Source organism: Triticum aestivum, chromosome 5A (genome assembly GCF_018294505.1).
Source record: "Triticum aestivum cultivar Chinese Spring chromosome 5A, IWGSC CS RefSeq v2.1, whole genome shotgun sequence".
In the NCBI taxonomy this organism is placed as follows: domain Eukaryota; kingdom Viridiplantae; phylum Streptophyta; class Magnoliopsida; order Poales; family Poaceae; genus Triticum; species Triticum aestivum.
In genome coordinates, this window is record NC_057806.1 from 708,799,168 (window position 1) to 708,871,256 (window position 72,089).

The following is a 72,089-nucleotide window of genomic DNA, read 5'->3' on the forward strand; positions in this document are numbered from 1 at the left end:
TTTGGAATTTTGCCTTTTAATATTTTTTCCCTGATCTTATAGATTTTTATTTACTTTTTCTTGAAATTTTGATGAAAAAAAATCTGACGTGGCATGCTGATTGGACCCGTTGACTAGTCAAAACTGGTCACCCCAAGTCAAAACCGGTCAACAAGGAGGGGAGGGTTGAATTCTGACCGGTTTTGAGACTTGGGGGTTGTAATTTAAACGGTATTAAAGTTCATGGTTGTAAATTAGACTAGGGCAAGAGTTCAGGGTTGAAATATGCACTTCTCTCTTTGCTTGCCACCTCCTCCAAAAAGCTTTAGTTGCAGATGATGAGCACGAGCGTCACCATGAACAACAAATCTTCATCAACCACCAACCGCATCATCCCTTTCCCCAACCTTGATGAAGTGGTGCGTGCTGGATGGGAGGACTTGGGGAAGCTGAACCTTAAGGATGAACCGCGCTCGGGAAGGAGACCGACAACAAGGTGAAGATGCTGGAGATCAAGGAGGGGGAACTGACACAATAAGGAGATGATGACCAGTTCAACATTTGAGGATCTCTTCAATTATTTCCTCTTTGACCTCCCCAAAAGGAGCGAGGAAATTAAAGGAACCACATACCCCGGAGGAGATAAAGGAAAAGGTCAAGGATTGGGAGCAAGTAATTTCTAAAGCTTGTGTGGACAATATTGGACATGAAAAGGGTATTGACTCTTATATTGGTTTGATGGGCAAAGACGACCTTGTGAAACATTTGCCAGAAAAATGTTGTACCGGTCCCTCCGCCACTAGTGTGAAAAAAAGTATACACTGGTGCCAAAGGATTCCCTCTGGCACCTGTTGATTCTCCTGTGTCGATCTCACTGGCAAATACCTTGGCCCGGAGGAAAAAAAAGGTATACACCGTGACGTCGTCGTTGCATGCATGCGGAGTAGAGTATGCTCTCTTGCTCTCTTGCACTGAACTGGTGGTGGACGTTACTCATCCATCCGTCCGCTACGATGATCCACACCACACGATCGACACGACAATGACGAGCTCAGGGGCCAGTGGCACCGCGCGTGTACTGGGCATGGCCATGGCACGATTGCTCGGCCGGCAACCCCTTGGTCGAACCGGACGAGGAGCAGACCGCCCGGCATGCCGTCTTCCGTGCCCTGCCGCCTCACTATCACTGCTCTGCACTTTGTTTGTCGTGCGTCCTGTGCCCGTGCATGGCCCCGTTGCCCACCCTTCCATGTACTCCCTCGGTAAAGAAATATAAAAGCATTTAGTGACCTAAATGCTCTTGTATTTCTTTACAGAGGGAATAATACCCTTTTTTTTTCATTCGTGTTTACTTCATCTCAATCTCATCTCCAACGCACATTCCGACACACCAGCATGTCCGGATCGTAGTTTCTCGTCCAATGTCGGCGCCTGTTTGCGCATCCCTTCTTCTGTAACACCGGACGTATATCAGAGGAAGCTTTGCGGACATGTAGACTGCCGCCACGTCCGTGCCTCACATCTCGCTCTCACCCAAAGACATCTCAGCGTAAAAACCCTTTCTGCACGAAACGGTTGCCGCACATTCACACCGGTCAAACTGCTCCAGAGCGGAAGAGACTCAATGTCATTGACGCCGGCCAGAGCAATGTGACCTGACGAGCGGGCGGTTACCGAGAACCCTATTCCGGGCGGTGCGCCACATTGAAGTCGGCTACCCGTCCGTTCGCCTGGCCGCTTGGAGCACCACTCTGGCGCCATCCTCACCACACCTCACATCGTCTCTCTCCATTCAGCAGCTATCCGCTTCTCTCCGTCACCGGTTACCACCATCGACGATGCCCAAGTCTTGGTTCTCCGCTCCGACGAGTGGCTCCGGACCAGGATCGTGATGCCGCCGCCGTCGCTCTCTGGGGTCATCATTCTCCTGATGAGCCCCTTTGGTGATCCGATAACGGATAGCACAAAGATTCCATCCTCTTTTCCCCAAGGTGTGACCCTGAGTTATCAAACCCACGAGAGGACGTACACTTATGACAAGGGTTTCTATCAAACATTTGCGAGAGAGTTTAATTTCATTTTTTTCAGACCGGATCGTAATCAAAGTTGCTACTGCAAACATCTACTATATCTAAATAGAAACACCCCACTACATGATTTCTCTTAACATGCAGGCAATCCACATCATCCTGCCATGTCATCAGTTCTCCACCCATCCAGCTGTACGTGAGACATGCAGGCTATCCACATCATCCTGCCATGTCATCAGTTCTCCACCCATCCAGCTGTACGTGAGACATGCAGCCTATCCATCTTAACTAACACGAGCATAATCTCTGATAGACCCCGCGTGCAAGATAATTAGTCAAAAAAACGTCCGTTTCTAGACTCTGCATGCAAACACAATGCATGCAGCCATTCCACGGATAGACATCAATGTAGAATCGCAAAATATATCTTTCTTGAAGAGAAACAGAAAGATTGAAGTGAATGGAGTGATCTTTATTGATTGATTCATCCAGGCTTTATATGTCCTGAACGGATGTTTACAGCGTCGATTACAAGAGGCGTCGCATCCTTCAGAAAAGGTGCGGCGATGGTTCAGAAAAACACGACAACGGTTCACTATGTACCCATCTGGACAACGCCAGGATTCTAACCACCGGTTAGAATATTCTAAGGAATCTGCTAACTGCCTAATTAGCCTGATACTAATACTATTAGATTCCTAACACTCCCCCTTGGACAGCGCTGTTTTAATCTTCAATGTCTTGAGAATCTACATATATCTTCAGTATTAAAAGTCTTGTGTCCTCTTGATAGTCCTTGATCTTGTAATTTTGACAATCTTTAATCTTGTACTATTTATGTTCCTGTAGGAAATATAAGAGAAACTATAGAAATTTGATATATCGTTAGTATATTTAATCACTTATTTGAAACCATATGAGAAATCCGTTGGAAAGTTCATAAGTTTAGTTCTAGGAAATTTCTCCCCCTGAACATTACAAATTTCGTAGTCGTCTCATACCAATACCATGAATGCATTTTTGAAATGCTGCTCCTGGTAAAGACTTAGTGAACAAATCCGCAAGATTGTCACAAGATTTTATTTGCAATATATCAATCTCTCCATCTTTCTGTAATTCATGAGGAAAAAATAGTTTTGGAGAGATATGTTTTGTGATATTACTTTTAATATATCCCATATGCATTTGAGCAATACATGCAGCATTATCTTCATAGATAATGGTTGGTGATTGTAATGAACCAATACCGCATGATGTCTGAATATGATTTATTACTCTGCGGAGCCATACACATTCTCGTGAGGCTTCGAATAATGCAATTATTTCAGAGTGATTAGTGGAGGTAGCTACTAAAGTCTGTTTTGTTGAATTCCATGAAATAGCGGTTCCACCATATAAAAATACAAACCCTATTTGTGACTTGGCATTATGGGGATCAGAAAGATATCCAGCGTCACAATAACCAATCAGGGTCATATCTTGATTTTTCCGATAGAATAAACCAAGATCTTTAGTACCTTGTAAATATCTGAAGATATTCTTTACTCCTGTCCAATTACGTTTTGTTGGAGCTGCACTATGTCGAGCCAGTAAATTTACCGCAAAGGCAATGTCTGGTCTAGTACAATTTGCAAGGTACATTAGTGCTCCTATGGCACTAAGGTATGGAAACTCAGGTCCCAATACCTCCTTGTTATCATCCCTTGGTCTAAAAGGATCCTTGTTCATATCAAGGGATCTGACGATCATAGGTGTTTTGGATGGATATGATTTATCCATGTTGAATTTTTCCAAAATTTTCTGAATGTAAGCGGGTTGATAAACGAGTATTCCTGAGGGAAAATGCTCAAGTTTGTATACCTAAGCAGAATTTGGTTCTTCCCAAATCTTTCATCTCAAACTCCGTCATTAAATGATTGCGTGCTACAGTTATATCTGATGTGTTGCCAATGATGTTGAGATCATCAACATATACTGAGATGATGCAAAATCCCTTTGAGTATTTCTTTATAAATACGCATGGGCAATCATTGTTATTCGAGTACCCTTTACCGAGAAGGAACTCACTGAGTCGGTTATACCACATTTTACCCGACTGCTTCAAGCCATAGAGTGACTTTTGTAGTTTTACACAATACATGTTATGATTTATATTTGGATTCGGAATTTTAAGTCCATCAGGCACTTTCATATAAATTTCCGCATCGAGTGACCCATATAGATAAGCAGTCACTACATCCATTAACTGCATTGGTAGATTCATTTGTACTGCCAAAGATATTAAGTATCGAAATGTAATTCCATTCATTACAGGAGAATATGTATCGTCGTAGTCGATACCGGGTCTCTGCGTAAACCCTTGAGCTACTAGTCTCGCTTTATATCTCACCACCTCATTTTTTTCGTTCCTTTTTCGAACAAAAACCCATTTTGCTCCCACAGGGAAAACTTTATGAGGAGTAGGTATTATTTTAGAAAATACCTCTCTTTTATTAAGCGAGTGTAATTCTGCCTCAATTGCTTCCTTCCATTTAGGCCAATCCGAGCGCTTGAGGCACTCTTTCATAGATTTTGGCTCTGGATCCAGTTGAAGGGTTTCAACAATTTTCGAGGAGAAATCTGTGTCGACAACTGTAGTGCTTCTATTGTATGTTTCTCCTGAATCAATATAATTTATGGATATTTCATTAATTTCTTCAGGCTCCGTATGATTTCCCATAACAACGGAGTCTGATTGTTTCGATACCCCAACATTATAATTTGTGTGCACATTTATGTTGGGTTCTTGATGTAGAACATCAACTTGGTGTCCATCAACTTGAGGTTGATTTGCATTTATTGTCATAGATTTTGATTTTCTTTGTTTTTGTGGAGGCTTTAGAGAAGCCTTTTCCGCTGTGACCAGATTTCTCCCCCTTTTATTTGTAATTGGGAGTTGAGTAGTCTTATTTGATACCTCTACTCTTTCTGGTGCATTAACTGCGGGGATATAAGATTTAGTGACACATTTGTGATCAGTAAATGCGTCTGGTAGGTTATTTGCAAAGTGTTGCAAATCTATAATTTTCTGAACTTCAGATTCAGATTCTTTAGTACGTGGATCTAAGGACTGAATGTCTGTTACATTCCAATTTATTTCCTGGCATTCTTTGTGGTTTGTTTCTCCCCCTAATGCCGGGAAATGGTCCTCATCAAAAATTGAGTCAGCGTACCGGGCTGTGAATAGGTCCCCTGTTAGGGGTTCTAAATATTTTATAATTGACGGAGAATTATATCCCACATAGATTCCTAATTTTCTATGGGGTCCCATAGAGGTACGCTACGGTGGTGATATCGGTACGTATACAGGGCAACCGAATTTTCGCAGATGGGAAATACTTGGCTGATTGCCACGTACTATTTGAAATGGGGAGGTTTCATGATATGCAGTTGGTCTGACTTGTATCAGATCTGCGGCGTGTAAAACCGCATGTCCCCAACAAGAAGTTGGTAAATTGCAATTCTGTAATAGTGGTCTAGCAATTAATTTTACTCTTTTGATTAAAGATTCAGCCATTCCATTTTGAGTATGCACATAGGGTATTGAATGTTCAAGATGGATTCCTAAAGCCATACAATAATCATTAAATGTGCGTGAACTAAATTCAGCAGCATTGTCCATTCTTATTGTTTTTATCCTGTGTTCAGGATGATTTGCTCTCAATTTGATAATTTGAGCAATTAATTTGGCAAAGGCATGGTTACGTGTGGATAATAGACACACATGTGACCATCTAGTAGATGCATCGATGAGCACCATGAAGTACCTAAATGGTCCTGATAGAGATTGTATTGGACCACATATGTCTCCTTGAATTCTTTCAAGAAAATTAAGCGACTCATTTTTAACTTTAAGATAAGATGGCTTAATAATTAATTTCCCGGTAGCACAGGTGGTGCATACAAAATCTAATGATTTGGGAAATCTTTTAATTGGTAAATTATGACCAACATAATTACTTATAATTTTTCTCATCATACCTATTCCAGGATGACCAAGGCGATCATGCCAAGTCTTGAATTTATCAAGATTTTGAAAAATTATTTTGTACGCAACATAAGGTACGGGTTTTATGTATGTAAAGTATAATCTGGATGAAAATGAAGGGAATTTTTCAAGAGTTTGTTCCTCATATCCGTTGCTTTTTGTTAAAAGCAAATATTCTTTGTTATCCACCTCTATTGTTTTTAGATGGAAATTGTTAGATCGGAAATCTTTGAAACTTATAAGGGTACGTGTAGATTCAGGATACAAGAGTGCATTCTGAATTACGATAGTAGTACCCATAGGGAGTGTGAATGTAGCTCTTCCTGAACCAATAATTGCTTTGTTACTTCCTGTTATGGTCATAACATTTTCCTTTCTCTTGGTAAGAGTTTGGAAATATTTTGCTTCCCTTAGAACTGTGTTAGTGGTAGCACTATCCACTAAACATAACTCTTCTTCCATCAGATTGTTCCCGTTAAAATTCTATAGATAGAAAAAGAATATTTTAGAACAAATTTACTTTTATTCATATATTCATTAAATTACATACATAATATTTATATTACAATCTCAAATATAAATTTATTAAAATATTATGTATGATTCACATAATGCATTATACATAGTCTGAAAGACTTTATTCTACTTATTGTTATATCTTTACCTACTAATAAACCACGCATCGCTTCTGGTGGTACGTCATAAAAACAATCCTCGAAGTTGGCAATAATTACCCACCAATGCCACCCATAAGTGGCAAAAACGATTCGTTTTTAATTTCTAATATCGCTCCAGGGTTCTGTTATTAAAGGTGGATACAATATAATAGCACCAATCCATGAGCAGCGCGATGGCTGAGGCAACGATGCTCCACACAGGAGACCAGGGTTCGATCCCTGGTTCTCACGCTTTTTCTCTTTCTTTTTACCAAGCGCAGTAATGGGCCAGCCCATGTGCGGGTCGTGGCGCCCCCTGTTTTCTATATCTTATTTTTATTTCTATTTTGTTTTTTCCCTAAAAATAAATTTCGGATTGATGGCGCCCCCTATTTTTTATTTCTTTTTACTTTTTTATTTCTGTTTTGGTTTTTTATCTCAAAATTAATTTCGGATTTCCAAAATATCAAACAATTGCGAGTTCTGAAAAAAAGTAGGAAAATGGTAAATTGTTTGTGAATTTAAAAAATATTCTAAAAATCAAAAAATGTTCACGACTTCAAAAATTGCTCACAAATTATAAACAAATCACGATTTCTAATGATTTCAGGAAATAAAAAATGTTCATGATTTTTTTAAATGAGCCAATATTCAAAGCATATTCAGGAATTTAAAAATCATGTCCATCAGCTTTTAGAAAATGTTCACAAAAATTAAAACACATCCGTAAATAATGAACAAAACTAATTGTATGTTCCATAAAGGTTTTATTAGGAGATCTATATAGCTCGTTTTATGATTTTATTTAGTCCTTCGCGTTGGGTAAAAAAGTGTTTCCGTGTTTTGTACAACGCTGAACCCAACAAAATTGACATAACTTTCTAAGGGTTTGTTTTTGTAAGCTACATTAAAATGACTAAATGTCTATTTTGCTTCCATACACAGTTATGCTTATTTTCATATCACAATAGTGGTTATGGTAAACACCGCTACGCTAAGTCCAGACGAGACACTTTATTTATCAGTATAGCTCAGGCAGGGTCCGTCAATGCAGTTTGCTCAGCCACAAAATATTTTGTTGTGACGCCTTAAAAAATCAAGTCTTGATGAGCATCATATTGTTCATTTTTGAAATTACATTTTAAAAGTGTCTTATCGCATCATGACATAATTTGTATATACTTTGTGAATTTGATTCATACTTTTTTATATCTACCACACATGTATAACTTGATAGTTTTTTTTCCGTTGCAAGGCACGGGCATTTCCAAAAATGTTCGCTAAATCAAAAAAAGTTCGTCAAATTCAATAACTATTCCACCCAATTTCTAAATATTTTCATCGATTATAGAATGTTTGCCAGTTCAGGAAAATTGCTTAAAAATGTTCACAATTTTTAAAAAATGTTTGTAAATAGCAAAAAATATTCATAAATTGAAAAAATGTTCTTGATTGTAGAAAATGTTCAGAAATTTGTAATAGTATGTTGTTTGCGATTTCAAATATGTGCATGAGTTTAACAAATTGTTCATAATTTCAAAATGTTCATGATTTCGAGAAAATGAGAGAGATATTGTATCTCGGTGATGCAACGAAATGTGATCATGACCATTTAAAATTATGAATTTTTTTCTCCCGTTGCAACGCACGGGCCCTTTTGCTAGTAATATATAACGTCTTATAGTATTTACATAGCTAAGTGACATCAATTTGTTTATGGAGATTAACCGAGGTCTCCAAAAACATCTCGGGTGTAATCCACAAGCATGTCTTCATCGAGGATGAGATCGTCCTTTGGCTTGTATACTTGAATAGTGCTTTGAGAAGGACCAGCTTGAGAGTTATCTTGAATGGCGTTGAAGTGAGCTTCAGCTTTATTTCCATGAACTTGTTTGCCTATTACTCAGAGGCATTTTTTTATGTTTCCATAGTGCTCTTCGAAATATATCAAAATTCGATGATATACACATATGGCTTACAAAATATAAGTGTTCTTTGAGAACATATTTGTTGTTTGCCAAAATAAATTTTACTATCAAGTAAAATTAATCAAATGCATGATCATACATGCAGGAAATATGGCTGACATCAATAAGAAAGAATTCCAAGAACTACAAATAGATGGAAGTAACTATCTATCATGGGCCATGAATATGAAAATATTCTTAAGTGGACGCAGCCTCGGTCCTTGCATTGTCGCACCCCCCGAAAATGCTCCAGAAATACCTCAAGTGGTAAAGTATGCAGCATTGCACCATATAAGGCACCATCTCCATCCTGATTTAAAAACTGAAAGATTGAAGTGAATGGAGTGATCTTTATTGATTGATTCATCCAGGCTTTATATGTCCTGAACGGATGTTTACAGCGTCGATTACAAGAGGCGTCGCATAGTTCAGAAAAGGTGCGGCGACGGTTCAGAAAAACACGACAACAGTTCGCTATGTACTGCGTCTGGACAACGCCAGGATTCTAACCACCGGTTAGAATATTCTAAGGAATCTGTTAACTGCCTAATTAGCCTAATACTAATACTATTAGATTCCTAACATTTCTAACTATTATCACGGAATGTGAGAAGGGAAACTGCTTTGATTAATACTCGGACGGTTCCTTTATCTTCATCGGCTCCTAACAAAATCCTGACCGGTTCTTCTCATCTTACCGATATCGTCTGCGTCTCTACCTCCCTCTGTCTCTCCATCTTGCGCCGCCGCCGGCGGCCATGGGTCCATCGTCATCGGAGACCCCGTGCACTACTGCATAATACTTTTATTTGGGCCACATCGCCATCATGAACGCAACGAGCAACGTCCTTCTGAGCGGTCAGGTCTCTGATGAGCAGAGCTCCCTCAACAAGTCGCTGAACCTGGTTGACATCTTCCAGCTCACGGGTGGTTCCCTCCCCAAGAAAGGCCCCCTCGTGGTGGTGCTCACGGACCAGTACATGGTCGTCGAGCACATCTGCAGCGTGCTTCGGCCTCCACAGCCCGAACGCGGGCGCTGGGAACACCTATGCTTCAATGAAGGAGCTTCAGGTTTTCTTACCTTTTTGCTCATCTGCTCATGTATTTGTAAAGCATACCGATTTCTTATTCCAGTATATTGGGTGCATGCTATAATTCAATTTGGGTTATTTAAATATACTAACACGGGTTTTCAGGGATTATCATTATATCTTCTTAATTGACTTGCAGGCAGAGCTAGCAGTGCTAGATTGGTACACCTATTTGCAATGGTGTAACTATACACTAACCCTATTTATATGATCGGTTTTTATACACTCATGCAGTATTGATTTTTTTCTGCTGCCATACGATGTTGTTTGTCAGACGTTTCTGCAGTGGAGCAGCTTCAGTCATTTGTGCACCTACATATATGTAGTCTGGATTATATATGTTTTAAATTTTTCTCCAAAAATGTAAACTTCATTTTGAGTGACACCATTAGTTGAAGGCCAAAATCCGCCTTAGCACTTTTATACGCCTTTAGAAATAGTGACAGGACTAATGTAAATGCTTTTGCCTCTCTTGAATCTTGATAGCTCTGTTAAATCACCGCATTAGTTACAATGATGACCAGTAACATATTATTGCAAAAGTTACTCGCATACTCAACAATCTTGCATTACTACACCCGTGAAGCATCAACAAACACAGCCTCTAGGAAAGTACTCCCTCTGTAAACTAATATAAGAGCGTTTAGATCACTACTTTAGTATTCTAAACACTCTTATATTAGTTTACGGAGGGAGTACTACTTTGTGTAGTTCATGCATGATATTCTTATGCTTAGGTAGTTGGTAGTTTCTACTTGCTAATACTTTGCCCATTGCCAGCAGAAAATAATAAAACATGAGGTCTTAATGTTTGTGATTCTAAACCTACATATTTTTCTATAACTATATTACCTTTTAGATTAAGAGATTGCTTCATCTTAATATTTTCATATTATAGTTGTTTTCTATAAATTCCCGCCGCAACGCGCGGGGTGTCATCTAGTTTATATAATAAAGAACACGCATGTGTTTGAGGACTTGATTCTTACAACCACATGCTTGTGATCATGATCACCGTAATCTTAATTTGTGCTCTGAAAGACACCCGTTAAGTTGTGTTTGTAACGACTTGAAGCGGAGGATGTATCCAAACTACATCTTTTTAACAATATAAAATTATGTTTTGTTTGGTAAGTTAATAAATGCATATTATTTTTTGCACAATCAACATTAATATGGGCCAAAAAGTCACAACACGAGGTGTTATGCCCAACCTTTGCACCAACCTAGCAATGTTATTACAACCATCAATATATTCACACACCTTCTTCCATTCACACATTTTTTTTCTTCTCCTTCATTATTGGGATGTGCGCCAACCCTAACCTTTGCAGTTTGCGCCAACCCTAACCTAGCAACGTTATTATATCATCAATACTCTATCCACACACGTTTTCTTCCATTCACACCTCTTTTTTTTCTCCCCCTTCATTATTGGAATGTGCGCTGCGCACAAAACTGTGCGGCCAGTTTTGTGTGCGGCCGCACATCCCATGCAAACAGAGGAAGCACCCGATCACGGCCCACATGTCGGAGGCACATTCCCGCCCGCGGGTGCCCGTTCCTTCTTTCGGCTACAAACCACGCGCCCGCATACACGCCGCGGCACACTCCTCCGGTCCCCCCCCCCCCCCCCCCTCCTCGTCCGAGCAGCGAGGGCCGGACGAGCCCGCCGCCGCCGCCGTCGCGATCTGCTCCTCCTCGGCCGCCGCCTCTGCCCGCGCTACTCCTCGAGCTCTCGTCCTCTTCTTCCTCCTCCTCCCCGCGGCAGGGAGATAGACGGAGGGGGGGGCCTCTGCTTCCGGCACCAACAATGGCGGTGGGATACCCCTCCTTCCTCCCCTTCTCTTCGATTTCACAGCCACTCCGATTCAAAGTTTTTGGGAGAAATCGTTGCTAGTAGTGCCTCCTGAGCGGAGCGGGGATTGTTATCTTCAGCGAGCGATTCCTCTGCGCGCAGCGTCCGTACGAAATTTCGTCAAAGGCTCCCCTTTTTCTCCTGCCGCTCGACCGTACAGACCCTCCGTTCCGATGCAGGGGGAAAATCTCTCGTGTTTGTCTGCTGTTGTCGGCGTAGCTCTCTCTCTCTCTCTCCGTGCGTGCGCGATTTGGTTCTGCATATGGATGGGGTTTTTGGGGTTTTTTCTTCCCCCCTTCCTCGATGTGTTACAGTTACAGGTAGTAGTAGAATGGGTCGGCCTTGCCACTTAGCAGTAACTGGATTTGATGCTGCATTGGCTCCTCGATCTGTTCCTCACAGCGTGTGGTCAGCAGTTCACCTCAACTTGTCTGCATTTTGCCTCACACACTTGCTAAGTTGCTATGCATCAGGATGGGATGCTGCACTTGTCTGTCAAGATACTGACAATTGTAGTAGAGGTAGCACCACAGGATAAACACCTTATTTGTTTGTAGAGAGCTCTCATCTGGCTTTTTTTTTCTTCCTAAGGGTCCATTCTGTCTAATATATATCGAATGTTCTTTTGATTTTACTGGATGCATTCTGGTCCGTAGCGTTCAACGAGACTCTGTTGATTTCGCGGATGACTGTCACATGGTCTTTTGTTTCACATGCTGTTCATGTTGACACATTGACACACTTTTGATCAGGCAACAGCATCAACAGGTGGATACTGTCTAATACCGGCCGGGGTCCTGCTGTTTTAGTTTATGAGAGCCCTTGCGTTTGGTATTCTTGATGACTTGTATCTCTGTCCACGACTCTGTTTTGCATACGGGCTTTTTTGTTGTTTGTCCGATCGAAAGAAAACAAGTTCCTTGATGCGTTCCAGACACTAGAATAGGATCCGCCATATATATAGGAGACCAGACTCCATCTTGCATCGGTTGGTTAACTCCTCGATCTGTTGTTAGTCCTTATCTGCATTTTCCCACATTGTTCATGTATCCAATCCACCGTTGCTTGTACTAGTTTGTCCAAAATACAGGTCTTTATAGCAGAGATAGCACCACAAGCTAAACACCTTCTTTGTTGGGAGCTCTCATCTGAATCTTTTTTTACAGTCTATTTGCTCTAATATATATGTTCTTTTGATTTATCTGATGCATTCTGGACCCTAGAGTTGAATGAGGCTGCTGATTTCGTGTTCCGAATTACGACTGTCGCATGCATTATCTCTTGTTTCATATCATGTTCATGTTGACGAATTGACAGTCTTGTGATCAACCATAGCATTACCAGGTTGACACTCTTTATTGCCGGGATTCTGTTGTTTTAATTTATGTTGCCGTGATCCACCTATATGGTAAAATGAAGAAAAATCGTACTTGTCCAGCGCTTCAGCTCATGCATCTGCGCGGTTCATTTGGACTGCAAACACCGTTGTTTATCCATTTGGTAAAAGCATCATAAAATGGTACTGCAGTAGTGCTTGTTTAGTTAATCTTACTCTAGGCATGATAATGGTCAATCCTGGTCAATCTGCTCACCTTTTTAGAATTGCCTACTTGATCACTTTAGTTTACTCCATCATGATTTGTAAATACTATGCATGTTGTGTCATACTGCCCAGCGAACTATCCTTCCCAGTATCTGAAACATAGCATACTTCGGTTAGTTAGGCATCCCCAAAACTACAAATCAGACTGTTTCTAGTTGCACTGATGTATATTTTCTGGGCATTAGCTTAATTTCTTCTTGTGACTGTGGTTGAGGGGACTTTGTTCAATAAAAAAATGGTTTTTTCTTCTTCCCTTTCGATGCATTCTAAACTCTAGAGTCAAATGTAGTTGTACTGATTTCATGGCGGAGATTTCAATTGTGATATCTTGTGGCTGTTGTGGACTTGTGGCATAATAAAATTATTATTCTCTCGCATCAATTTATTCTCTATAATTGCTTTTCTGGTGGTTTGCTTTCAATATTAATCGAGTTGTGCTTAACTCATGTCACAGGACTGGACCAGTAATAGTGATGATAGTGATAAGTTTGACTGGGACAGTGATGGTGAGGCTGAGCCCTCATTGGCTCCGGCGATGAGGAACTTCGATGCTCCTGGCCCATCCACACTCGTAAGTCAGATATAAATTTTGTATTTCAGCACAAGAGCTATCCATGATTTGTTATAATTATGGTCATGGTGTGATATTTGTTCGTGTAACTGCCTAAAGAGTTCCAATGGGTGATTCAACGGGGAAGCGCCGCCTACTTCTTTGATTGAGGGATATGTGGCAATGGGCTTCCCAAAAGAGATGGTCGTGAGGAGTATCAAGGAGATTGGTAATATAGAAGTAATCAGTTCCATTTTATTTATCCTGTTTGTGTTTGTACCTTTTTTTAACGCCTTCTGATTTCAGGACATAGTGATGCAGATGCGCTGCTCGAGCTACTCCTCACGTACAAGGTATTTGACTATTTATCCATTTGCTTTATTACTGAATTTATTCTGTACTGCTCTTGATTCATGGCAAGGATCGTTTATTCCAATTGAGATGTGAAATGCAGGCACTAGGTGATGATGATGATGCAGTGGGCAATCACTCTACTTCTGGCTGCAACCCCACTATTGTTGAAGATGATGATGATCTTGATTTTGAGAAGTGGGATGGTGATGATGATACTGGTGGTAGAGAGTCAAGCTCTGATGATTCTGGTTATGAGGTAAATGATTTCTTATCTCCAGTTCAGCAGCAAAGAATTCTTACTGTTTTGAGCTTTCATCAGTGTAGTATTGTATTGTGAAGTTTGAGCACTTGATTTTTCTACATAGAATTTTCACCATGTTAAAGTTTTTTTTTCCTATAAGAGAGTAATATAAGAAGTGAGTTTAATAACGTTAGACAATACCTCCCGCAGAGTAATCAAACAAACTGGAAAACAGTAGAAACTGAGTGTATTATTATCCTGCTTCTTTGTGAATTTCATGAATCAGAAAATTAATTTCTGTTAGACACCACTTGTTTTCTCTTCAGTTCGTATGCATTTGAAAATCAGTAACAAGTCTTACAATTTGTGGATTTATTTTGCCACAAGCAAATTATTTGAAAATGATCATAATGCTGGAAAAGAACATCACTTACCACATTAATTAGTTGCATCAAACTGCCCTCCAAGACCAACCTCAGGAAAGCAACATCTACCTGTTAGAGCTGACATCTAATCTCGGCTTTTGTCGTACCTTTGTGCAGGAGTTTCTACGAGAGATGTCAGACAAGGACGAGAAGATCAACTCATTGCGAGACATGGGCTTTTCTGAAGATGAAGCAAACATGGCCATTACGATATGTGGTATGCCTCTGTTTGACCGTCATTCTTTCTTCATGGAAAAGGCACCACCTTATGCTATATACTTCTGTTTGAAATTTTTCCTAGGTGTGGATGCTGATCTCTCTGTATTGGTCGACTCGATTAGTGCATCACAGGTTACAGAAGTTTGTCACTCTAGAAACTTATCTGACCATCAGGTATCTTGTGGTTTGGTGCACATTCGAACAGGAAAGTGGTTTCGCTCTTTTAATTTGATGAAGGACACTGGAATCTGTGTACATTGGCAGGTTACAGCTAGATGCTTCGATTCCTTTGGAGGGAGAAAGAGGGCAAGATTGATTGAAGAGAGCAAGAAAAAGAGGAAGCGATATGGAGGTGGAGCACAAGGCAAATGACCTTCCTCGGATGGCAGCGATGAGGAATCAATGCCTCTCCCAAACCCAATGGTTGGGTTTAACCTTCCTGGTTATAGGGGACCATCAATGACCCGAGTGCTTCCTGAACTGGCTACCGGACCACCTTATTTCTACTATGAAATGTGGCCAGAGCTCCAAAAGGTGTATGGGCAAAAATTACAAAATTTCTGTTTGACATCCAGCCTGAGTTTGTGGATTCTCTTCATCTGTGTGCAGCTGCCAGGAAAAGGGGATATATCCACAATTTGCCAACCGAGAAAAGATCACCGCTTCTCCCTCTGCCTCCAAAGACAATTTTTGAGGCATTCCCTCATTACAAGAAGTGGTGGCCATCCTGGGACCAGAGAACGCACTTCAATTGCTTGCAAACATGTACGGCGAGTGCACCGGTGACAGAACGGATCCAGCAGAAACTTTCAAGCTCAGGCAATCCACCACCTCAAAGTGTACAGAAATATGTCAGGCATCAGTGCTCAAAATGGAACCTTGTTTGGGTTGGCAAAGACAAAGCTGCTCCATTGGAACCTCATGAGATGGAGTATCTTCTTGGTTTCCCAAAGGACCACACAAGAGGCTTCGGCAAGACACAGAGATACAAGTCTCTCGGCAACTCATTCCAAGTCGACACGGTCGCTTACCACTTGTCAGTGCTGAGGGACATGTTTCCCAATGGTATTACTGTGCTATCCTTGTTCACTGGCATCGGAGGAGGAGAGGTCGCCTTGCACAAGCTTGGGATCCACAGGGCAGTAGTTTCTGTTGAGATATGCAAAGCTAATAGGAAGATTTTGAGGAGTTGGTGGGATCAAACCCAGACAGGCACGTTGATTGAGATAGCTGATGTGAAATCCCTCAAGGATGATGAAATTGCATCATATGTTAGTAGATTTGGCGGCTTCGACTTGGTGATTGGGGGCAGCCCATGTAACAATCTTGCCGGAAGCAACCGGCACCATCGTGATGGCTTGGAGGGCGAGCACTCATCTTTGTTCTATGACTACTTTAGGATCTTGAATTCCGTCAAGTCGGCTATGGCGAACATGTAGCCTAATCGCTGTAGTACCTATGCTATCGTTTAATGCTTATATCTAGGAACTGTAACCGATCTGTGTTTAAACATTGAGTTGATGTGGAGGATGTTTATTGGGGAGAAAGATCACATTAACATTTAGCTGTATGATCTATTGTTGCTAACTAATTTATGGCCTGTTCATCTTTATTTGGAAAAGCACTATTGCAGCCCCCTTCAAATCTTCCAGAGCCTACTTTTGTACAGGCAGGGAGTAATTGCACATGACTGCACTTTCTACCTTGATCTTCTTGACAACTTGTAATTTGCACAAACATTCCCCTGCATAGTTTGTCCTTGGTCTGAAAAAGCAAATCCTATGTTATATTTCAAATCAGGTTGTTGTCTGGATCATATGGACAATATGCACAGTCACGATGCTGTTATCCGTTTTCCATCAAGTAAGTTTTCACTACATTTTGTTTCTGTTGCTTTTCAGAATCCCTAAACCATCCAGATGCAGAGCAAAGCTAGAAGTATGGAGAAAGATCTTCAGCAATCACCAAGGCTGGTTACTACCTCTTCTTGTTTTCTACAGTTGACGACTTCAAATTATTCAAGGAGTGTGCGGCGTACAAGGATGTAAGGTTTCTGCACTTGTATCCATAGAAATTTCGGTGTTGGTAAATTCTGTTTTGGATGGATTTTGATGGGGAATTTTTGTTTTTATCAAGGATCAGATAATACTAAGAGACTAACAAGAGTGCAGTAAATTGCTAGATCATCCTTAGTTCGATACACTAGAACTTGCTGTGGTTACTTTCTTGGGGCTCTGAAAATAGTTCCTCTAAAACTGAATCATTCAGTCATACCGTCAGTTTAGTAAATAATTGCTCTGGAAACTGGGGATCTCTCTCATCTTGGTTACCTTTACCTACTGCATTGCAAAACCTGAAGCTCAAGCTCAAGCTAGGCTAGGCTCACAGAATAATGATGATGATTAGTTAGCTAAAATCTGAAACACTCTGCCCATTTGCTCTAGCTGACAGCAAGAATACTGAACAGCAAGCACTATGCCTGATTGTGTCGCGGATGCCTAATCAAGTTCTATCTGAATATAATTTCATTGTGTTTGACTTGTGAAGTTGATGCAGATGTGGGCATCGAAGGTCTGGACGTGGAGAGATGCCTGGAGCCATTACAGTGCAGGCAATCTCAGGTATGACGAAAACGGGTTTCTTTTGCTTCTGCCATCATATTGCTGATATGACTCTGAATCTCCACTGCACTTGACTGCACCCTCTATCTTGATCTGCTTGACAACTTATAATCTGGACAGAAATGCCCCTGTATAATTTTTCCTTGGTCTGAAAGAACCAATCCTAATTCTGTATTTCAAATCAGGTTGTTGTCTGGATCGTAGGGACAATATGTACAGTCACGCTGTCGTTGCCTGTTTTCCATCGCGTAAGTTTTCACTACGTTTTGTTTCTGTTCCAGTTCAGAATCCCTAGAGCATTTAGATTGTAGAGCAAAGATAGATGATGGACATCTTCACTAAAACGGCTTCGCTTCTGTGTGACTTCAGTTGAGTAAATTACTGGATCATTCATACCCTACAATCTGTTGCTCTGAAATTAGACCATCCATACCTTCAGCTCAGTAAATAGTTGCTCTGAAACCTGGTATCTATTAGTTACTTTTACATACTGCTTAGATGAATAGTACCTAAAATGAGGAGGCACCAAGTCCAACTCTGAAACTGGAACTCTACACACTGCTCTAGCGGACAGCAAGAGATGCTCTAACTGAAACACTGAAACATGACTGTGCCGCGACTCGCGAGTGCCCAACCATGTTCGTCGATACAGCTCTCGTCACAAACTCTTTGTTTTACTGAACTTTGCCACATCTGAAAGATAGATCCTGAGCCGTAGCTGATGTTGAGTTCTTGTGTTAATGTGCTGTGTGCGCCACCTCAGTATACATCTTCGGCCTCTGAATGCAGCTGCTTGTAGTAGCATGTGTTCTTCCCCTGACACTGCTGGGGTTGTCTTCTGCTCGTGTCCAAATTGGGACCCACGGGGCAGTCTCACTCACTGACTAATTGATGAGTGGGTGGTGCAAGGTCCCACAAGGCAGTGGAGGATACAGTGCACGCAACCTCAGGTACGGCAAAACGGGTTTCTTGTGCTTCTGCCGTCATATTGCTGATACGACTCTGAATCTCCACCGCACTTGATCGACCACACCTTCTATCTTGATTTGCTTGACAACTTATAACTTGCACAAGCATTCCTCTGCATAGTTTGTCCATGTTGGTCTGAGAGAACAATTCCTGATGATATTTTTTGCCAGGATCGTGTGGACAGTATGTACAGTCACGCTGTCGCTATTTTAGTTTTCACTACATTTTGTTTCTGTTCCATTTGAGAATCCTAAAGCATTTAGATTGTAGAGCAAAGATAAATGAGGGACATCTTCACTAATCACCAGGGCTGATTACTACGACCTTTCTCTTGTTTTTAACAGCTGACGGCTTCAAATTATTCAAGGGGAGCACGGCTTACAAGGATGTAATGTTTCTGCACTTGCATCCATAGAAATCTGGGACTTGGTAAATTCTTTTTTGAATGAAAGGGGAACCTTGATTTTCATCAAGGACAAGACAATAATAAGGTATAGTAACAAAAGTAAAAGTGCTCGGAAAACTTTCGTTACTTTTCGGCAAGTTCAGTTCGAGTTCAGTAAGTTGGGTCATCCACACCCAATGGAATCGGATTATTTATACCTTCAGCTCGGAACCTGTCGTAGTACTTTCTTTCCTGGAGCTCTGAAAATAGACCGTTCCATCTTCAGTCCAGTAAATAATTGCTCCGAAAACTGGGATATCTTTTTTTTTCTGATAGAGAAAAAATTGGGATATCTTAGTTACTCTTACCTACAGCATTGGAAACAAGCTCAAGCTAGGCATGCACAATGATGACGATTAGTGACCTAAGATCACAAGATACCGAGCTAAAAAATACTCTGAAACTGAAACTCCTTGCAGAAGCAAGAAAAATGTACATTAAGTGCTATGCTTGGTTGTGTCGTGGCTTGATTTAATTTCTTTGTGTTTTCCCTGTGAGATGCAGATGCTGGCATCCAATTTTCATCTGGTCGCCGAGAGATGCCTGGAGCTGCATTTCGCCGTCGACCCCGTCCCGTGGGGAATCAGCTGATGTAGGTAGATCCTGAGCCGTCATGCTCTGAACCTGAACCTGGAATAAAACATTGCCACCTCCTCACGATAGTTCTTGTGTTAATCTGCTGTGTGTGCCATCACGTCAGCAAACTTCTTCGGCCTGTGAATGCTGTTGTCTAGTCACTCTTCTTCGCCTGTCGCTGCTGCTGCTAGGGTTATCTTCTGCTCGTGCCCAAATTGGGTCCCACGAGCCAGTCTCACTCGCCGATTGACTTTTTTTTTTGCGGGATGCTAAGTGACTCAGTATGAGTGGTTGCAAGGTCTCTCGTCATGTTCAGTATGAATGGGCTGGTACAATGCTATAAGGAAATGGATGTGTAATGGAAAATCACTGAGAGACGCAAGCAAACCGTTAGTAGTACTAGTTAGGATGATGGACAGGAACTTTTTGGTCTCTGTGTGTGTATACACCCTATATGGGAAAAAAATAGTAATTACATAAAAATAAAAAATACTGAAAATATTTTTGAAATAAACTTGACCTTCTATTGTACTTGTAAAAAATTCCACAAAAAAGGAAAAACCACGTTGACTTCATTTAAATTTTTTGGCTGAAATAGTGTGCATAGTGACCTATAAAAGCACTAATTTTTTGTTTTCCCCCCGAAGTCAACGTAGGTTTTTTATTCGTGAAAAAAATACTAGTGCAAAAGAAAGTCAAGTTTGTTCTGAAAAAATCAAATCTTTTTTAACTTTTTAATAAAAAAAATTCACATGTAAAGTGTATATACACCCAGGAACCAAAGGGTATTTCCCTTAGGATGATGTTCTAAGTTGCTACGAGTTGAAATTATAAGTTGCTACAAAATGATAATTGTTTTTTTGAGAATATTGTTTAAATGCACTAGTAATTTCTGGAAAATAATGCTATGAAAAAAAAGCAGTGACATAGAATTGCTAATGGTGCATCATGTGAAGTGAATTAAGTAAGATGGCCATTATTCTCACACATCAAAATGCAGCCCTTATTATTAAGAGCGCACACATTATGCCTGCATTTAGCGGTGCCAAAAAAATCGTCCCTGAGAGGTAAACCATGCATAATCCCGGCATGCACCATTGCCCATACACTTGTGAGTCTACAAAGATGATCGGCACGAATATGGGAGCCCTTGTTTATGTGGCACGTCGAATGGATATATGTGAGTCTACAAAGCGATCTTCACAAACTCCACCACGACGTCGATAAACCCTACATTACCGCCCAAGGGGAGACTTATTTCTTCACGGCCCCATCATTGCCACGCAAAACACTGCCTAATAACACATCAGCTCAAACTCTAACTACAAGCATATGATACCAAAGCAGAGGGTCTCACCGCCCAAGCAGAGGGGATCAACGGCCTCACCGGGAGGACTGGAGTTGCCGCCTGTCGGTAGAGAGGGGAGAGCCAGAGAGCCAACATGTTGTTGGAAATATGCCCTAGAGGCAATAATAAAATGGTTATTATTATATTTCCTTGTTCATGATAATTGTCTATTGTTCATGCTATAATTGTGTTATCCGGAAATCGTAATACATGTGTGAATACATAGACTACAACATGTCCCTAGTGAGCCTCTAGTTGACTAGCTCGTTGATCAATAGATGGTTACGGTTTCCTGACCATGGACATTGGATGTCATTGATAACGGGATCACATCATCAGGAGAATGATGTGATGGACAAGACCCAATCCTAAGCATAGCACAAGATCGTGTAGTTCGTCTGCTAGAGCTTTTCTGAATGTCAAGTATCATTTCCTTAGACCATGAGATAGTGCAACTCCCGGATACCGTAGGAGTGCTTTGGGTGTACCAAACGTCAAACCGTAACTGGGTGACTATAAAGGTGCACTACAGGTATCTCCGAAAGTGTCTGTTGGGTTGGCATGAATCGAGACTGGGATTTGTCACTCCGTATGACGGAGAGGTATCTCTGGGCCCACTCGGTAATGCATCATCATAATGAGCTCGGTGTGACTAAGTAGTTGGTCACGGGATCATGCATTATGGCACGAGTAAAGTGACTTGCCGGTAACGAGATTGAACGAGGTATTGGGATACCGACGATTGAATCTCGGGCAAGTAACGTACCGATTGACAAAGGGAATTGTATACGGGATTGCTTGAATCCTCGACATCGTGGTTCATCCGATGAGATCATTGTGGAACATGTGGGAGCCAACATGGGTTATCCCGCTGTTGGTTATTGGCCGGAGAGTTGTCCCGGTCATGTCTGCATGGTTCCCGAACCCGTAGGGTCTACACACTTAAGGTTCGATGACGCTAGGGTTATTACAAAGACTTGTATGTGATTACTGAATATTGTTCGGAGTCCCAGATGAGATCCCGGACGTCATGAGGAGTTCCGGAATGGTCCGGAGGTGAAGATTTATATGTAGGAAGTTGTCATACGGTCACCGGAAAGGTTCGGGGGCATATCGGTATTGTACCGGGGTCACCGGAGGGGTTCCGGGGGTCCACCGGGAGGGGCCACCTCTCTTGGAGGGCCTAATGGGCCGTAGAGGAAAGGGAACCAGCCCTACATGGACTAGGCGCATCCCCCCATGGGCCCATGCGCCTAGGGTTTGGGGGGAAACCCTGAGGGGGCCGCCCCCCTTGCTTGGGGGGCAAGCCCCCTCCCCTTGGCCGCCCCCCCCCCTCTAGATCTCATCTAGAGGGGGATGGCCCCCTTCCTCCTTCCCCTATATATAGAGGGGCAAGGGGAGGGCTGCACACAACATCCAAGGCGCAGCCCCTCCCCTCCCCAACACCTCTCCTCCTCCGTAAGAGCTTGGCGAAGCCCTGCCGGAGTACTGCTGCTTCACCACCACCACGCCGTTGTGCTGCTGTTGGAGCCCTCTTCCTCAAGCTCTCCCTCCTCCTTGCTGGATCAAGGCGCGAGAGACGTCCTCACTCCGTACGTGTGTTGAACGCGGAGGTGCCGTCCGCTCGGCGCTAGGATCTTCGGTGATTTGGATCACCACGAGTACGACTCCATCATCCCCGTTCTCTTGAACGCTTCCGCTCGCGATCTACAAGGGTATGTAGATGCACTCCTCTCCCTCTCGTTGCTAGATGACTCCATAGATTGATCTTGGTGATCCGTAGAAAATTTTAAATTTCTACTACGATCCCCAACAGTGGTATCAGAGCCAGGTTTATGCGTAGTTTCTATGCACGAGTAGAACACAAGTTGTTGTGGGTGTCGAGTTTGTCAATTTACTTGCCGTTACTAGTCTTATCTTGATTCGGCGGCATCGTGGGATGAAGCGGCCCGGACCGAACTTACACGTACGCTTGCATGAGACTAGTTCCACCGACTGACATGCACTAGTTGCATAAGGTGGCTAGCGGGTGTCTGTCTCTCCCACTTTAGTCGGGTCGGATTCGATGAAAAGGGTCCTTATGAAGGGTAAATAGAAATTGGCATATCACGTTGTGGTTTTGGCATAGGTAAGAAACGTTCTTGCTAGAAACCTATAGCAGCCACGTAAAAACTTGCAACAACAATTAGAGGACGTCTAACTTGTTTTTGCAGCATGTCCCATGTTATGTGATATGGCCAAAAGGATGTGATGAATGATATATGTGATGTATGAGATTGATCGTGTTTTTGTAATAGGAATCACGACTTGCATGTTGATGAATATGACAACCGGCAGGAGCCATAGGAGTTGTCTTAATTTATTTATGACCTGCGTGTCAACATAAACGTCATGTAATTACTTTACTTTATCGCTAACCGTTAGCCATAGTAGCAGAAGTAATAGTTGACGAAACAACTTCATGAAGACACGATGATGGAGATCATGGTGTCATGCTAGTGACGACGATGATCATGGCGCCCCGAAGATGGAGATCAAAAGGAGCAAAATGATATTGGCCATATCATGTCACTATTTGATTGCATGTGATGTTTATCATGTTTTACATCTTATTTGCTTAGACGACGATAGCATAAATAAGATGATCCCTCCCAATAATTTCAAGTAAGTGTTCCCCCTAACTGTGCACCATTGCTAAGGTCTGTTGTTCCGAAGCACCACGTGATGATCAGGTGTGATAGGTTCTAACGTTCGGATACAACAGGTGTAAGTCAGATTTACACACGCAAAACACTTAGGTTGACTTGACGAGCCTAGCATGTACAGACATGGCCTCGGAACACGGAAGACCGAAAGGTCGAACATGAGTCTTATGGAAGATACGATCAACATGAAGATGTTCACCGATGATGACTAGTCCGTCTCACATGATGATCGGACGCGGCCTAGTTGAATCGGATCATGTATCACTTAGATGACTAGAGGGATGTCTATCTGAGTGGGAGTTCATTAAATAATTTGATTATATGAACTTAATTATCATGAACTTAGTCTAAAATCTTTACAATATGTCTTGTAGATCAAATGGCCCACGCTAATGTTGTCCTCAACTTCAACGCGTTCCTAGAGAAAACCAAGCTGAAAGACGATGGTAGCAACTATATGGACTGGGTCCGGAACTTGAGGATCATCCTCATAGCTGCCAGGAAAGCATATGTCCTTGAAGCACCGCTAGGTGAAGAACCACCCCAAGAAACCAAGACGTTATGAACGCTTGGCAGTCCCGTGCTGATGATTACTCCCTGGTTCAGTGCGGCATGCTTTACAACTTAGAACCGGGGCTCCAGAAGCGTTTTGAGAAACACGGAGCATATGAAATGTTCCAAGAGCTGAAAATGGTTTTCCAAGCTCATGCCTGGGTCGAGAGATATGAAGTCTCCGACAAGTTCTACAGTTGTAAGATGGAGGAGAATAGTTCCATCAGCGAGCACATACTCAAAATGTCTGGGTTGCACAACCGCTTGTCTCAGCTGGGAGTTAATCTTCCGGATGATGTGGTCGTTGACAGAATCCTTCAGTCGCTCCCACCTAGCTACAAAAGCTTTGTGATGAACTTCAATATGCAGGGGATGGAAAAGTCCATTCCTGAGGTATATTCAATGCTGAAATCAGCGGAGGTGGAAATCAAAAAGGAACATCAAGTGTTGATGGTGAATAAAACCACTAAGTTCAAGAAAGGCAAGGGTAAAAAGAACTTCAAGAAGGACGGCAAGGGAGTTGCTGCGCCCGGTAAGCAAGCTGCCAGGAAGAAGGCAAAGAATGGACCCAAGCCCGAGACTGAGTGTTTTTATTGCAAGGGAAGTGGTCACTGGAAGCGGGACTGCCCAAAGTACTTAGCGGACAAGAAGGCTGGCAACACCAAAGGTATATGTGATATACATGTTATTGATGTGTACCTTACCAGTACTCGTAGTAGATCCTGGGTATTTGATACCGGTGCGGTTGCTCATATTTGTAACTCAAAACAGGAGCTGCGGAATAAGCGGAGACTGGCGAAGGACGAGGTGACGATGCGCGTTGGAAATGGTTCCAAGGTCGATGTGATCGTTGTCGGCACGCTACCTCTACATTTACCTATGGGATTAGTTTTAAACCTTAATAATTGTTATTTAGTGACAGCTTTGAGCATGAACATTGTATCAGGATCTCGTTTAATACGAGATGGCTAATCATTTAAATCCGAGAATAATGGTTTTTTTATTTATATGAGAGATATGTTTTATGGTCATGCCCCGCTGGTCAATTGTTTATTCTTATTTAATCTCGAACGTGATGTTACACATATTCATAGTGTGAATACCAAAAGATGTAAGGTTGATAATGATGTTGGGGAACGTAGTAATTTCAAAAAAAATCCTACGCACACGCAAGATCATGGTGATGCATAGCAACGAGAGGGGTGTTGTCTACGTACCCTCGTAGACCGTTCGTGAAAGCATTATATCAACGCGGTTGATGTAGCCGTATGTCTTCACGTCCGACCGGTCCAAGTACCGAAAGCACGACACCTCCGAGTTCTGCACACGTTTGGTTCGGTGACGTCCTCGCCTTCTCGATCCAGCAAGAGGGGCGAAGTAGTAGATGAGTTCCGGCAGCACAACGACATGGTGACGGTGTTGTTGGGGAACGTAGCAAAAATTCAAAATTTTCTACGCATCACCAAGATCAATCTATGGAGTAATCTAGCAACGAGGGGAAGGAGAGTGCATCTACATACCCTTGTAGATCGCTAAGCGGAAGCGTTCAAGTGAACGGGGTTGATGGAGTCGTACTCGTCGTGATCCAAATCACCGATGATCCTAGTGCCAAACGGACGGCACCTCCATGTTCAACACACGTACAACCCGGTGACGTCTCCTACGCATTGATCCAACAAGGGGAGAAGGAGAGGTTGGGGAAGACTCCATCCAGCAGCAGCACGATGGCGTAGTGGTGGTGGAGGAACGTGGTACTCCAGCAGGGCTTCGCCAAGCACCGCAAGAGACGAGGAGGGAGAGGGGTAGGGCTGCGCCAAGAAGGAGATGTTCTCGTGTGTATGGCAGCCCAAAACCCCACTATATATAGGGGAAAGGGAGGGGCTGCGCCCCCACCTAGGTTTCCACCCCTAGGGGTGGCGACCAGCCCTAGATCCCATCTAGGGGGGCGGCCAAGGGGGGAGAGAGGGGGGGCGCACCACTAGGCGGGCCTTAGGCCCATCTGAGCCTAGGGTTTCCCCCTTTTTCCTTCTCTCTTCGCCTTGGGCCCTGGTGGGGGGGCGCACCAGCCCACCTGGGGCTGGTCCCCTCTCACACTTGGCCCACGCAGCCCTCTGGGGTAGGTAGCCCCACCTAGTGGACCCCCGAGACGCTCCCGGTGGTCCCGGTACGTTACCAATAGCACCCGAAGCTTTTCCGGTGACCAAAACAGGACTTCCCATATATAAATCTTTACCTCCGGACCATTACGGAACTCCTCGTGATGTACGGGATCTCATCCGGGACTCCGAACAACATTCGTTAACCACATATATCTATTCCCTATAACCCTAGCGTCATCGAACCTTAAGTGTGTAGACCCTATGGGTTCGGGAACCATGCAGACATGACCGAGACACCTCTCCGGCCAATAACCAACAGCGGGATCTGGATACCCATGTTGGCTCCCACATGTTCCATGATGATCTCATCGGATGAACCACGATGTCGAGGATTCAATCAATCCCGTATTCAATTCGCTTTGTCTAGCGGTACGATACTTGCCCGAGATTTGATCGTCGGTATCCCGATACCTTGTTCAATCTCGTTACCGGCAAGTCTCTTTACTCGTTCCGTAACACATCATCCCATGATCAACTCCTTGATCACATTGTGCACATTATGATGATGTCCTACCGAGTGGGCCCAGAGATACCTCTCCGTTTACACGGAGTGACAAATCCCAGTCTCGATTCGTGCCAACCCAACAGACACTTTCGGAGATACCTGTAGTGTACCTTTATAGCCACCCAGTTACGTTGTGACGTTTGGCACACCCAAAGCACTTCTACGGTATCCGGGAGTTGCACAATCTCATGGTCTAAGGAAATGATACTTGACATTAGAAAAGCTTTAGCAAACGAACTACACGATCTTTGTGCTAGGCTTAGGATTGGGTCTTGTCCATCACATCATTCTCCTAATGATCTGATCCCGTTATCAACGACATCCAATGTCCATGGTCAGGAAACCGTAACCATCTATTGATCAACGAGCTAGTCAACTAGAGGCTTACTAGGGACATGGTGTTGTCTATGTATCGACACATGTATCTGAGTTTCCTATCAATACAATTCTAGCATGGATAATAAACGATTATCATGAACAATGAAATATAATAATAATAACTAATTTATTATTGCCTCTAGGGCATATTTCCAACAGGTGTTGGTGAAGAACAATCTCCGCAGGGCTTCGCCTAAGCACTACGAAAACTATGACGGAGGATAAACTAGAGGGGACAGGGTTGCCGGCACACGGCTTGGTGTTTCTTGATGTGTCTTTGGTGCTAGCCCTACCCCTCTATTTATATGTTGAGCCCTGGGGTCGAAACTTGGAGTAAAAGCCTCCTCAAAGTCGGTTTTACCCGAAAGGCAAGAGTCCTTCTCGGACTCCAGGGCTAGACGCCAGGGTTCCCGGCGTCTACCCCCTAGACGCCAGGGTTCCTCGCGTCTAGCCTCTGGTATCCGCAAAACTTCCTTTTGCACTTTTCAAAAGCCTCGTGGGCTTTCCCCTTTGGCCCAGATAAAGTGTTCTCGTGCCCAAACATTTCGGGAAACATCCGGAACCCCTTCCGGTGAATTCCGGAACCCTTCCGGAGATCAAACACTACTATCCCATATATCAAACTTTATCTCCGGACCATTCCGGAGTTCCTCGTCATGTCCGTGATCTCATCCCGGACTCCGAACAACATTTGGTCATCAACATACATAACTCATATAGTACTATATCGTCAACGAACGTTAGGCATGCGGACCCTACGGGTTCGAGAACTATGTAGACATGACCGAGACACCTCTCTCGTCAATAACCAATAGCGGGACCTGGATGCCCATATTGGCTCCTACATATTCTACGAAGATCTTTATCGGTCAGACCGCATAACAACATACATTGTTCCCTTTGTCATCGGTATGTTACTTGCCCGAGATTGGATCGTCGGTATCTCAATACCTAGTTCAATCTTGTTACTGGCAAGTCTCTTTACTCGTTCCGTAATACATCATCCTGCAACTAACTCATTAGTTGCAATGCTTGCAAGGCTTATAGTGATGTGCATTACTGAGTGGGCCCAGAGATACCTCTCCGACAATCGGAGTGACAAATCCTAATCTCGAAATACGCCAACCCAACAAGTACCTTTGGAGACACCTGTAGAGCACCTTTATAATCACCCAGTTATGTTGTGACATTTGGTGGCACACAAAGTGTTCCTTCGGTAAACGGGAGTTGCATAATCTCATAGTCATAGGAACATGTATAAGTCATGAAGAAAGCAATAGCAACAAACTAAATGATCAAGTGCTAAGCTAACTGAATGGGTCAAGTCAATCACATCATTCTCTAATGATGTGATCCCGTTAATCAAATGACAACTCATGTCTATGGCTAGGAAACTTAACCATCTTTGATTCAACGAGCTAGTCAAGTAGAGGCATACTAGTGACATACTGTTTGTCTATGTATTCACACATGTATTATGTTTCCGGTTAATACAATTCTAGCATGAATAATAAACATTTATCATGATATAAGGAAATAAATAATAACTTTATTATTGCCTATAGGGCATATTTCCTTCAGTCTCCCACTTGCACTAGAGTCAATAATCTAGTTCACATCGCCATGTGATTTAATACCAATAGTTCACATCACCATGTGATTAACACCCATAGTTCACATTGTCATGTGACTAACACCCAAAGGGTTTACTAGAGTCAATAATCTAGTTCACATCCCTATGTGATTAACACCCAAAGAGTACTAAGGTGTGATCATGTTTTGCTGGTGAGAGAAGTTTAGTCAACGGGTCTGCAACATTCAGATCCGTATGTATCTTGCAAATTTCTATGTCAACAATGCTCTGCACGGAGCTACTCTAGCTAATTGCTCCCACTTTCAATATGTATCTAGATCGAGACTTAGAGTCATCTAGATCGGTGTCAAAGCTTGAATCGACGCAACTCTTTATGACGAACCTTTTGTCACCTCCATAATCGAGAAACATATCCTTATTCCACTAAGGATAATTTTGACCGATGTCCAGTGATCTACTCCTAGATCACTATTGTACTCCCTTGCCAAAAACAGTGTAGGGTATACAATAGATCTGGTACACAGCATGGCATACTTTATAGAACCTATGGCTGAGGCATAGGGAATGACTTTCATTCCCTTTCTATCTTCTGCCGTGGTCGGGCTTTGAGTCTTACTCAATTTCACACCTTGTAACACAGGCAAGAACTCTTTCTTTGACTGTTCCATTTTGAGCTACTTCAAAATCTTGTCAAGGTATGTACTCATGAAAAAACTTATCAAGCGTTTTGATCTATCTCTATAGATCTTGATGCTTAATATGTAAGCAGCTTCACCGGGGTTTTTCTTTGAAAAACTCCTTTCAAAGCACTCCTTTATGCTTTGCAGAATAATTCTACATTATTTCCGATCAACAATATGTCATTCACATATACTTATCAGAAATGTTGTAGTGCTCCCACTCACTTTCTTGTAAATATAGGCTTCACCGCAAGTCTGTATAAAACTATATGCTTTGATCAACTTATCAAAGCGTATATTCCAACTCCGAGATGCTTGCACCAGTCCATAGATGGATCGCTGGAGCTTGCATATTTTGTTACTACCTTTAGGATTGACAAAACCTTCTGGTTGCATCATATACAACTCTTCTTTAATAAATACATTAAAGAATGCAGTTTTGTTTATCCATTTGCCAGATTTCATAAAATGCGGCAATTGCTAACATGATTCGGACAGACTTAAGCATAGATACGAGTGAGAAACTCTCATCGTAGTCAACACCTTGAACTTGTCGAAAACCTTCTTGCGACAATTCTAGATTTGTAGATAGTAACACTACTATCAGCGTCCGTCTTCCTCTTGAAGATCCATTTAATCTCAATGGATCGCCGATCAATGGGCAAGTCAATCAAAGTCCACACTTTGTTCTCATACATGGATCCCATCTCAGATTTCATGGCCTCAAGCCATTTCGCGGAATCTGGGCTCATCATCGCTTCCTCATAGTTCGTAGGCTCGTCATGGTCAAGTAACATGACCTCCAGAACAGGATTACTGTACCACTCTGGTGCGGATCTCACTCTGGTTTACCTACGAGGTTCGGTAGCAACTTGATCTGAAGTTACATGATCATCATCATTAGCTTCCTCACAGTTACCTCATCAAGTTCTACTTTCCTCCCACTCACTTCTTTCAAGAGAAACTCCTTCTCTAGAAAGGATCCATTCTCAGCAATGAATAACTTGCCTTCGGATCTGTGATAGAAGGTGTACCCAACATTTTCTTTTGGGTATCCTATGAAGATTTACTTCTCCGATTTGGGTTCGAGCTTATCATGTTGAAACTTTTTCACATAAGCATTGCAGTCCCAAACTTTAAGAAACGATAGCTTAGGTTTCTCGCCAAACCACAGTTCATAGGGTGTCGTCTCAACGGATTTAGATGGTGCCCTTTTTAACGTGAATGTAGTTGTCTCTAATGCATAACCCCAAGACGATAGTGGTAGATCGGTAAGAGACATCATAGATCGCACTATATCTAATAAAGTACGGTTATGACGTTCGGACACACCATTACACTGTGGTGTTCCAGGTGGCGTGAGTAGTGAAACTATTTCACATTGTTTTAACTGAAGGCCAAACTCGTAACTCAAATATTTTACTTCTGCGATCATATCGTAGAAACTTTTATTTTTGTTACGATGATTCTCCACTTCACTCTGAAATTCTTTGAACTTTTCAAATATTTCAGACTTGTGTTTCATCAAGTAGATATACTCATATCTGCTCAAATCATCTGTGAAGATCAGAAAATAATGATACCTGTCACGAGCCTCAATATTCATCGGACCATATACATCAGTATGTATGATTTCCAGCAAATCTATTTCTTGCTCCATTGTTCTGGAGAACAGAGTTTTAGTCATCTTGCCCATGAGGCATGGTTCGCAAGCATCAACTGATTCATAATCAAGTGATTCCAAAAGCCCATCAGCATGTATTTTCTTCATGCGCTTTACACCAATATGACCTAAACGGCAGTGCCACAAATAAGTCGCATTATCATTATTAACTTTGCATCTTTTGGCTTCAATATTATGAAAATGTGTATCACCACGATCGAGATCCAACAAACCATTTTCATTGGGTGTATGACCATAGAAGGTTTTATTCATGTAAACAGAACAACAATTATTCTCTAACTTACATGAATAACCATATTGCAATAAACATGATCCAATCATATTTATGCTCAACGCAAACACCAAATAACATTTATTTAGGTCCAACACTAATCCCGAAAGTATAGGGAGTGTGCGGTGATGATCATATCAATCTTGGAACCACTTCCAACACACATCGTCACTTCACCCTTAACTAGTCTCTGTTTATTTTGCAACTCCCATTTTGAGTTACTACTCTTTAGCAACTGAACCAGTATCAAATACCAAGGGGTTGCTATAAACACTAGTAAAGTACACATCAATAACATGTATATCAAATATATCTTTGTTTACTTTGCCATCCTTCCTATCCACCAAATACTTGGGGTAGTTCCGCTTCTAGAGACTAGTCCCTTTGCAGTAGAAGTACTCAGTTTCAGGCTTAGGTCCATACTTGGGTTTCTTCACTTGAGCAGAAACTTGTTTGCCGTTCTTCTTAAAGTTCCCCTTCTTCCCTTTACCCTTTATCTTGAAACTAGTGGTCTTGTCAATCATCAACACTTGATGTTTTTCTTGATTTCTACCTTCGCTGATTTTTGCATCGCGAAGAGCTTGGGAATTGTTTTCGTCATCCCTTGCATATTATAGTTCATCACGAAGTTCTACTAACTTGGTGATGGTGACTAGAGAATTCTGTCAATCACTATTTTATCTGGAAGATTAACTCCCACTTGATTCAAGCGATTGTAGTACCCAGACAATCTGAGCACATGCTCACTGCCTGAGCTATTCTCCTCCATCTTTTAGCTATAGAACTTGTTGGAGACTTCATATCTCTCAACTCAAGTATTTGCTTGAAATATTAACTTCAACTCCTGGAACATCTCATATGGTCCATGACGTTCAAAACATCTTTGAAGTCCCGATTCTAAGCCGTTTAAGCATGGTGCACTAAACTATCAAGTAGTCATCATATTCAGCTAGCCAAATGTTCACAACATCTGCATCTGCTCCTGCAATAGGTTTGTCACCTAGCGGTGCATCAAGGACATAATTCTTCTGCGCAGCAATGAGGATAAACCTCAGATCACGGATCCAATCCGCATCATTGCTACTAACACCTTTCAACTTAGTTTTCTCTAGGAACATATCAAAAATAAAACAGGGGAGCTAAACGCGAGCTATTGATCTACAACATAGATATGCTAATACTACCAGGACTAAGTTCATGATAAATTTAAGTTCAATTAATCATATTACTTAAGAACTCCCACTTAGAAAGACATCCCTCTAATCTTCTAAGTGATCACGTGATCCAAATCAACTAAACCATGTCCGATCATCACGTGAGATGGAGTAGTATCAATGGTGAACATCAATATGTTGATCATATCTACTATATGATTCATGCTCGACCTTTCGGTCTCCGTGTTCCGAGGCCATATCTGTTATATGCTAGGCTCGTCAAGTTAAAACTGAGTATTCCGCGTGTGCAACTGTTTTGCACCTATTGTATTTGAACGTAGAGCCTATCACACCCGATCATCACGTGGTGTCTCAGCACGAAGAACTTTCGCAACGGTGCATACTTAGGGAGAACACTTATACTTTGATAATTTAGTGAGGGATCATCTTATAATGCTACCGTCAATCAAAGCAAGATAAGATGCATAAAAGATAAACATCACATGCAATCAATATAAGTGATATGATATGGCCATCATCATCTTGTGCTTGTGATCTCCATCTCCGAAGCACCTTCATGATCACCATCGTCACCGGCGTGACACCTTGATCACCATCGTAGCATCGTTGTCATCTCGCCAATTATATGCTTCCACGACTATCGCTACCGCTTACTGATAAAGTAAAGCATTACATCGCGATTGCATTGCATACAATAAAACGACAACCATATGGCTCCTGCCAGTTGCCGATAACTCGGTTACAAAACATGATCATCTCATACAATAAATTTTAGCATCATGTCTTGACCATATCACATCACAACATGCCCTGCAGAAACAAGTTAGACGTCCTCTACTTTGTTGTTGCAAATTTTGCGTGGCTGCTACGGGCTTAGCAAGAACCGTTCTTACCTACTCATCAAAACCACAACGATAGTTTGTCAAGTTGGTGCTGTTTTAACCTTTGCAAGGACCAGGCGTAGCCACACTTGGTTCAACTAAAGTTGGAGAAACTGACACCTGCCAACCACCTGTGTGCAAAGCACGTCGGTAGAACCAGTCTCGCGTAAGCGTACGCTTAATGTCGGTCCAGGCCGCTTCATCCAACAATACCGTCGAACCAAAGTATGACATGTTGGTAAGCAGTATGACTTATATCGCTCACAACTCACTTGTGTTCTACTCGTGCACAACATCAACGCATAAAACCTAGGCTCGGATGCCATTGTTGGGGAACGTAGTAATATCAAAAAATTTCCTACGCACATGCAAGATCATGGTGATGCATAGCAACGAGAGGGGAGAGTGTTGTCTACGTACCCTCGTAGACCATTCGCGGAAGCGTTATATCAACGCGGTTGATGTAGTCATACGTCTTCACGTCCGACCGATCCAAGTACCGAAAGCACGGCACCTCCGAGTTCTGCACACATTCGGTTCGGTGACGTCCTCGCCTTCTCGATCCAGCAAGAGGGGCGAAGTAGTAGATGAGTTCTGGCAGCACGACGGCGTGGTGACGGTGTTGGTGAAGAACAATCTCCGCAGGGCTTCACCTAAGCACTACGGAAACTATGACGGAGGATAAACTAGAGGGGACGGGGTTGTCGGCACACGGCTTGGTGTTTCTTGATGTGTCTTTGGTGCTAGCCCTACCCCTCTATTTATATGTTGAGCCCTGGGGTCGAAACTTGGAGTAAAAGCCTCCTCAAAGTCGGTTTTACCCGAAAGGCAAGAGTCCTACTCAGACTCCAGGGCTAGACGCCAGGGTTCCCGGCGTCCACCCCCTAGACGCCAGGGTTCCTGGCGTCTAGCCTCTGGTCTCCGCAAAACTTCCTTTTGCACTTTCCAAAAGCCTCGTGGTCTTTCCCCTTTGGCCCAGATAAAGTGTTCTCATGCCCAAACATTTCGAGAAACATCTGGAACCCCTTCCGGAGATCAAACACTACTATCCCATATATCAAACTTTATCTTTGGACCATACCGGAGTTCCTCGTCATGTCCGTGATCTCATCCCGGACTCCGAACAACATTCGGTCATCAACATACATAACTCATATATTACTATATCGTCAATGAACGTTAAGCGTGCGGACCCTACGGGTTCGAGAACTATGTAGACATGACCGAGACACCTCTCTGGTCAAAAACCAATAGTCGGACCTGGATGCCCATATTGGCTCCTACATATTCTACGAAGATCTTTATCGGTCAGACCGCATAACAACATACGTTGTTCCCTTTGTCATCGGTATGTTACTTGCCCAAGATTCGATCGTCGGTATCTCAATACCTAGCTCAATCTCGTTACCAGCAAGTCTCTTTACTCGTTCCGTAATACATCATCCCGCAAATAACTCATTAGTTGCAATGCTTGCAAGGCTTATAGTGATGTGCATTACCGAGTGGGCCCAGAGATACCTCTCCGACAATCGAAGTGACAAATCCTAATCTCGAAATACGCCAACCCAACAAGTACCTTTGGAGACACCTATAGAGCACCTTTATAATCACCCAGTTACGTTGTGACGTTTGGTGGCACAGAAAGTGTTCCTCCGGTAAACGGGAGTTGCATAATCTCATAGTCATAGGAACATGTATAAGTCGTGAAGAAAGCAATAGCAACAAACTAAACGATCAAGTGCTAAGCTAACTGAATGGGTCAAGTCAATCACATCATTCTCTAATGATGTGATCCCGTTAATCAAATGATAACTCATGTCTATGGCTAGGAAACTTAACCATCTTTGATTCAATGAGCTAGTCAAGTAGAGGCATACTAGTGACATACTGTTTGTCTATGTATTCACACATGTATTATGTTTCCGGTTAATACAATTCTAGCATGAATAATAAACATTTATCATGATATAAGGAAATAAATAATAACTTTATTATTGCCTATAGGGCATATTTCCTTCAAATGATAGTCCCACATACTTGTGGCACTGCCGCCTTGGTCACATTGGTGTCAAACGCATGAAGAAACTCCATGCAGATGGACTTTTGGAGTCTCTTGATTATGAATCATTTGACACGTGCGAACCATGCCTCATGGGCAAAATGACCAAGACTCCGTTCTCCGAAACAATGGAGCGAGCAACCAACTTATTGGAAATCATACATACTGATCTGTGCGGTCCAATGAGTGTTGAGGCTCGCGGTGGCTATCGTTATGTTCTCACCCTCACTGATGACTTGAGCAGATATGGGTATGTCTACTTACTGAAACACAAGTGTGAGACCTTTGAAAAGTTCAAGGAATTTCAAAGTGAGGTTGAGAATCAATGTGACAGGAAAATCAAGTTCTTACGATCAGATCATGGGGGAGAATATTTGAGTCACGAATTTGGCACGCACTTAAGGAAATGTGGAATAGTTTCACAACTCACGCCGCCTGGAACACCTCAGCGTAATGGTGTGTCCGAACGTCGTAATTGCACTCTATAGGATATGGTGCGATCTATGATGTCTCTTACCGATCTACCGCTGTCATTTTGGGGCTATGCTTTAGAGACTGCCGCATTCACTTTAAATAGGGCTCCATCGAAATCCGTTGAGGCGACACCGTATGAATTATGGTTTGGGAAGAAACCTAAGCTGTCATTTCTAGAAGTTTGGGGCTGTGATGGTTACGTGAAGAAACTTCAACCTGAAAAGCTCGAACCCAAATTGGAAAAATGCGTCTTCATAGGATACCCTAAAGAAACTATTGGGTATACCTTCTACCTCAGATCCGAAGGCAAGATCTTTGTTGCCAAGAATGGATCCTTTCTAGAGAAAGAGTTTCTCTCGAAAGAAGTAAGTGGGAGGAAAGTAGAACTTGATGAAGTATTGCCTCTTGAACCGGAGAGTGGCGCGGCTCAAGAAAATGTTCCTGAGGTGCCTGCACCGACTAGAGAGGAAGTTAATGGTGATGATCATGAAACTTCAGACCAAGTTGCTACTAAACTTCGTAGGTCCACAAGGACACGTTCCGCACCAGAGTGGTACGGCAACCTTGTCCTGGAAATCATGTTGTTGGACAATGGTGAACCTTCGAACTATGAAGAAGCGATGGCGGGCCCAGATTTCGACAAATGGCTGGAAGCCATGAAATCCGAGATATGATCCATGTATGAAAACGAAGTATGGACTTTGACTGACTTGTCCGATGATCGGCGAGCCATAGAAAATAAATGGATCTTTAAGAAGAAGACAGACGCGTATGGTAATGTGACCATCTATAAGGCTCGGCTTGTCGCTAAGGATTATCGACAAGTTCAAGGGGTTGACTACGATGAGACTTTCTCACCCGTAGCGAAGCTGAAGTCCGTCCGAATCATGTTAGCAATTGCTACATTCTATGATTATGAGATATGGCAAATGGACGTCAAAACGGCATTCCTTAATGGTTTCCTTAAGGAAGAATTGTATATGATGCAGCCGGAAGGTTTTGTTGATCCTAAGAATGCTGACAAGGTGTGCAAGCTCCAACGCTCAATCTATGGGCTGGTGCAAGCATCTTGGAGTTGGAACATTTGATTTGATGAGATGATCAAAGCGTTTGGGTTTACGCAGACTTATGGAGGAGCCTGTGTTTACAAGAAAGTGAGTGGGAGCTCTGTAGCATTTCTCATATTTTATGTGGATGACATACTATTGATGGGAAATGATATAGAATTCTTGGAAAGCATAAAGGCCTACTTGAACAAGTGTTTTTCAATGAAGGATCTTGGAGAAGCTACTCATATATTAGGCATCAAGATCTATAGAGATAGATCGAGACGCCTCATTGGTCTTTCACAAAGTACGTACCTTGACAAGATATTGAAGAAGTTCAATATGGATCAGTCAAAAAAGGCTTCTTGCCTGTGTTGCAAGGTACGAGATTGAGCACGGCTCAATGACCGACCACGGCAGAAGATAGAGAAAAGATGAATGTCGTCCCCTATGCCTCGGCCATAGGGTCTATTATGTATGCCATGCTGTGTACCAGACCTGATGTAAACCTTGCCGTAAGTTTGGTAGGAAGGTACCAAAGTAATCCCGACATGGAACACTGGACAACGGTCAAGAATATCCTGAAGTACCTGAAAAGGACAAAGGATATGTTTCTCGTTTATGGAGGTGACGAAGAGCTCGTCGTAAAGGGTTATGTCGATGCTAGCTTCGACACAGATCTGGATGACTCCAAGTCACAAACCGGATATGTGTATATTTTGAATGGTGGGGCAGTCAGCTGGTGCAGTTGCAAGCAAGGTGTCGTGGCGGGATCTACATGTGAAGCGGAGTACATGGCAGCCTCGGAGGCAGCACAAGAAGCAATCTGGGTGAAGGAGTTCATTATCGACCTAGGAGTTATTCCCAATGCGTCGAGCCCGATTACTCTCTTCTGTGACAACACTGGAGCTAGTGCCCAAGGAGCCCAGGATTCACAGAAAGACCAGGCATACCAAGCGTCGCTTCAACTCCATTCGTGAAAATGTTCAAAATAGAGACATAGACATTTGTAAAGTGCATACGGACCTGAATGTTGGGGAACGTAGCAGAATTTTAAAATTTTCTACACATCACCAAGATCAATCTATGGAGTCTTCTAGCAACGAGGGAGAGGGGAGTGCATCTAAATACCCTTGTAGATCGCGAGTGGAAGCGTTCAAGAGAACGGGGTTGATGGAGTCGTACTCGTCGTGATCCAAATCACCGATGACCGAGCGCCGAACGGACGGCACCTCCACGTTCAACACACGTACGGTTGGGAGAGACGTCTCCTCCTTCTTGATACAGGAAGGGGAGAGGAGAGGTTGATGGAGATCCAGCAGCATGACGGCGTGGTGGTGGAAGTAGCGGGATCTCGGCAGGGCTTCGCCAAGCACCAACGAGAGGGAGAGGTGTCACGGGGAAAGAGGGAGGCGCCAGGGACTTGGGTGCGGCTGCCCTCCCTCCCCTCCACTATATATAGGGGCCGGGGGGGGCGCTGGCCCCTCTAGATCCCATCTAGATGGGGGGCGGCGGCCAAGGGGGTGGCTTAGCCCCCAAGCCAGGTGGAGGCGCCCCCCACCCCTAGGGTTTCTAACCATAGGCGCAGGAGGAGGCCCATGGGGGGCGCACCAGCCCACCAGGGGCTGGTTCCCTTCCCACTTCAGCCCATGGGGCCCTCCGGGATAGGTGGCCCCTCCCAGTGGACCCCCGGGACCCTTCCGGTGGTCCCGGTACAATACCGAGGACCCCCGAAACTTTCCCGGTGGCCGAAAGTGGTCTTCCTATATATAAATCTTTACCTACGGACCATTCTTGGAACTCCTCGTGACATCCGGGATCTCATCCGGGACTCCGAACAACTTTCGGGTTACCGCATAGGCGCATACTAATATCTCTACAACCCTAGCGTCACCGAACCTTAAGTGTGTAGACCCTACGGGTTCGGGAACCATGCAGACATGACCGAGACAACTCTCCGGCCAATAGCCAACAGCGGGATCTGGATACCCATGTTGGCTCCCACATATTCCACGATGATCTCATCGGATGAACCACGATGTCGAGGATTCAATCAATCCCGTATTTAATTCCCTTTGTCAATCGGTACGTTACTTGCCCGAGATTCGATCGTCGGTATTCCAATACCTTGTTCAAACTCGTTACAGGCAAGTCACTTTAATCATTCCGTAACACATCATCCCATGACCAACCCTTAGTCACATTGAGCTCATTACGATGATGTTTTACCGAGTGGGCCCAGAGACACCTCTCCATCATGCGGAGTGACAAATCCCAGTCTCGATTTGTGCCAACCCAACAGACACTTTCGGTGATACCCGTAGTGTACCTTTATAGTCACCCAGTTACGTTGTGACGTTTGGCACACCCAAAGTATTCCTACAGTATCCGGGAGTTGCACAATCTCATGGTCTAAGGAAAAGATACTTGACATTAGAAAAGCTCTAGCAAACGAACTACACGATCTTTTGCTATGCTTAAGATTGGGTCTTGTCCATCACATCATTCTTCTAATGATGTGATCCCGTTATCAATGACATCTAATGTCCATAGTCAGGAAACCATGACTATCTGTTGATCAACGAGCTAGTTAACTAGAGGCTCACTAGGGACATGTTGTGGTCTATATATTCACGCATGTATTACGATTTCTGGATAACACAATTATAGCATCAACAATAGACAATTACCATGAACAAGGAAATATAATAATAACCATTTTATTATTGCCTCTAGGGCATATTTCCAACAGTCTCCCACTTGCACTAGAGTCAATAATCTAGTTACATTGTGATGAATCGAACACCCTTAGAGTTCTGGTGTTGATCATGTTTTGCTCGAGGAAGAGGTTTAGTCAACGGATCTGCGACATTCAGGCCCGTATGCACTTTACAAATATCTATGTCTCCATTTTGAACATTTTCAGAATGGAATTGAAGCGGCGCTTGATATGCCTGGTCTTCCTGTGAAACCTGGGCTCCTTGGCAAGGGCAATAGCTCTAGTGTTGTCACAGAAGAGAGTCATCGGGCCCGACGCATTGGGAATAACTCCTAGGTCGGTAATGAACTCCTTCACCCAGATTGCTTCTTGTGCTGCCTCCGAGGCTGCCATGTACTCCGCTTCACATGTAGATCCCGCCACGACGCTTTGCTTGCAACTGCACCAGCTGACTGCCCCACCATTCAAAATATACATGTATCTGGTTTGTGACATTGAGTCATCCAGATCTGTGTCGATGCTAGCATCGACGTAACCCTTTACGACGAGCTCTTCGTCACCTCCATAGACGAGAAACATATCATTAGTCCTTTTCAGGTACTTTAGGATATTCTTGACCGCTGTCCAGTGTTCCATGCCAGGATTACTTTGGTACCTTCCTACCAAACTTACGGCAAGGTTTACATCAGGCCTGGTTGTAACGCCCTCGATGCGGCTATATCTCCCACGTGTCGAAGCACGACTTAGAGGCATAACCGCATTGAAAGAAATGTCGCAAGTGAGGTAATCTTCACACAACCCATGTAATACATAAGGGAAAGAGATACATAGTTGGCTTACAATTCCCACTTCACACATATTACATGAAAAAAGAATTACATCAACCAAATACAAACAGGGCCCGACTACGGAGCCAAAATAAAAGAAGAACCCCAAATGCGAAAAAGGTCCCCGATCGACCCCAACTGGGCTCCACTACTGATCAACTAGAACGAAGCAAGACAAAGGACAAGATCTTCAACGAGCTCCTCCTGAGCTGGGTTGCGTCATCTGCGCGGACTCATCGGCACCTGCAAACTGGTTTTGGAAGTATCTGTGGGCCACGGGGACTCAGCAATCTCGCACCCTCGCGATCAAAACTATTTAAGCTTATGGGTAAGGTAAAAGGTATGAGGTGGAGCTGCAGCAAGCGACTAGCATATATGGTGGCTAACATACGCAAATGAGAGCGAGAAGAGAAGGTAAAGCACGATCGAGAAACTATGATCAAGAAGTGATCCTAGAACAACCTACGTCAAGCATTACTCCAACACCGTGTTCACTTCCCGGACTCCACCGAGAAGAGACCATCACGGTTACACACGCGGTTGATGTATTTTAATTAAGGTCAACTTCAGGTTTTCTACAACCGGACATTAACAAATTCACATCTGCCCATAACCGCGGGCACGGCTTTTGAAAGTTCAAATCCCTGCAGGGGTGTCCCAACTTAGCCCATCACAAGCTCGCACGGTCAACGAAGGAATAGACCTCCTCCTGAGACTTTCCGATCAGACTCGGTATCCCGGTTCTACAAGACATTTCGACAGGGTAAAACTAAACCAGCAACACCGCCCGAATGTGCCGAAAAATCCTGATAGGAGCTGCACATATCTCGTTCTTAGGGCACTATCAGATGAGCGCTCCATACAACTAAAACCAAACCTCGAGTTTCCCCGAGGGGGCGCTGCACAGGACTCTAGTTTGGACCAACATTCAGAGGAGCACTGGCCCGGGGGGGTAAAATAATGATGACCCTCAGGAGCGCGACTCCCAAGGGAAAAGAAAAGGCTAGGTGGCAAATGGTAAAACCAATGTTGGGCATTGCTGGAGGAGTTTTACTCAAGGCGAACTGTCAAGGGGTTCCCATAATAGCCCAACCGCGTAAGGAGCGCAAAATCCGGGAACATAACACCGATATGACGGAAACTAGGGCGGCAAGAGTGGAACAAAACACCAGGCATAAGGCCGAGCCTTCCACCCTTTACCAAGTATATAGATGCATTAATTAAATAAAGTATATTGTGATATCCCAACAAGTAAACATGTTCCAACAAGGAACAACATCTCCATGTTCCAACAAGGAACAAACTTCAATCTTCACTTGCAACTAACAACGCTATAAGAGGGGCTGAGCAAAGCGGTAACATAGCCAAACAACGGTTTGCTAGGACAAGGTGGGTTAGAGGCTTGGTTCAACAATATAGGAGGCATGATAAGCAAGTGGCAGGTATCGCAGCATAGGCATAGCAAAAGAGCGAGGAACTAGCAAGCAAAGATAGTAGTGATTTCGAGGGTATGATCATCTTGCCTGAAATCCCGCAAGGAAGAAGAACGAGTCCATGAAGAAGACAAACGGACATAGACGAACGGTTCCTCACAAACGCGACGTTACCGGAACCAACCCGAAGAAGCAACACCGGAAAGAAACACACAACATAGTAAACAACCATCACATCAACATGGCATGATGCACAACCAAGTATGATGCATGTCCGGTTTAACGAAGCATGGCATGGCAAAGTGCACAAACAGTCCTACAAATTAAGTGGAGCTCATTATGCAACGGAGTTGCATATTGAAGAAAACACCACATGACTTATTTAGTTCTCTCTCATTTATGTACCCAACAAGATTAAATGTTGTTAGCATGGCAAGAGGGTGAAGCAAATGAAAACTACCTATCTAGTCAAGTTTAAATGAGGCCGGAAACAACAAACAACAATTCCGGTAAATCCCCATATGCATATTATAAATTTGGTACTGTTCTGCCCTAAACACACTTTTCGGGTTGTTAAACATGCAAAACAAGTACACCATGTTAAACTAGACATTTTTCTACCCCATTTACATATAAAAATTATTTAAAACCGAGCTACGGTTATTAAGTTATGAAATAAACTATTTTAACATGGCATAGGAGCAAATTTAATCAAACATCATTTTAAACATCTTAAACATGGGTGAAAGTTGCATATTGAGAAACTAGATGAAATTCTAAGCAAGTTTCATATATAAATTATTTAGATCCGATGCACGGTTGAGAAGTTATTAAATGCATGAAGTTTAGGGGCTATTCTGCAAAACAGGTCTTCTCTGGAATATTAGGAAAAACCTCCTGAACTGAAAAAAACATCACGGGCCAAATCTGCAGGCTGCTGGGGCGCTCACCATGGGCTGAGGCCCAGTTCGGTGAAGAGGTAGGCTGGAAGGGGCGGCGCGGATCTGGCCCGACTGGAAGCGGTGCTGGGCCGCGGTTGGAGAGGAGGCCGGCCCACCTGCGTGGACGAGGTCAGCGATGCGGACGCCGTTGTCCTCCTCCCGACAAGGACGAGCGGCGGCGGCTTGCAGACTCCGGCGAAATGACGTGGGGAGGAGCTGGGGTTGAACGGCGGCATCAGATTCGGGCGGATCTGGACCCAGGGGACCCATTCCCGACGCCGGTGGCGCCCGGCGATGCAAGGTTGGCCGGATCTACCAGCAATAGCCTCACCTGCGAGAGAGAGAACGAGAGGTGAGCGCTGGGAGGAGAAGAAAGAGAGAAGAGAGAGGGACGGCGGAGCTCTGGCCTCAGGTGAAGGTCGCCGGCGGCAGCACTCCGGTGGCCGGTAGAAGGAGGTGAAGCGCGAGGCGGCGCGGGGCTCCAGTGGGAGGAGGCATACGAGCGGGCGTGCGAGCATGCTCGGGCGCACAGCGGCAGGGTGATTCGGGCCCGGGCGGCCCGGAGCGGGCCTCCCATGGGCTCTGAGGGCCGCGGCGAAGTGGGGCGCAGGGGAGGACACGCGGCGATGCGGGAGTGGGTGCAGGGGCGGCTCGGCTGACGTGGCGGCGGCGGCGGGTGGCTCTGGCGGCGACAAGTGGCGGCGGGGTGCTGGTTGGGCGCTGAAAGCGAGGTAGGAGACGACGGCGGCTGTGGGGGGAGGAGGTTTAGGCCATTTTTGGCAGGGGTAGGGCTATATATAGACAGATGCTAGGGTTAGGGGGTTAGGAGGAGTTTTCGGAGCCTCTGATCGCGATCCGACGGCTCCGGACACGAGGAGGGGTAGATTGGAGCGTGTGGGTTGTGCAGAAGGCCTCGGGCAGAGAGGAGAGAAGAGAGATAGAGGCCCGGCGACTGTTTTCGGAGACCGAAAACGTCCGACATTTGACCAACTATAATGTCGCTATAGTTATCCGTTGGGGCATCAAATGAACTCCGAATGCGATGAAATTTGATAGGCGGTCTATCTACACTATAACAAGACCACACGCCAACTCTCATCTCATTCTGAGAACATTTTCCGACCACTTATAAAATAATATTTCGGACATGCCGCGGGCGCGTGCAAGTGTGTCTGGGGTCAGAATGGACAACGGGGAGAACTGGGAGAACCCGGACGAATGCATGTTTTGAAAACATGATGATGCGATGCACATGATGACATGACAAGATGCAACACGCAAGCGAAAAGACATGGCAACAACAGCGAATAACTGGAAGACACCTGGCACATCGGTCTCGGGGCGTTACAACACTCCACCACTACGAGAGGATCTCGACCCGAGATCTAGAATGGCACCGGAGGGAAACGGAAAAGGAAGAGAAGAGGTAAAACTAATTGCTTCTTTGACAAACGAGTGAAACCACAACCTTGAGAGGTTGAATAAATTTGAGAAAGAACACAACGAAGGTGAATAAGGTCGAAAACACTCCTTTAGAAAAGAGTAACAAAGAACATTGCGAAAAGACCTTGAGGTTGAAGGGCAAGATAAATATTGAAACCACTCCGGTTGGAACAAGATAGAAAAAGATTAAGAATGATATAATTTGGGCATCATTCCGACTGAAAAGAAATGGAATTGAATAAGAACTTGGTAGGATGAAAAGATACTTGATGAAATCACAACATACATCCTCCGGAACTATTGAATGCATGGAACAAGGGGTAAGAAAGATCTCAGATAACGCTCCAGTTGAGAAGATATGCAAGGCTTGATAAGGCGAAAAGAACTAGAAGAGATGACACCACACTCCACTTAGATGGATAAGCACAGGAAAGAACATGATCTTTGACGAAACGAAAAGATGGGTTGAAGAGAGCAACATCACAAAGCCTCCGGAACAAAATTAAGAATGGAATGGAATGAATGAAGGGAAACAAGATCTTGAGGGAGCACGCTTACAACAAATGCTAGAACGGAGTTGTTGGAAAACCAACAATGAAAAGAATAAGCTTGATATGGTCTTATGGAATACAGCTCAAATTATGAGGTGAAAACCTGCCACTCACGGGAAAAAGAATTGGATTGATATGAACAAGGAGATGAGAAACTTATCTCACCGGGAGGATAAATGAAGAACTCGGTCCTTTATGAGCACCATAATTAGCACCAATCCTTAGGGAAGGCTTTAGGTGAAATAAAATCCAATATAACTCCAATGAAGAGATTGATGGATTTAAAATACCTCATTCTTAACAATCTGTGAATCATGAAGCATGAACTCAGATTATCAAGAATGACGTAATACCACCTCCAATGGTAAGGGAGAAAGAATTGCACTCCGGATAGCAAGATGAAAGAATACTTGAGCTCCTCTGAAAAAAATGTAGATGAACACTTCAAGAAGGAATTAAATCCTTAATGAACCATCATGTAGAACCTTCATGAAGAACTCCGGTAACAAAAGGATAACGAGAAGAAAGAGAAGTCGAAAACACAAAGTGAAACCTTCCAACGATTAGATGGATCTTCACGACGATATAATTGAGAGAACTTGGAACTCCAATAAAGAAAGACGAATAATTGAGATCAGGAATTGGATGAACCTCCGAAATAAGGAATTGAGTTCACTCGATGAAACAAGAATAAGAATTACATTATGCTTATCCTTCACCAATTAAATTGATGACAACCAATGGATTTGGCATACTACTTATTCTCGTAGAAAAGATTAAGATAGATATAGCGCCAACTTGAGAAGGTCTTCAACGAACCACCGGAAGGATTGAAAACAACGAATAATTGATATGAAAACGAATGACGAGAGCTCTTGAACGAACCACCGTAAGAATTGAAAAGAACGAATAAAACATAAAGAAACACCGGGAAGAATTAGCAAATACACGAAGATGCTTGAGAGGATTTAGATACGTGAGAACGAAGAGATCACGAGCCGATTAAAGATCACTTGCACGAAGCACCGGTAGAATTTGGAGAATGATAGCTGAAAGCTGAGAATGAATAAATCTTAGATGATGGGCTCCGGATGAGCAAACTAAAAAGGCTCCTGAATTGCTCCGGATAGATAAAAAGAATTCTCTCAATCAAACAATTATGAGAGGATGGTCTCGAATTAGAACCACGAATCTCTGAGAGAACGGATAAGATATGGAGGCAAAAATCTTCTTCGGTCTTCAAAATCCGAGAATGACGACGGGAAATACCATCAAATTGTTGAGACACTCCAGAATGATTAAAAAAAGGAGAGGTTGAGCCAAAGATGAAAAGAATTTAAAAGATCTTGGAGAAATACATTTGACCGTTGATAACTCATTCTTACGTCAAACCTTGAGATGAATTTGAAAAGCTCCAGGAGAAATAAGAAGAGTCAGGTAAGATCCTGGGAAAAGACCTGTGGGTTAGGGCCCACTCAAGAGAAACACCATTGAAATGATTTAAAAGAGAGAATGCACCGGTTGAATTAAATGGCTTGACTGAGATAACAATCTCGAAAGAGCTTGAAAGGATTGAGAATGGAAACGAATCTTCTGAGATATCTTGAGCACTCCGGAACAATTGAATAGCGAGAAGTGAATTATTATGAGGTGCACCGGTATGAGAAGGTATTTGCAACGAGGAACAAGATATGACCAACACTGAAAGCTTGAATTGGTTCCACCGGAGAAGAAAACGAGTGATGAGAGACGAACTTGAAGCTCCGTTAGAATCTTCATGAGAATCACCGGATAAAAACATTGACGGAAAAAGGAATGGAGAGACTTCGCAACATTAAAATGATCCTTGAATAAGAAATCTGGTTCCTTGAAGAAACAGGGAGGGTGGGCGGGAAAAAACAAAGGAAACTTGAAGACAGATGAAACAAACACCGTTGAGAAGAAATGATAATTGACCTTGCTGATGTTGAAATGATCGGAACCACTTTGAGAGAAAACATGCCGGTTGAAAAGGGTTGACAACACAATCTCGATGATCAAGAAGGATTAGTATTCACATCGGAGTATGAGAACACCACTTGGGAAAGGTATGGAATCAACATTTGACTTCGAAGCAACTCGAATACCACAACTCAAAACAAAACAAAGGATTGGCTTGCAGAATAAGCCGGAACAAACATATGATAGAGATTTCGTCCGAAGTTTTCGTGGTGGGGCCTACACAGGCTCGATCGTACAGCACCATCATGTACAAGGCAGTGCACATGATCATACGAAGCGTCCCCGAGTCGGCATAGCCAAGGACTCTTTAAGACACAACGAGACCACTGTAAAACCAACCGTGAATAGGCGGACCACTAGACGTCGAACCCCAATTTCATATCATACATCCGTCGGAAAGATATCCTAAGAGCTACTTGAATTCCCACCTATGAAACTCCCGAAATTTTCCGGTTATGCAATCAGGTGTTGGGGATACAGGGGAAGCATAATATCTCACCCAAAACTAGCAAATCCTACATCCAGCTGTATCCATCCTTCAACACATAACCAAGAAACCTTCGGAAATCATCTACCTCAACCTTCGAAAAGCATCCGTTATACGAGTTATGGCAATACTCCCGAACTCCTGCCCCAGTACTGGGTGGCGTCGAGGTTATCTCACCAACGAACTGCATAAAAGAGATTTTCGATGTCGGCATACTAAACTCAGGTATTCCAGAACTGCAATGATAAAATTGTGACGACAACACCTCGGAGCTCAACTCCCCGGGACACTGCCACAACCCCTAAATGACAGGAGGCACCAAGAACAATGTTCTCGTCACAAAACCATCGGAACGATTCCAAGATACCCGCGTGATCTTAAAAAAAATCTAGTGAAATTTCAGAAGAGAAGAGTCAAAACTCTACGTCAGGATGCCTCACCAGAGCGATGAAGGGACTGGGGAGTAAAAAGAATTCCTAAACTCTCCGATATATAATTCCTAAATGACTCAAAACATTTTTCTAGACTCAACAACGGCTGCTAAAAATGATCAAGCAGTGGGGGCTCCTAAGGTCGGGGAAGGCTCTGATTACCAACTTGTAACACCCTCGATGCGGCTATATCTCCCACGTGTCGAAGCACGACTTAGAGGCATAACCGCATTGAAAGCAATGTCGCAAGTGAGGTAATCTTCACACAACCCATGTAATACATAAGGGAAAGAGATACATAGTTGGCTTACAATCGCCACTTCACACATATTACATGAATAAAGCATTACATCAACCAAATACAAACAGGGCCCGACTACGGAGCCAAAATAAAAGAAGAACCCCAAATGCGACAAAGGTCCCCGACCGACCCCAACTGGGCTCCACTACTGATCAACTAGAATGAAGCAAGACAAAGGACAAGATCTTCAACGAGCTCCTCCTGAGCTGGGTTGCGTCATCTGCGCAGACTCATCGGCGCCTGCAAACTGGTTTTGGAAGTATATGTGAGCCACGGGGACTCAGCAATCTCGCACCCTCACGATCAAAACTATTTAAGCTTATGGGTAAGGTAAAAGGTATGAGGTGGAGCTGCAGCAAGCGACTAGAATATATGGTGGCTAACATACGCAAATGAGAGCGAGAAGAGAAGACAAAGCACGATCGAGAAACTATGATCAAGAAGTGATCCTAGAACAACCTACGTCAAGCATTACTCCAACACCGTGTTCACTTCCCGGACTCCGCCGAGAAGAGACCATCACGGTTACACACGCGGTTGATGTATTTTAATTAAGGTCAACTTCAGGTTTTCTACAACCGGACATTAACAAATTCCCATCTGCCCATAACCGCGGGCATGGCTTTCAAAAGTTCAAAACCCTGCAGGGGTGTCCCAACTTAGCCCATCACAAGCTCTCACGGTCAACGAAGGAATAGACCTCCTCCCGAGACTTTCCGATCAGACTCGGTATCCCGGTTCTACAAGACATTTCGATAGGGTAAAACTAAACCAGCAACACCACTCGAATGTGCCGACAAATCCCGATAGGAGCTGCACATATCTCGTTCTCAGGGCACACTCAGATGAGCGCTCCATACAACTAAAACCAAACCTCGAGTTTCCCCGAGGGGGTGCTGCACAGGACTCTAGTTTGGACCAACACTCAGAGGAGCACTGGCTCGGGGGGGGGGGGGGGTAAAATAATGATGACCCTCAGGAGCGCGACTCCCAAGGGAAAAGAAAAGGCTAGGTGGCAAATGGTAAAACCAATGTTGGGCATTGCTGGAGGAGTTTTACTCAAGGCGAACTGTCAAGGGTTTCCCATAATAGCCCAACCACGTAAGGAACGCAAAATCCGGGAACATAACACCGATATGACGGAAACTAGGGCGGCAAGAGTGGAACAAAACACCAGGCATAAGGCCGAGCCTTCCACCCTTTACCAAGTATATAGATGCATTAATTAAATAAAGTATATTGTGATATCCCAACAAGTAAACATGTTCCAACAAGGAACAACATCTCCATGTTCCAATAAGGAACAAACTTCAATCTTCACCTGCAACTAACAACGCTATAAGAGGGGCTGAGCAAAGCGGTAACATAGCCAAACAACGGTTTGCTAGGACAAGGTGGGTTAGAGGCTTGGTTCAACAATATAGGAGGCATGATAAGCAAGTGGCAGGTATCGCAACATAGGCATAGCAAAAGAGCGAGCAACTAGCAAGCAAAGATAGTAGTGATTTCGAGGGTATGATCATCTTGCCTGAAATCCTGCAAGGAAGAAGAACGAGTCCATGAAGAAGACAAACGGACATAGACGAACGGTTCCTCACAAACGCGACGTTACCGGAACCAACCCGAAGAAGCAACACCGGAAAGAAACACACAACATAGTAAACAACCATCACATCAACATGGCATGATGCACAACCAAGTATGATACATGTCCGGTTTAAATAAGCATGGCATGGCAAAGTGCACAAACAATCCTACAAATTAAGTGGAGCTCATTATGCAACGGAGTTGCATATTGAAAAAAACACCACATGACTTATTTAGTTCTCTCTCATTTATGTACCCAACAAGATTAAATGTTGTTAGCATGGCAAGACGAAGCAAATGAAAACTACCTATCTAGTCAAGTTTAAATGAGGCCGGAAACAACAAACAACAATTCCGGTAAATCCCCATATGCATATTATAAATTTGGTACTGTTCTGCCCTAAACACACTTTTCGGGTTGTTAAACATGCAAAACAAGTACACCATGTTAAACTAGACATTTTTCTACCCCATTTACATATAAAAATTATTTAAAACCGAGCTACGGTTATTAAGTTATGAAATAAACTATTTTAACATGGCATAGGAGCAAATTTAATCAAACATCATTTTAAACATCTTAAACATGGGTGAAAGTTGCATATTGAGAAACTAGATGAAATTCTAAGCAAGTTTCATATATAAATTATTTAGATCCGATGCACGGTTGAGAAGTTATTAAATGCATGAAGTTTAGGGGCTATTCTGCAAAACAGGTCTTCTCTGGAATATTAGGAAAAACCTCCTGAACTGAAAAAAACATCACGGGCCGAATCTGCAGGCTGCTGGGGCGCTCACCATGGGCTGAGGCCCGGTTCGGTGAAGAGGTAGGCTGGAAGGGGCGGCGCGGATCTGGCCCGACTGGAAGCGGTGCTGGGCCGCGGTTGGAGAGGAGGCCGGCCCACCTGCGTGGACGAGGTCAGCGATGCGGACGCCGTTGTCCTCCTCCCGACAAGGACGAGCGGCGGCGGCTTGCAGACTCCGGCGAAATGACGTGGGGAGGAGCTGGGGTTGAACGGCGGCATCAGATTCGGGCGGATCTGGACCCAGGGGACCCATTCCCGACGCCGGTGGCGCCCGGCGATGCAAGGTTGGCCGGATCTGGCAGCGATAGCCTCACCTGCGAGAGAGAGAACGAGAGGTGAGCGCTGGGAGGAGAAGAAAGAGAGAAGAGAGAGGGACGGCGGAGCTCTGGCCTCAGGTGGAGGTCGCCGGCGGCAGCACTCCGGTGGCCGGTAGAAGGAGGCGAAGCGCGAGGCGGCGCGGGGCTCCAGCGGGAGGAGGCATACGAGCGGGCGAGCGAGCATGCTCGGGCGCACAGCGGCAGGGTGATTCGGGCCCGGGCGGCCCGGAGCGGGCCTCCCATGGGCTCTGAGGGCCGCGGCGAAGTGGGGCGCAGGGGAGGACACGCGGCGATGCGGGAGTGGGTGCAGGGGCGGCGCGGCTGACGTGGCGGCGGCGGCGGGTGGCTCTGGCGGCGACAAGTGGCGGCGGGGTGCTGGTTGGGCGCTGAAAGCGAGGTAGGAGACGACGGCGGCTGCGGGGGGAGGAGGTTTAGGCCATTTTTGGCAGGGGTAGGGCTATATATAGACAGATGCTAGGGTTAGGGGGTTAGGAGGAGTTTTCGGAGCCTCCGATCGCGATCCGACGGCTCCGGACACGAGGAGGGGTAGATTGGAGCGTGTGGGTTGTGCAGAAGGCCTCGGGCAGAGAGGAGAGAAGAGAGATAGAGGCCCGGCGACTGTTTCCGGAGACCGAAAACGTCCGACGTTTGACCGACTATAATGTCGCTATAGTTATCCGTTGGGGCATCAAATGAACTCCGAATGCGATGAAATTTGATAGGCGGTCTATCTACACTATAACAAGACCACACGCCAACTCTCATCTCATTCTGAGAACATTTTCCGACCACTTATAAAATAATATTTCGGACATGCCGCGGGCGCGTGCAAGTGTGTCTGGGGTCAGAACGGACAACGGGGAGAACTGGGAGAACCCGGACGAATGCAAGTTTTGAAAACATGATGATGCAATGCACATGATGACATGATAAGATGCAACACGCAAGCAAATGACATGGCAACAACATCGAATAACTGGAAGACACCTGGCGCATCGGTCTCGGGGCGTTACAACACTCCACCACTACGAGAGGATCTCGACCCGAGATCTAGAATGGCACCGGAGGGAAAACGGAAAAGGAAGAGAAGAGGTAAAACTAATTGCTTCTTTGACAAACGAGTGAAACCACAACCTTGAGAGGTTGAATAAATTTGAGAAAGAACACAACGAAGGTGAATAAGGTCGAAAACACTCCTTTAGAAAAGAGTAACAAAGAACATTGCGAAAAGACCTTGAGGTTGAAGGGCAAGATAAATATTGAAACCACTCCGGTTGGAACAAGATAGAAAAAGATTAAGAATGATATAATTTGGGCATCATTCCGACTGAAAAGAAATGGAATTGAATAAGAACTTGGTAGGATGAAAAGATACTTGATGAAATCACAACATACATCCTCCGGAACTATTGAATGCATGGAACAAGGGGTAAGAAAGATCTCAGATAACGCTCCAGTTGAGAAGATATGCAAGGCTTGATAAGGCGAAAAGAACTAGAAGAGATGACACCACACTCCACTTAGATGGATGAGCACAGGAAAGAACATGATCTTTGACGAAACGAAAAGATGGGTTGAAGAGAGCAACATCACAAAGCCTCCGGAACAAAATTAAGAATGGAATGGAATGAATGAAGGGAAACAAGATCTTGAGGGAGCACGCTTACAACAAATGCTAGAACGGAGTTGTTGGAAAACCAACAATGAAAAGAATAAGCTTGATATGGTCTTATGGAATACAGCTCAAATTATGAGGTGAAAACCTGCCACTCACGGGAAAAAGAATTGGATTGATATGAACAAGGAGATGAGAAACTTATCTCACCGGGAGGATAAATGAAGAACTCGGTCCTTTATGAGCACCATAATTAGCACCAATCCTTAGGGAAGGCTTTAGGTGAAATAAAATCCAATATAACTCCAATGAAGAGATTGATGGATTTAAAATACCTCATTCTTAACAATCTGTGAATCATGAAGCATGAACTCAGATTATCAAGAATGACGTAATACCACCTCCAATGGTAAGGGAGAAAGAATTGCACTCCGGATAGCAAGATGAAAGAATACTTGAGCTCCTCTGAAAAAAATGTAGATGAACACTTCAAGAAGGAATTAAATCCTTAATGAACCATCATGTAGAACCTTCATGAAGAACTCCGGTAACAAAAGGATAACGAGAAGAAAGAGAAGTCGAAAACACAAAGTGAAACCTTCCAACGATTAGATGGATCTTCACGACGATATAATTGAGAGAACTTGGAACTCCAATAAAGAAAGACGAATAATTGAGATCAGGAATTGGATGAACCTCCGAAATAAGGAATTGAGTTCACTCGATGAAACAAGAATAAGAATTACATTATGCTTATCCTTCACCAATTAAATTGATGACAACCAATGGATTTGGCATACTACTTATTCTCGTAGAAAAGATTAAGATAGATATAGCGCCAACTTGAGAAGGTCTTCAACGAACCACCGGAAGGATTGAAAACAACGAATAATTGATATGAAAACGAATGACGAGAGCTCTTGAACGAACCACCGTAAGAATTGAAAAGAACGAATAAAACATAAAGAAACACCGGGAAGAATTAGCAAATACACGAAGATGCTTGAGAGGATTTAGATACGTGAGAACGAAGAGATCACGAGCCGATTAAAGATCACTTGCACGAAGCACCGGTAGAATTTGGAGAATGATAGCTGAAAGCTGAGAATGAATAAATCTTAGATGATGGGCTCCGGATGAGCAAACTAAAAAGGCTCCTGAATTGCTCCGGATAGATAAAAAGAATTCTCTCAATCAAACAATTATGAGAGGATGGTCTCGAATTAGAACCACGAATCTCTGAGAGAACGGATAAGATATGGAGGCAAAAATCTTCTTCGGTCTTCAAAATCCGAGAATGACGACGGGAAATACCATCAAATTGTTGAGACACTCCAGAATGATTAAAAAAAGGAGAGGTTGAGCCAAAGATGAAAAGAATTTAAAAGATCTTGGAGAAATACATTTGACCGTTGATAACTCATTCTTACGTCAAACCTTGAGATGAATTTGAAAAGCTCCAGGAGAAATAAGAAGAGTCAGGTAAGATCCTGGGAAAAGACCTGTGGGTTAGGGCCCACTCAAGAGAAACACCATTGAAATGATTTAAAAGAGAGAATGCACCGGTTGAATTAAATGGCTTGACTGAGATAACAATCTCGAAAGAGCTTGAAAGGATTGAGAATGGAAACGAATCTTCTGAGATATCTTGAGCACTCCGGAACAATTGAATAGCGAGAAGTGAATTATTATGAGGTGCACCGGTATGAGAAGGTATTTGCAACGAGGAACAAGATATGACCAACACTGAAAGCTTGAATTGGTTCCACCGGAGAAGAAAACGAGTGATGAGAGACGAACTTGAAGCTCCGTTAGAATCTTCATGAGAATCACCGGATAAAAACATTGACGGAAAAAGGAATGGAGAGACTTCGCAACATTAAAATGATCCTTGAATAAGAAATCTGGTTCCTTGAAGAAACAGGGAGGGTGGGCGGGAAAAAACAAAGGAAACTTGAAGACAGATGAAACAAACACCGTTGAGAAGAAATGATAATTGACCTTGCTGATGTTGAAATGATCGGAACCACTTTGAGAGAAAACATGCCGGTTGAAAAGGGTTGACAACACAATCTCGATGATCAAGACGGATTAGTATTCACATCGGAGTATGAGAACACCACTTGGGAAAGGTATGGAATCAACATTTGACTTCGAAGCAACTCGAATACCACAAATGAAAACAAAACAAAGGATCGGCTTGCAGAATAAGCCGGAACAAACATATGATAGAGATTTCGTCCGAAGTTTTCGTGGTGGGGCCTACACAGGCTCGATCGTACAGCACCATCGTGTACAAGGCAGTGCACATATCATACGAAGCGTCCCCGAGTCGGCATAGCCAAGGACTCTTTAAGACACAACGAGACCACTGTAAAACCAACCGTGAATAGGCGGACCACTAGACGTCGAACCCCAATTTCATATCATATATCCGTCGGAAAGATATCCTAAGAGCTACTTGAATTCCCACCTATGAAACTCCTGAAATTTTCCGGTTATGCAATCAGGTGTTGGGGATACAGGGGAAGCATAATATCTCACCCAAAACTAGCAAATCCTACATCCAGCTGTATCCATCCTTCAACACATAACCAAGAAACCTTCGGAAATCATCTACCTCAACCTTCGAAAAGCATCCGTTATACGAGTTATGGCAATACTCCCGAACTCCTGCCCCAGTACTGGGTGGCGTCGAGGTTATCTCACCAACGAACTGCATAAAAGAGATTTTCGATGTCGGCATACTAAACTCAGGTATTCCAGAACTGCAATGATAAAATTGTGACGACAACACCTCGGAGCTCAACTCCCCGGGACACTGCCACAAACCCCTAATGACAGGAGGCACCAAGACAATGTTCTCGTCACAAAACCATCGGAACGATTCCAAGATACCCGCGTGATCCTAAAAATTTTTAGTGAAATTTGAGAAGAGAAGAGTCAAAACTCTACGTCAGGATGCCTCACCAGAGCGATGAAGGGACTGGGGAGTAAAAAGAATTCCTAAACTCTCCGATATATAATTCCTAAATGACTCAAAACATTTTTCTAGACTCAACAACGGCTGCTAAAAATGATCAAGCAGTGGGGGCTCCTAAGGTCGGGGAAGGCTCTGATTACCAACTTGTAACACCCTCGATGCGGCTATATCTCCCACGTGTCGAAGCACGACTTAGAGGCATAACCGCATTGAAAGCAATGTCGCAAGTGAGGTAATCTTCACACAACCCATGTAATACATAAGGGAAAGGGATACATAGTTGGCTTACAATCGCCAGTTCACACAATTACAAGAATAAAGCATTACATCAACCAAATACAAACAGGGCCCGACTACGGAACCAAAATAAAAGAAGAACCCCAAATGCGACAAAGGTCCCCGATCGACCCCAACTGGGCTCCACTACTGATCAACTAGAATGAAGCAACACAAAGGACAAGATCTTCAACGAGCTCCTCCTGAGCTTGGTTGCGTCATCTGCGCAGACTCATCGGCACCTGCAAACTGGTTTTGGAAGTATATGTGAGCCACGGGGACTCAGCAATCTCGCACCCTCACGATCAAGACTATTTAAGCTTATGGGTAAGGTAAAAGGTATGAGGTGGAGCTGCAGCAAGCGACTAGCATATATGGTGGCTAACATACGCAAATGAGAGCGAGAAGAGAAGGCAAAGCACGATCGAGAAACTATGATCAAGAAGTGATCCTAGAACAACCTACGTCAAGCATTACTCCAACACCGTGTTCACTTCCCGGACTCCGCCGAGAAGAGACCATCACGGTTACACACGCGGTTGATGTATTTTAATTAAGGTCAACTTCAGGTTTTCTACAACCGGACATTAACAAATTCCCATCTGCCCATAACCGCGGGCACGGCTTTCAAAAGTTCAAAACCCTGCAGGGGTGTCCCAACTTAGCCCATCACAAGCTCTCACGGTCAACGAAGGAATAGACCTCCTCCCGAGACTTTCCGATCAGACTCGGTATCCCGGTTCTACAAGACATTTCGATAGGGTAAAACTAAACCAGCAACACCACTCGAATGTGCCGACAAATCCCGATAGGAGCTGCACATATCTCGTTCTCAGGGCACACTCAGATGAGCGCTCCATACAACTAAAACCAAACCTCGAGTTTCCCCGAGGGGGCGCTGCACAGGACTCTAGTTTGGACCAACACTCAGAGGAGCACTGGCCCGGGGGGGTAAAATAATGATGACCCTCAGGAGCGCGACTCCCAAGGGAAAAGAAAAGGCTAGGTGGCAAATGGTAAAACCAATGTTGGGCATTGCTGGAGGAGTTTTACTCAAGGCGAACTGTCAAGGGTTTCCCATAATAGCCCAACCACGTAAGGAACGCAAAATCCGGGAACATAACACCGATATGACGGAAACTAGGGCGGCAAGAGTGGAACAAAACACCAGGCATAAGGCCGAGCCTTCCACCCTTTACCAAGTATATAGATGCATTAATTAAATAAAGTATATTGTGATATCCCAACAAGTAAACATGTTCCAACAAGGAACAACATCTCCATGTTCCAACAAGGAACAAACTTCAATCTTCACCTGCAACTAACAACGCTATAAGAGGGGCTGAGCAAAGCGGTAACATAGCCAAACAACGGTTTGCTAGGACAAGGTGGGTTAGAGGCTTGGTTCAACAATATAGGAGGCATGATAAGCAAGTGGTAGGTATCGCAACATAGGCATAGCAAAAGAGCGAGCAACTAGCAAGCAAAGATAGAAGTGATTTCGAGGGTATGATCATCTTGCCTGAAATCCCGCAAGGAAGAAGAACGAGTCCATGAAGAAGACAAACGGACGTAGACGAACGGTTCCTCACAAACGCGACGTTACCGGAACCAACCCGAAGAAGCAACACCGGAAAGAAAGCAAACAACATAGTAAACAACCATCACATCAACATGGCATGATGCACAAACAAGTATGATACATGTCCGGTTTAAAGAAGCATGGCATGGCAAAGTGCACAAACAATCCTACAAATTAAGTGGAGCTCATTATGCAACGGAGTTGCATATTGAAAAAAACACCACATGACTTATTTAGTTCTCTCTCATTTATGTACCCAAGAAGATTAAATGTTGTTAGCATGGCAAGACGAAGCAAATGAAAACTACCTATCTAGTCAAGTTTAAATGAGGCCGGAAACAACAAACAACAATTCCGGTAAATCCCCATATGCATATTATAAATTTGGTACTGTTCTGCCCTAAACACACTTTTCGGGTTGTTAAACATGCAAAACAAGTACACCATGTTAAACTAGACATTTTTCTACCCCATTTACATATAAAAATTATTTAAAACCGAGCTACGGTTATTAAGTTATGAAATAAACTATTTTAACATGGCATAGGAGCAAATTTAATCAAACATCATTTTAAACATCTTAAACATGGGTGAAAGTTGCATATTGAGAAACTAGATGAAATTCTAAGCAAGTTTCATATATAAATTATTTAGATCCGATGCACGGTTGAGAAGTTATTAAATGCATGAAGTTTAGGGGCTATTCTGCAAAACAGGTCTTCTCTGGAATATTAGGAAAAACCTCCTGAACTGAAAAAAACATCACGGGCCAAATCTGCAGGCTGCTGGGGCGCTCACCATGGGCTGAGGCCCAGTTCGGTGAAGAGGTAGGCTGGAAGGGGCGGCGCGGATCTGGCCCGACTGGAAGCGGTGCTGGGCCGCGGTTGGAGATGAGGCTGGCCTACCTGCATGGACGAGATCAGCGATGCGGACGCCGTTGTCCTCCTCCCGACAAGGACGAGCGGCGGCGGCTTGCAGACTCCGGCGAAATGACGTGGGGAGGAGCTGGGGTTGAACGGCGGCATCAGATTCGGGCGGATCTGGACCCAGGGGACCCATTCCCGACGCCGGTGGCGCCCGGCGATGCAAGGTTGGCCGGATCTACCAGCAATAGCCTCACCTGCGAGAGAGAGAACGAGAGGTGAGCGATGGGAGGAGAAGAAAGAGAGAAGAGAGAGGGACGGCAGAGCTCTGGCCTCAGGTGAAGGTCGCCGGCGGCAGCACTCCGGTGGCCGGTAGAAGGAGGTGAAGCGCGAGGCGGCGCGGGGCTCCAGTGGGAGGAGGCATACGAGCGGGCGTGCGAGCATGCTCGGGCGCACAGCGGCAGGGTGATTCAGGCTCGGGCGGCCCGGAGCGGGCCTCCCATGGGCTCTGAGGGCCGCGGCGAAGTGGGGCGCAGGGGAGGACACGCGGCGATGCGGGAGTGGGTGCAGGGGCGGCGCGGCTGACGTGGCGGCGGCGGCGGGTGGCTCTGGCGGCGGGGTGCTGGTTGGGCGCTGAAAGAGAGGTAGGAGACGATGGCGGTTGCGGGGGGAGGAGGTTTAGGCCATTTTTGGCAGGGGTAGGGCTATATATTGACAGATGCTAGGGTTAGGGGGTTAGGAGGGGTTTTCGGAGCCTCCGATCACGATTCGACGGCTCCGGACATGAGGAGGGGTAGATTGGAGCGTGTGGGTTGTGCAGAAGGCCTCGGGCAAAGAGGAGAGAAGAGATATAGAGGCCCGGCGACTGTTTCCGGAGACCGAAAACGTCCGACGTTTGACCGACTATAATGTCTCTATAGTTATCCGTTGGGGCATCAAATGAACTCCGAATGCGATGAAATTTGATAGGCGGTCTATCTACACTATAACAAGACCACACGCCAACTCTCATCTCATTCCGAGAACATTTTCCGACCACTTATAAAATAATATTTCGGACATGCCGCAGGCGCGTGCAAGTGTGTCTGGGCTCAGAACGGACAACGGGGAGAACTGGGAGAACCCGGACGAATGCAAGTTTTGAAAACATGATGATGCGATGCACATGAAGACATGACAAGATGCAACACGCAAGCGAAAAGACATGGCAACAACAGCGAATAACTGGAAGACACCTGGCACATCGGTCTCGGGGCGTTACACTGGTACACAGCATGGCATACATGATAGACCCTGACGGTGTCCTGGACTAGGGGGTACTCACCATGTCGTCTCCCGATCTATTAGATTGGGCCGAGGCCCCCCTTGGCCGTATACTCATGGGCTAGTTCAGATAGCTACCGCATACAAGGAAGATTCCACAAAGACTTGGCGATCAAGACAAGGACTTCTCCCCACCGGCGTATTCGGCTAGGACTCTTGTTATCCTAGGCCTCTGGTGCATTATATAAACCGAGGCTAGACTAGTCGATAGACATATACAACAATCATACAATAGGCTAGCTTATAGGGTTTTAGCCTCTATGATCTCGTGGTAGATCAACTCTTGTAATACTCATATCATCAATATCAATCAAGCAGGACGTAGGGTATTACCTCCATCAAGAGGGCCCGAACCTGGGTAAACATCGTGTCCCCTGCCTCCTGTTACCATCGATCCTAGACGCATAGTTCGGGACCCCCTACCCGAGATCCGCCGGTTTTGACACCGACATTGGTGCTTTCATTGAGAGTTCCGCTGTGTGATCGACAAAAGGATCGATGCCTCGCCTGCAGATCAACTGCGACTTCGGCGTCTTTGTCACCAGTTCGACTGGTCACTTTGGTTCGACCAAGAATTGCGCCCCATGTTCGGATCACCATGTTCGGACGAGGGCCTTCATCAAACATCAACTCCGATCTCTATCAAGATCACGGAGGAATTATCTATGGAGCTCGGGGGCTCAACGTCAACATTGCCCTCAAGCGACCGTGCTGCCTTTTTGGACAGCGAACTCGTATCTGCCGCCACCACCTCCTCGAGTATCGCTTTGACGATCGCTTTGGTGGAATTGTGTGGAATTGGGTCTATAACAACCCTGGAAAATTTTGTTGAGTTCCAATGGAGGAATCTCTGGCAATCCACGATATACCAAAGCCCTGTCAAATCTGGATGGAAATTTGGATGAGTTTAGGGCGTGGTGTCCAGCTTCTAGCTCTGACGTCCTTTGGAAGATCCGACTGTTGATCGGCTGCGGAATTCCTATATCTACCACCTCTCAAAATTTTAGCTCGATCCGACCGTCCAAACTCCGGGAACCTTCCAATTAGTGCATCACTTTTCGGATCTATTTTCTGCGCGAAAACGAATCCGACCCGAGTTCATCTTTTTTATGAACGGGATTTCGGACATCCCTTTTGAAGGAAGTTTTGTATGGGGTATTGTGTTTTGTTCCCAAACACACCCCACTAACTTTAAGATCTTTTGAACATGGTCTTCAACACCATGCTGGTGTCAAACCAGTCCGGCAATATTACTCCACGGCTGCCGACCTGCGCTAGACACGTCGTCACTTTAGCCGAGCTCAACTTCTTCGGATCATCATCTCGGCAAGCCGAACAAGAGTCCGGCATCGCGAAGGATAAATCATCATCAACATCGCCGCCCCACGGATTACACGGAGCGGGCATAGCGGCATCGCCGCACGGCCGCTTCATCAAGCCGGCATCGACCACGCCACGACCTGCATCGACAGGGCCGCACTATTGCTTCTTCAAGCTGGTGTTCATCACGCCGACCTACTTTGACTCATCGGCTGACGTCGAGGCTTCGACATCTCGGCTAGACCAGGGGCTTCGCCATCTCGTCATCAACCTACTCTGGACGCTCCGGCGTCACTAGCCGACCAGCTCCGTCACGTTAGCTGGGTCGAGGGCTTTGCCTCGGCGAGTCAACCTTTACCAGCATTGCCATGCCGTCGTTTTATCGCCCATCAGGCAATGGATGTGCGGAGCGAGTCCCAATTTTGGGAATCATCTTCCTTCGGATTGCTACAACAAATAAACCAGGTGCTATTAATCCCAGTATTTTTTGCTTGTTTGGGTTCATTTTTCCCAAGGAATTATTACTCTGGTTTGTCCATGATATGTACACAGGTCTATCAAATGGTGACCGCATTAACGAGGGTCACATGGTGGTTCGATCAGTTTCCGTACATAGTCCGGCGAACGCCGCATCCGGAGCTCGGACTGACCTGTGAATTCAGGCTTTGCCACGCCTTTACTATATCACGCTGACGCCCTGCATCGACATTGACTTCGGCGCCAGGCCATATTTCTTCTATTCCTCACTTTGCATAAATTATTTATTATGCAACATTTTTTTAATTATCATTATTACTATTATCTCCGGTTTGCACTATTTTTTGTGCACAGGAAAATGATTCGGGGACTTCGGCATCACTCTGCCGGTCTGCATTGACAGTGCTATGTCACCACTCCGGCGTGTCGAGCTCTCCGCTCCGCCACCCCGAGACCGGCTTGGGGGATGGAACCTTGCCCCGCATCAAGCTCGGACCGCGTCATCAATACCGAACACATTAACCAGCTAAGTCGCTTTCATGCTCAAAGCTTTAATTTCTAACTTGTGTCCGGTTCGACCAAGAATTATACTTTTTTGGAAAAAAGTTGCTTGTAACAAATTTCCTTGTCCAAACTTTGTTTGTGACGCATAAATTCAAATACCCCGTTTATTTGGGGGCTTCCTTTATGAAGCTTTTCCTCTTGCATATGATTATACTTTTATGGCTTCGTTCCTTGTTCGTGTATTACGCCACAATATGCACCATATTGACTTAAGCGATTTGCAAGCTGGGTTGCCTGGCTCCTGTGCTTACCCCTACGTTCCCGATTGTTCGACTAGGGAGTAAAGGGAGCACCTCTGCGATTGTCACGACCGGGTCCTCCGAGCTCTGACCTCAGACTGGGTGAAGCCGAAAGCTAGCGCTCTTATTGTTTTCAATCATGGTCGGCACACAACGGAACTCATGAGTACAAAAAATCTATTGCACAAGTCTCATAGTAATAATGAGCACCGAAGAAAGGTATTGGTGGGGGTACTACTTTCTTCGAAGATGCTTCTTACACTTCGTCTGTAATATAGCATAAGTTCCCTGAGCGCGCTTTGTCTGTTACAGCCTTATGGCCCGGTTGCCTGGTTATCAGAAACACTATCGATATTATCGACAGGTGGAGTACATAACACTTTTCGGCCCTTGACCGAAGAGGGAGAAGCCGACGGTCGGTTAAGATGCGTTTAAAGTTCGGTTGAACAAAGATATGATATAAGTGTTGGGGAACGTTACATAAAACAAAAAATTTCCTACGGTTTCACCAAGATCCGTCTATGAGTTCATCTAATAACGAGTGATCGGATGCATCTACATACCTTTGTAGATCGCGAGCGGAAGCGTTCAAAGAACGGGGATGAGGGAGTCGTACTCAATGTGATCCAAATCACCGGAGATCCTAGCACCGAACGGACGGCACCTCCGCGTTCAACACACGTACGGTCAGCGTAACGTCTCCTCCTTCTTGATCCAGCAAGGGGGAAGGAGAGGTTGAGGAAGATGGCTCCAGCAGCAGCACGATGGCGTGGTGGTGATGGAGCTGCAGTACTCCGGCAGGGCTTCACCAAGCTCTATGGAGGAGGAGGATGTGTTGGAGAGGGAGAGGGAGGCACCAAAGGCGTGGTGTGAGAGGCCCTCCTCCCCCCACTATATATAGGGAGCCTAGGGGGGCGCCGGCCCTAGGAGATGCAATCTCCTAGGGGGGCGGCGGCCAAGGGAGGAATCCCTCCTCCCCAAGGCACCTAGGAGGTGCCTTCCCCCTTTAGGACTCTTCCTTTCCTTATCTCTTGGTGCATGGGCCTCTTGGGGCTGGTGCCCTTGGCCCATATAGGCCAAGGCGCACACCCCTACAGCCCATGTGCCCCCCGGGGCAGGTGGCCCCACCCGGTGGACCCCCGGGACCCTTCCGGTGGTCCCGGTACAATACCGGTGACCCCGAAACTTGTCCCGACGGCCGAAATAGCACTTCCTATATATAATTCTTTACCTCCGGACCATTCCGGAACTCCTCATGACGTCCGGGATCTCATCCGGGACTCCGAACAACATTCGGGTTACTGCATATACATATCCCTACAACCCTAGCGTCACCGAACCTTAAGTGTGTAGACCCTACGGGTTCGGGAGACATGTAGACATGACCGAGATCGCTCTCCGATCAATAACCAACAGCGGGATCTGGATACCCATGTTGGCTCCCACATGCTCCTCGATGATCTCATCGGATGAACCACGATGTCGAGGATTCAAGCAACCCTGTATACAATTCCCTTTGTCAATCGGTATGCTACTTGCCCGAGATTCGATCGTCGGTATCCCAATACCTTGTTCAATCTCGTTACCGGCAAGTCACTTTACTCGTACCGTAATGCATGATCCCGTGACCAGACACTTGGTCACTTTGAGCTCATAATGATGATGTATTACCGAGTGGGCCCAGTGATACCTCTCCGTCATACGGAGTGACAAATCCCAGTCTTGATCCGTGTCAACCCAACAGACACTTTCGGAGATACCCGTAGTATACCTTTATAGTCACCCAGTTACGTTGTGACGTTTGGTACACCCAAAGCACTCCTATGGTATCCGGGAGTTACACGATCTCATGGTCTAAGGAAAGATACTTGACATTGGAAAACTCTAGCAAACGAACTATACGATCTTATGCTATGTTTAGGATTGGGTCTTGTCCATCACATCATTCTCCTAATGATGTGATCTCGTTATCAATGACATCCAATGTCCATAGTCAGGAAACCATGACTATCTGTTGATCAACGAGCTAGTCAACTAGAGGCTTACTAGGGACATGTTGGTGTCTATTATTCACACATGTATTACGATTTCCGGATAACACAATTATAGCATGAATAAAGACAATTATCATAAACAAGGAAATATAATAATAATGCTTTTATTATTGCCTCTAGGGCATATTTCCAACAGTCTCCCACTTGCACTAGAGTCAATAATCTAGTTACATTGTGATGAATCGAACACCCATGGAATTCTAGTGTTGATCATGTTTTGCTCTAGGGAGAGGTTTAGTCAACGGATCTGCTACATTCAGGTCCGTATGTACTTTACAAATATCTATGTCTCCATTTTGAACATTTTCACGAATGGAGTTGAAGCGATGCTTGATGTGCCTAGTCTTCTTGTGAAACCTGGGCTCCTTGGCAAGTGCAATAGCTCCAGTGTTGTCACAGAAGAGTTTGATTGGCCCCGGCGCATTGGGTATGACTCCTAGGTCGGTGATGAACTCCTTCACCCAAATTGCTTCATGTGCTGCCTCCGAGGCTGCCATGTATTCCGCTTCACATGTAGATCCCGCCACGACGCTCTGCTTGCAACTGCACCAGCTTACTGGCCCACCATTCAAAATATACACGTATCCGGTTTGTGACTTTGAGTCATCCAGATCTGTGTTGAAGCTAGCGTCGATGTAACCCTTTACAACGAGCTCTTCGTCACCTCCATAGACGAGAAACATTTCCTTAGTCCTTTTCAGGTACTTCAGGATATTCTTGACCGCTGTCCAGTGTTCCTTGCCGGGATTACTTTGGTACCTTCCTACCAAACTTACGGCAAGGTTTACATCAGGTTTGGTATGCATCATGGCATACATAATAGAACCTATGGCTGAGCCATAGGGGATGACACTCATCTCTTCTACATCTTCTGCCGTGGTCGGACATTGAGCTGAGCTCAATTTCACACCTTGCAACACAGGCAAGAACCCCTTCTTAGACTGATCCATATTGAACTTCTTCAATATCTTATCAAGGTATGTGCTTTGTGAAAGACCTATGAGGCGTCTTGATATGTCTCTATAGATCTTGATGCCTAATATATAAGCAGCTTCTCCAAGGTTCTTCATTGAAAAACTCTTATTCAAGTAGGCCTTAATGCTGTCCAAGAGTTCTATATCATTTCCCATCAAAAGTATGTCATCTACATATAATATGAGAAATGCTACAGAGCTCCCACTCACTTTCTTGTAAACACAGGCTTCTCCATAAGTCTGCGTAAACCCAAACGCTTTGATCATCTCATCAAAGCGAATGTTCCAACTCCGAGATGCTTGCACCAGCCCATAAATCGAGCGTTGGAGCTTGCACACCTTGTCAGCATTCTTAGGATCGACAAAACCTTCCAGCCGCATCGTATACAATTCTTCCTTAAGGAAACCATTAAGGAATGCCGTTTTGACGTCCATTTGCCATATCTCATAATCATAGAATGCGGCAATTGCTAACATGATTCGGACGGACTTTAGCTTCGCTATCAGTGAGAAAGTCTCATCGTAGTCAACCCCTTGAACTTGTCGATAACCCTTAGCGACAAGGCGAGCTTTATAGATGGTCACATTACCATCCGCGTCTGTCTTCTTCTTAAAGATCCATTTATTTTCTATGGCTCGCCGCTCAACGGGCAAGTCAGTCAAAGTCCATACTTCGTTTTCATACATGGATCCTATCTCGGATTTCATGGCTTCTAGCCATTTGTAGGAATCCGGGCCCTCCATCGCTTCTTCATAGTTCGAAGGTTCACCGTTGTCTAACAACATGATTTCCAAGACAGGGTTGCCGTACAACTCTGGTGCGGAACGTGTCCTTGTGGACCTTCGAATTTCAGTAGGAGCTTGATCAGAAGTATCTTGATCATCATCATTAACTTCCTCTCTAGTCGGTGCAGGCACCTCAGGAACATTTTCTTGAGTTGCGCCATTTTCCGGTTCAAGAGGTAATACTTCATCAAGTTCTACTTTCCTCCCACTTACTTCTTTCGAGAGAAACTCTTTCTCTAGAAAGGACCCATTCTTGGCAACAAAGATCTTGCCTTCGGATCTGAGGTAGAAGTTATACCCAATAGTTTCTTTAGGGTATCCTATGAAGACACATTTTTCCGATTTGGGTTCGAGCTTTTCAGGTTGAAGTTTCTTGACATAAGCATCGCATCCCCAAACTTTTAGAAACGACAGCTTAGGTTTCTTTCCAAACCATAATTCATACGATGTCGTCTCAACGGATTTCGACGGAGCCCTATTTAAAGTGAATGCGGCAGTCTCTAAAGCATAGCCCCAAAAAGATAGCGGTAAATCGGTAAGAGACATCATAGATCGCACCTTATCTAATAGAGTGCGATTACGACGTTCAGACACACCATTACGCTGAGGTGTTCCAGGCGGCGTGAGTTGTGAAACTATTCCACATTTTCTTAAGTGTGTGCCAAACTCGTGACTCAAGTATTCTCCTCCACGATCTGATCGCAGGAACTTGATTTTCCTGTCACGTTGATTCTCAACCTCACTCTGAAATTCTTTGAACTTTCAAAGGTCTCAGACTTGTGTTTCATTAAGTAGACATACCCATATCTACTCAAGTCATCCGTGAGGGTGAGAACATAACGATAGCCACCGCGAGCCTCAACACTCATTGGACCGCACACATCAGTATGTATGATTTCCAATAAGTTGGTTGCTCGCTCCATTGTTCCTGAGAACGGAGTCTTGGTCATTTTACCCATGAGGCATGGTTCGCACATGTCAAATGATTCGTAATCAAGAGACTCTAAAAGTCCATCAGCATGGAGCTTCTTCATGCGTTTGACACCTATGTGACCAAGGCGGCAGTGCCACAAGTATGTGGGACTATCATTATCAATCTTACATCTTTTGGTACTCACACTATGAACATGTGTAGCATTACGCTCGAGATTCATTAAGAATAAACCATTCACCATCGGAGCATGACCATAAAACATATCTCTCATATAAATAGAACAACCATTATTCTTGGATTTAAATGAGTAGCCATCTCGAATTAAACGAGATCCTGATACAATGCTCATGCTCAAACTTGGCACTAAATAACAATTATTGAGGTTCAAAACTAATCCCGTAGGTAAATGTAGAGGTAGCGTGCCGACGGCGATCACATTGACCTTGGAACCATTCCCGACGCGCATCGTCACCTCGTCCTTCGCCAGTCTCCGCTTATTCCACAGCTCCTGTTTTGAGTTACAAATGTGAGCAACCGCACCGGTATCAAATACCCAGGAGCTACTACGAATACTGGTAAGGTACACATCAATTACATGTATATCACATATACCTTTAGTTTTGCCGGCCTTCTTGTCCGCTAAGTATTTGGGGAAGTTCCGCTTCCAGTGACCACTTCCCTTGCAATAAAAGCACTCAGTCTAGGGCTTGGGTCCATTCTTTGGCTTCTTCCCGGCAGCTTGCTTACCGGGCGCGGCAACTCCCTTGCCGTCCTTCTTGAAGTTCTTCTTACCCTTGCCTTTCTTGAACTTAGTGGTTTTATTCACCATCAACACTTGATGTTCCTTTTTGACTTCTACCTCTGCTGATTTCAGCATTGCAAATACCTCAGGAATGGTCTTTTCCATCCCCTGCATATTGAAGTTCATCACAAAGCTCTTGTAGCTAGGTGAAAGCGACTGGAGGATTCTGTCAATGACCGCGTCATCCGGGAGATTAACTCCCAGCTGAGTCAATCGGTTATGTAACCCAGACATTGTGAGTATGTGCTCACTGACAGAACTATTTTCCTCCATCTTACAGCTGAAGAACTTGTCAGAGACTTCATATCTCTCGACCCGGGCATGAGCTTGAAAAACCATTTTCAGCTCTTCGAACATCTCATATGCTCCATGTCTCTCAAAACTTTTTTGGAGCCCCGGTTCTAAGCTGTAAAGCATGCCGCACTGAACGAGGGAGTAATCATCAGCACGTGTCTGCCAAGCATTCATAACGTCTTGGTTCTGTGGGACGGGTGCGTCACCTAGCGGTACTTGTAGGACATAATCTTTCTTCGCAACTATGAGGATGATCCTCAGGTTCCGGACCCAGTCCGTGTAGTTGCTGCCATCGTCTTTCAGCTTGGTTTTCTCTAGGAACGCGTTGAAGTTGAGGACTACGTTGGCCATTTGATCTACAAGACATATTGTAAATATTTTAGACTAAGTTCATGATAATTAAGTTCATCTAATCAAATTATTTAATGAACTCCCACTTAGATAGACATCCCTCCAGTAATCTAAGTATAACATGATCCGAGTTAACTAGGCCATGTCCGATCATCACGTGAGACGGACTAGTCAACATCGGTGAACATCTTCATGTTGATCGTATCTTCTATACGACTCATGCTCGACCTTTCGGTCTTCTGTGTTCCGAGGCCATGTCTGTACATGCTAGGCTCGTCAAGTCAACCTAAGATTTTGCATGTGTAAATCTGTCTTACACCCGTTGTATGTGAACGTTGGAATCTAACACCCGATCATCATGTGGTGCTTCGAAACAACGAACTGTCGCAATGGTGCACAGTTAGGGGGAACACTTTCTTGAAATTATTATGAGGGATCATCTTATTTACTACCGTCGTTCTAAGTAAACAAGATGCAGAAACATGATAAACATCACATGCAATCAAATAATAAAAGTGACATGATATGGCCAATGTCACATAGCTCCTTTGATCTCCATCTTGGGGCTCCATGATCATCTTGTCACCGGCATGACACCATGATCTCCATCATCATGATCTCCATCATCGTGTCTCCATGAAGTTGCTCGCCAACTATTACTTCTACTACTACGGCTAACATGTTTAGCAATAAAGTAAAGTAATTTACATGGCGTTTCTCAATGACACGCAGGTCATACAAAAAAATAAAGACAACTCCTATGGCTCCTGCCGGTTGTCATACTAATCGACATGCAAGTCGTGATTCCTATTACAATAGCATGAACATCTCATACATCACATATATATCATTCATCATTCATCACAACTTTGGCCATATCACATCACAGAACACTTGCTGCAAAAACAAGTTAGACGTCCTCTAATTGTTGTTGCAAGTTTTACGTGGCTGCAATAGGGTTCTAGCAAGAACATTTTCTTACCTACGTGAAAATCACAACGTGATTTGTCAACTTCTATTTACCCTTCATAAGGACCCTTTTCATCGAATCCGCTCCAACTAAAGTGGGAGAGACAGACACCCGCCAGCCACCTTATGCAACTTGTGCATGTTAGTCGGTGGAACCGGTCTCACGTAAGCGTACGTGTAAGGTTGGTCCGGGCCGCTTCATCCTACAATACCGCTGAAGCAAGATAAGACTAGTGGTGGCAAGAAAGTTGACAACATCAACGCCCACAACAAATTGTGTTCTACTCGTGCAAGAGAACTACGCATAGACCTAGCTCATGATGCCACTGTTGGGGAACGTTGCAGAAAACAAAAAATTTCCTACGGTTTCACCAAGATCCATCTATGAGTTCATCTAACAACGAGTGATCGGATGCATCTACATACCTTTGTAGATCGCGAGCGGAAGCATTCAAAGAACGGGGATGAGGGAGTCGTACTCGACATGATCCAAATCACCGGAGATCCTAGCGCCGAACGGACGGCACCTCCGCGTTCAACACACGTACGGTCAGCGTAACGTCTCCTCCTTCTTGATACAGCAAGGGGGAAGGAGAGGTTGAGGAAGATGGCTCCAGCAGTAGCACGACGGCGTGGTGGTGATGGAGCTGCAGTACTCCGGCAGGGCTTCGCCAAGCTCTATGGAGGAGAAGGATGTGTTGGAGAGGGAGAGGCAGGCACCAAAGGCGTGGTGTGAGAGGCCCTCCTTCCCCCACTATATATAGGGAGCCTAGGGGGGGAGCCGGCCCTAGGAGATGCAATCTCCTAGGGGGGCGGCGGCCAAGGGAGGAATCCCTCCTCCCCAAGGCACCTAGGAGGTGCCTTCCCCCTTTAGGCCTCTTCCTTTCCTTATCTCTTGGCGCATGGGCCTCTTGGGGCTGGTGCCTTGGACCATATAGGCCAAGGCGCACACCCCTAAAGCCCATGTGGCCCCCCGGGGCAGGTGGCCCCACCCGGTGGTCCCGGTACAATACCGGTGACCCCGAAACTTGTCCCGACGGCCGAAATAGCACTTCCTATATATAATTCTTTACCTCCGGACCATTCCGGAACTCCTCGTGACGTCCGGGATCTCATCCGGGACTCCGAACAACATTCGGGTTACTGCATAAACATATCCCTACAACCCTAGCGTCACCAAACCTTAAGTGTGTAGACCCTACGGGTTCGGGAGACATGTAGACATGACCGAGATCGCTCTCTGGTCAATAACCAACAGCGGGATCTGGATACCCATGTTGGCTCCCACATGCTCCTCGATGATCTCATCGGATGAACCACGATGTCGAGGATTCAAGCAACCTCGTATACAATTCCCTTTGTCAATCGGTATGCTACTTGCCTGAGATTCGATCGTCGGTATCCCAATACCTTGTTCAATCTCGTTACCGGCAAGTCACTTTACTCGTACCGTAATGCATGATCCCGTGACCAGACACTTGGTCACTTTGAGCTCATAATGATGATGTATTACCGAGTGGGCCCAGTGATACCTCTCCGTCATACGGAGTGACAAATCCCAGTCTTGATCCATGTCAACCCAACAGACACTTTCGGAGATACCCATAGTATACCTTTATAGTCACCCAGTTACATTGTGACGTTTGGTACACCCAAAGCACTCCTACAGTATCCGGGAGTTACACGATCTCATGGTCTAAGGAAAAGATACTTGACATTGGAAAACTCTAGCAAATGAACTATACGATCTTATGATATGTTTAGGATTGGGTCTTGTCCATCACATCATTCTCGTAATGATGTGATCTCGTTATCAATGACATCCAATGTCCATAGTCATGAAACCATGACTATCTATTGATCAACGAGCTAGTCAACTAGAGGCTTACTAGGGACATGTTGGTGTCTATTATTCACACATGTATTACGATTTCCGGATAACACAATTATAGCATGAATAAAGACAATTATCATAAACAAGGAAATATAATAATAATGCTTTTATTATTGCCTCTAGGGCATATTTCCAACAATAAGTACTTCGGTACATACAGTCATTATACATAAAATCTTTTACCCAAGTCACTTGGGGGCTCTTAAAATTTATATGAGCTATTTTATAGTAAATGTGTTTTCTTCTTGGTCGTTGCAAAGTCTTTTTCTATCGCTCCTTTTTCGACATGAGTGTGTGGTCAATAGCCAGATAACCCATTTTCTCTCTAGTGATCGCTCGAGTTTAGTTCGCTAAACTGGTCTAACGAGAAGCACTCCGCCTCCGGGATAGGAGGTTGCAGCCGTAGGCTGACCCGCTTGAAGTCTTGAGATCGGATGTGTAATATTAATGCACGACAGAAGCACGATTTTTCCCCAATTTTCGGATTGGCACCGAACACTTGATCTTGTTCGGACGTCAAGTTTTTACTGACGTTTTTTTTGTTTTCCAAGTTTATGGCACTTTTAAACTATTTGTGTGTTTTCAGTACAAGTCTCGCAGTGCAATGCTGGACACCTTTATAGATTCGGCAAAAACATTCTCGGATCTCACTATATATGCATTGGTTTCAAATTGTGTCTTCGGTCAATAGTTGGGTTGACCGTCTCCTGCGCTTGCCTCCTATGTTCCGCTTTGTTCGGCTAGGTGTGCAAAGGGAGAACCACTGCGATTGTGCTTCCAGCTCAGATGGTTAAGCACCTCAGTGGAGAAAGCCGAAAACTGA

The 72,089-nt window shown here is 44.5% G+C and overlaps 1 pseudogene; it reads left to right on the plus strand.

The window, feature by feature from the left end:
• Positions 1-11,394: 11,394 nt before the first annotated feature.
• On the plus strand, positions 11,395-16,612 carry LOC123106187 (DNA (cytosine-5)-methyltransferase DRM2-like; annotated as a pseudogene).
• The last annotated feature ends 55,477 nt before the right edge of the window (positions 16,613-72,089 follow it).